Raw genomic sequence first — 72,089 nt, forward strand, 5'->3', positions numbered from 1 at the left:
TACATCGCTGTGCTCCAGTCGTATGTTCCCAGAAATATCTTCATCAAATTAAGACCTACATCTGATACTAATAGACGTCTCTTGGCCAGTAATGCGCTTTTTTTACGGTGCTAATCAGCTTTTCATGTCCTTTTTGCACCTTTAGTCACTGGTTATTTTGGTTATTTTTCTGCGTAAGTCCTAGGACGCATTAACTTAATGTGCTTCTGATCCGCAATTCGCTCTTTGCTTTTGTCTTTCTTCATTCTACTCTCGGTTCATACACTGTAGACTGTTCATGCCATTGAGCACATTCTGTAATTCGTCTTCACTGACACTGAGGACAGCAATGTCATCAGCCCTTTTTATCACTGACATTCTTTCATCTTGAATTTTAACCTCTCTTGAACCTTTCTTTTATTTCCGTCACTGCTTCTTCGATGTCTAGATTAAACAGTAGATGCGAAAGACTGCATCCGTATCTTACACCCTTTTTGATCCGAGAACTTCGATCTTGGTCTTCAAGTCTTATTTCTCTCTCTTGGTTCTTGTACATATTGTATAATACTTTTATTTCCCTACAGCTTACACTTATTTTTGGAAAATTTTAAACAATTTGCATAATTTTGAGTTGTCGAATGCTTTTTCTTCGTCTACATGTCCTACGAACGCGTCTTCGTTTCTCTGCAGTCTTGTTTCCATTATCAACTGCAACGTCAGAACTGCCTGTCTGGTGCCTTTACTTTACTAAAGCCAAACTGATAGACGACTAATAATTCTTCAATTTCTTCCTTATGTTATTAGTTCAGGAGCTTGTATCTATGAGCATCTAAGGATATTCTGCGATAATTCTCGCACTTGTCAGCTTTTACTATCTTCAGAATTGTGTAGATGACTTTATTCCGAAAGAAGATACCCATTCACATACATTCTACACACCAACGGATATAGTCGTTTGTTGCTACTTTCCCAAACGATTTTAGAAATTCTGATGAAATGTTATCCATCGCTTTTGTCTTATTTTATCTTAAGTCGTCCACACCTCTTTTAAATTCTGACTCTAATGATGCCCACTGTCTTTTCTCGACCCCTGCTTCATCTGCTGTCACGTTACCAGACAAGCCCTCCTCCCATCACAGAGGGCCTTCACTGTACTATTTTCACCTGCCCGCTCCCTTCTCTGCATTTAAAGGTGGAAATTCGATTGCACAGTTAATGTTACCGCCCTTGCTTCTAATTTCAGAGGAACTTCTTTTGTCTTTTCTGCACAATGAGTCAGTCTTTCCGACAATCATTTCTTTTTCGATTTCTTCACATTTTCCATGCAGCCATTTCGTCAACTGAAGTATTTCGTCTGTTACCCTCGTCTTCCGACTCTTGAACAGAGGATTGGTTTTTACTAACTGAAATTTGTTCCTTCCCCTACAACTGCATTCTAATCTCGCTTAAGTGTTGGATTCTCTTCTCCTTTTACGTGCTGAATTTCGCGCAGTATCCTTATATACTTTCTCTACCTCTTCATCTTCTATCTGCGACGTTGGCATGTACACTTGAACTGTTATTATCTGTTTCGATTTGCTGTCGATTCTGATGAGAACAACTCTATCAGTGAACGGTTCACAGTAGCTCACTCCCTGATATACCTTCCTAATCATAACAATTTGACTACTGTTATACAATTTTCCGCCGATGTTTATAGTACCCATTATCGTCTGACCAAAAATCCTTGTCTTCTTCCTGTCTCATTTCACTGACCCCGATTATAAGTAGATTAAGCCTAAGCATATCCCTTTCCTTTATGTGGCGGCCGGAGTGGCCGAGTGGTTCTAGGAGCTACAGTCTGGAGCCGCGCGACCGCTACGGTCGCAGGTTCGAATCCTGTCTCGGGCATGGATGTGTGTGATGTCCTTAGCTAGGTTTAAGTAGTTCTAAGTTCTAGGGCACTGATGACATCAGAAGTTATGTTCCATAGTGCTCAGAGACATTTGAACCATTTTTTTCCTTTATATAATAAAACAGTCCCAACCCCCCCAATAAAGATCTTTATTTATTTTCTAGTGGTCTGTTTCGACCACTGTGCTGGGAATCATCAGACCACATACTCCATGATAAACTGCTGAAGCTGGCGAAGAGTAGGCGCCACAGTAGGAGACTAGGAGTTTTATAAACAATGCATTGCTTATAAACCTACTCCTCGCCAGCGTCAGCAGACTCCCATGGAGTAACCGGTCCGATGATGACCAGCACAGCGGTCTAAACCGGTTACCAGTAAATAAATAAACATTTTTGTGCAGTTGGAACTGTATTATTAGATAAAAAATTTAACACAACCGCATACTTCCAACTGAAAGGAGATAAACTGTTTCCAAAACTTTATGGTTTCCTTTTCAGTTTCTCTTCCTCCCCTACCGTATTCAGATTTCTGACATTCCACACCCTGATTCGCAGAATGTTACCTATTTGTGGTCATTTGTTTTTCTCATCGTTACTTACGCCTTGGCTGTCCTCTACCGGAGGTGTCAATGAGCGACTAGTCCGGAATCTTTTGCCTATGTAGAGATCGTCATGACACTTTTTTAATTTCAGGCCACATGTCCTGTGCATAGACCTTCTGTGTCTTTAATTCTGTGGTTTATATTGCCTGCTACATCCTCAAGCCGATGATCATCGCTGATTGGTCTGCCTCTGTGGGGTGTTTCCTCACCCCAAGGGCAGGTGAGTACCCTGAACTTATGTTCCCTCCTATGCCCTGTTGTACATGGGCACTGGCTAAACGATGGTGACTTCCTATTCTGGAGTTCTCCGGTGGCCATTGCTGATGATTTTTATTCATAATTTAAGAACTGGCGATGTTCAAACACAGGGCCCAGGACGCTTCGATTACTAGCCAAAGACACTACCCTTTAGACAGAGGCAGAACAGCAAACATAATACAATGTAATACTTTTATTAAAGAAGGGAGATCAAAAAGTTTCCGTTCGGACGCCACGTTAACCCTTTGCCTAGATGTCCTAGCTTATTTATTCGCATCAAAGTCGAGCTGGGTTGCATATACTCTGCGCGCAACGCTCTCAGACGGTTAGGTTTTGATCCTATCTTATATAAATAATTACTCGACAACAGGAAAATAATCTCTCTCAATTTTCCTTTTATCATTCTGCACTTTATTTTGCATGTAAATAACTTGTTTCTTCTTCCTTCTCTATTTATTCCTTCTCACTTCCTGAGAAAACCAAACTGTGCGCTATTTCATCAAGTAGATGATTAGTGACCGATGTGAAAGATTTCCGCACTCTCTTATGCACTCATTTACTTAGTACAGTGCTACATTACAAAGCACTACATTAACATAGATAAATACATGAGCTGTCAGGAAGGGCTAAGGTCCAGGAAGGTGACAGATGCTGCAGATGCCTTCACCTCCGTTTCGCTTTGCTAGAAACCAGTACAGCACTAGAAACGTATCTGGCGTTTTAATGTCGGTTGATGTGTGAAATCTTCGAGTCGCCGTTACGTTATTTTTCAGCAAAATGAAGCCAAATCTCACGTTTCCCGTGCTGTATTGACCTACCACGGTACAGAGGTATTTCGACCGGCGAGCACACTCTATAGATATGTTACGTATTAAAAATATGGCACGAGTTTCCGGGAATCATGTATGCCACTGGTTGTCAACGAGTACGACTGATGAACTCTGGTGTACAGCTGAAGAATGTTCGTATGACGTCCTCCCGCCCGTCATCCGAGTTCATTCCGACACTACGTTCAGCCAGGTTAGATGCGTTGTTGCTGTTAGAGGTCACTAATTTAATCATTTAATCTTCTGCACTGTATATGCACAATAAATAAAATTTCATAATTTGCAACTCTTCATATAACTGATAGTTTAATGGTCAGCAGTGTATGCTCTATATCTTTCCGTCGATATGCTCATCTCCGTCATCTCTTTCTACTTCAGCTTATACTTGTTATTCACCTTTTTTTATCTCTCTCTTAGCTTTCCCTTATACATTGTCGTTAATAAATGCAGGGATGTGTTCCTGACACCAAAATGTTACAAATGTTCAGATGAACGTGAGTCCGAAAATAATTTGTTAGGGAGTTACATGGGTTTATTGCTAAAGTCACACGCGATACTTGTAAATATGTTCATTTCTAGTTTCAATGCATGTCCTAAGCCTGCATACCATGCTTTGCTATAACTTGTTGAAAATTCCAACAGTTACTATTTGGCCAGTAATACCCAAACTACATCCGCTGGATGACGTCTAGAAGCACGTTATCAAGTTTATGAAACACATCCCTTGTCTAGGCAGACGCTATGGCAGGACAGGAACCGACAATATGACCATGACTGATTCCACCCCACAAACGCCGTAACTGTCTCTAAGGAACAACATGAATAAAAATTGGCGTTGTCTAACGTTCATTAGATGATCAGGGGTCTGTACAGGACATTCCTTCCATAATTTGCAGGTGAAGAAATTTCGATTCCATGTTGATGTGAACTTTTGGTGATTTTGGGTGACAGGAACACATCTCTACATTTCTGGACACAAATTTATATGAACTCCTTATTTTTTCTGCTGTTCTTCGGAACCTTATTTCTACTCCCCTGTGAATTTCTTTCTTTCTGCTTTGTCTTACACTGCATTCAACTCTTTCCTTTTTTATTTCTTGCAGAATCTTTCCTTTTTACATCTTTCCTGACATTTACTTGTTCTTTCATATACTTCCTAAGAGATAGTCTCCACTCCTATCAAAACTATGTACGTGTAGACAAGTTGTGCCTTATATTCAAAGAAATAGTATTGCTACCAACTTAAACATTTATACCGAATAAATTAATAAAAAGTTCTAGAGATCCCCTTGGTGCATTAAACAATTCAGAACAGAGTTGCAGAAGCGACGAAAACAGCATTCTAAGTTGAAAGAATACAAAACCATAGCCTGAAACTTGAATGAGAGATGCTTTTAACAGCTTCCACAGCAGAACTCTGTCTCGGAATCTGGCAAAATATCCTAAGAGGTTTTAATCACATATAAAGTACACCAGTGCAAAGGCACAATCAACATCTTTACTACGCGACACTGAGGTAGTATTACCGATGATAGCGCCACTAAACCGGAGCTACCAAACAGTTTCCTGGTTCTCTTTCAGCAAGGAAATAGAAGTAAATATACTACAATTTGAATCAAGAACAGCTGCCAACATGAGTAAGTTAGAAGAAGGCATCCATGGTGTGGTAAAGCAGCTAGAATTGCTTCACAATGGTTAGTCTTCTGGTTCGGACAGAATACCAGTGCGTCCCTTTCACATTACGCTGACACAGTAGCATCATACTCAGAAATCATTTACAACCACTCGCTTAACGAAACATATGTGTTAAATGCTAGAAATTTGCACAGGTCGCAGCAATATTCAAGGAAGGAAATAGGAGCAATCCGATGGTTACAAAACCAAATCACTGACATCGATTTGTCGTAGCTTTTTGGAGCATATACTTTGTTTGAACCTCTTATGTAACAGTCTATTGACACATAGTCAGATGAGATTCCGAAAACATCGCTTTTGTGAAACACAACAAGCTCTTAATTTATGGCAAGTAATGAGTAATATAAACAGGGGATCTCAAATCGACACCGTCTTTCTAGATTTCCAGAAGGCTTTTCACACCCTCTTTCACAAGAGACTGTCATTCCTCATCTGCGCCTTTTCAGGTGTCTGTTCGGCCCCATTTTTCTGGGTTGCAGTGCGCGACTGCATCGAACAGAACCGGTGGACCAGCATTTGGAACGAGAGGATATTCCGCCAGTGGGCTGGCCTGCCCGTACTTAAATCCTATCGAGCAAGTATGCGACGCGTTGGGGAGATATACTGCAGCTTGTCCACATCAACCATAAGTCTTCCGGCAGATGGCAGCTGCGTTGGAGGAGGAATGGAAAGCCACGCAGCAAGTATTCCTTACTAATCTTGTGGTCAACGTGGGAGCACGTTGCCGATCATGCATTGCTGTCTGTGGTGAACACACACTTTTAGAAAAATACATGGTGAAATCTTCAGCTCTCATTTATTTTGCACCGTTCGCTACTAGTTTCGGTCAATGACCATTATCAATCTTAGTTATACCATAGTTGATAATGGTCATTGGCGAAACTAGAAGCGAAGTGTGCAAAATAAAGGACAGTTGAAAGTTTCACCATTATTTGGCAGCTGCTCATAACCACCTGCAACCATATGAGGTTCATTCGAATGATACATGGTCAGTGCGTCTACCTTTGCCTTACCACGTAACTGCGGGTATGTTGGTGCCATCTATTGGTAGAGAGACTGACGTGTGCTCACCGTTTGATGTTGCATTGCGCCAGTGTGGTTTCACGCCGAAGAGAAGGTGGTCACACAAGTTATCGTCCACTACCGAACATGCAGGCGAGTAAGAAGGAGCAACGAGGAGTGATCCGACTTTTGGCGGCGGAGGGAGTTGGAGGCTGTGGTATGTATCGACGCATAAAGGCTGGTGTACGGTGAGTACAGTTTGAGCCGTTCTAGTGTTGTGGAGTGGCGAAAACGATTCCTTGAGCGGTGCGAGTCACTGGCAGACGGTGCTCCTCCTGGACAGGCTCGTCGTGTCATCACACCGGAAATGGTAGCGGAAGTGAGTGCTTTAGTCTTGAACAATCGCAGAATCACCGTGGACGAGATCCAACTGTTACTGGGTATTAGCGTGGGCACCGCCCACACCATAATGCATCAACACTTGAACTTTCGAAAAATCTGTGCGTGGTGGGTTTCCCACCGACTGACCGCCGAACAGCGCAATACCCGAGTGGCGCTGTCTTTGCGTCATCTGTAATGTAATCGTGAGGAGGAATACGGCTTTCTGTCGCGTATTGTCACAGGTGACGAAACATTGTGTCATCATTTTGAACCGCAAAGCAAGCGTCAGAGGAAGCTGTGGAAACATGCGACTTCACCACCTCCAAAGAAATCAAAGGCCGTGCACACCAGTTCTGGCAAGGTCATGATATCCTTCTTTTTTTACCGCAAGGGCCCATTGGTCGTCGAGTTTCTGGAACGGGGAACCACCATCAATACCCAGCGTTATCAAGCCCCTTTACAGAACCTTAGACGAGCCATCAAGTCGAAACGCCGAGGCATGTTGTTCATTGGCGTTATCCTCCTGCATGATAATGCCCGCACACACACTGCCAAAGCAGTGAAGACGACATTGCAGCAGTTTCGGTGAGAAACGCTGGAACATCCACCGTACAGTCCCGACCTTTCACCGTGTGACTTTCATGTGTTTGGACCTCTAAAGCAAGCTATTCGTGGAAACCGATTCGCAACGGACGACGAAGTGTGTGACTGGATCCAGGTCTGCATCCGACAGCAGCCTACTATCTTCTTCAAGGATGGACTCGGCCGGCTAGTGTCGCAATGGGATAAATGTGCCAACAGTTTTGGCGACTATTTTTGAGCATTTGTACTGTATATACCTACATTTTTGAGCTAATACTCGTAAAACACTTTACACTTGTTGACGGGTTTCATTTTAATTCCCCTTGTATACAGATTACATACTTATTAAGAACCATGTCCCGCCTTTTGTAATGTCTTGGGGACCCTCCTAAATCTCAGTGCTTTCAGTGTCACTGAATAAAAGTGTCATTTCTGTTCATCTCTTTGTGTATTTCTTTCAGTCTCTTTCTGGACTATAACGCAGCAGTTCTTTCTATTTATGGTCCAAGTGTCTTCGAGTTAACCTACTTGGAAATAACACATCACGTGAACACAACTTTCATCCTTCAGTTTTGTACATCAGTGTATAGTACTGGTTTACCTTAATAGCGTTATGTTTCTAGGGAATGCCTTTGTTAATTTAGATGATGAGGGAACTGTGCACATTTCGCAAACAGCTGGAATCTGCGCTAGTCGTCGCGTGTGTTTTAAATAAGACGAACTTATTGTAAATGTCACTGATTTACATTTCTCTGATTTTCTGAATAGGCCTATTATTGGCCGCTACATTCTGGCACTATTAAATCAACAGCGCATTATAGATTATGTGGTACAGTGTAGAAGGAAACATACAAGTCATATAATTTAAAATTTTGTTGGCGTAGTTCTATCATAGCCAACAAGCAGCTATCAAAGACACCCAGTCACGTGTCGAGTTCTAGCCCCCTATAGAAAAGTATGCCCTTTTCACACATTGTACATACTGAATCCAATGTACATTACAGGAACCTTTCATAATGATAACTCTTACTGGGTGGATTTTCATCTTCTAATAGACCATTTCTGGCTGGAACGTCGACTACAGATATTTATTTACTTCTCGACATCCTCCTGTATCATTCGCAAATACAGCATAAACAAAGTGGATGTATTAGTTTCTGCTTACAAAATAAAGTCAGAATGTAAAATATGCAGTTCAAAAGTAAATTTACAGACGACAGTTTCTCTCGAAATTGCTTTCTAAAAGTTATTACACTTCATGACAGTTGTTATTCACCTTATCGATCAAGTGCCCCATCCCTATCAATCGGGTAACCCACTGGTGCAGTGTAGAGTCAAAGTCTACAGCTATCTACTCGCAAAAGATTTAGCTATAAGTTGCCAAAAAATAAGAAAAATAGTCGTACTTTGTACGATGTTACTTGCAGACTCTGCTTATTCAAAACTCTACCCATGCAATTACCGCTGAGCGTTGTGAGTATCTCGGCTTTACACCAATACCTAGTTTGCTATATCTTCTTGAATCTATCCCTCCCTGTCCGTAATGCGGTACAAAAATTATGTCTTGAACCAAGGTTGTCCAATTTACACCTTTCCATCTTAGACGATTCCGCATCTCTATCTACATAGACTCTCTACAAATTATTGTAGGGTGCACGGCGGAGCACACCTGGTCCAAGTCATTTCCTTTCCTGTTCCATTCGCAAATGAAGCGAGGGAAACGCGACTGTTTACGAGGCGTGTTTTTTAATTAAGTAACTTTTTGTAATTAAAAGAAGACGTGCTAAAATATCTCAATAATTTTATTTTTACATGAAAGCCTGTACCTTAATCTACTTATCTACATAATTTCCGTCAATATTGAGGCACTTGTCATAACGTTGTACCAGTTTTGGAATAGTTTCCTCATAGAAGTCTGCCGCCTGACTTGTTAACCACTGCATCACCACTGTTTTGTCTTCGTCATCGTCTTGAAGAAGCTGACCGCCCAGGTCTTTCTTCAAGTGCAGGAACAGATAGTAGTCACTGGGCGCAAGATCGGGACTGTACGGAGGATGATGTAGAGTTTCCCATCGAAAAGATGTGATGAGATCTTTAGTCTGATTCGTCACATGCGGACGGGCATTGTCTTGCAGCGAAACGATGCTCAATTTCGACGAACTGTTGTTTTGATTCTGGTGTGACGTAGGCCACCCATGTTTTTTAGCCCGTAACAATTTGACTTAAGAAATCACCACCGTCGTTGTGGTACCGCTCAAGGAAAGTCAGTGCACTGTCTAAACATTTGGTTTTGTGCACATCCGTCAATATTTTCGGTATCCAAAGTGCGCACAATTTTCGGTAATTCAAGTGCTCGGTCACAATGCCGTACAAAACACTACGAGAAACATTAGGAAAGTCATCCCGCAAGGAAGAAATCGTAAAGAGTATGTTTTCTCTCACCTTATTGTCCACTTCCTGCACCAAACTTCCATTAAGGACCGGAGGACGCCCACTCCGTTGTTCATCATGCACATTTATGCGGCCATCTTCAAATGCTCTCACCCACTTTCTTAGCATTCCATCACTCATAATGTTTTCTCCGTAAACTGCACAGATCTCACGATGAATATCGATAGCTTTTAGGCCTTTAGCACTAAGAAATCTTCTAACAGCCCGTACTTCACAGTCGGTGGGACTCACGACTATCGGAGGCATCTTAAACACTCAGTACACAACGTAAACAAGGAAGAATCAGACTGTAATGGCGTCTGTGCGTAGATTAAGGTACAGGCTTTCATGTAAAAATTAAATTATTGAGATATCTTAGCACGTCTTTTTTTAAATTTCAAAACGGTACCTACTTAAAAAACAGGCTTCGTATATGCCTTCGGACGAGCCCTAGTTTCTCTTGTATTAGTGTTCCTACCTCGAAATCTACGTTGGCGACAGCAGAATCGCTCTGCTACAAGCTGAATTTTCCACTTCTCTAAATTTTCTGAACAGCGTTTCGCGAAAACAATGGCATCTTCCCTCCAGAGATCCCCATTTGAGTTCACGAAGCATCTCGGTGATACCCGCTTGTTGATCAAACTTAATGGTAGCAAATCTAGCAACGAATGTCCTGTACCATCATATTTCCTCAAAGTTTCCTGCTTTTGCTAACATCTCTATTATCACAACTGATATGTAATCAGTCTTCGCTGGAGCTTTCGGTACTGCCTTGCAGTTAAAATTTTAATGCTCTTTCTTCTTAATTCGTCTCTTCTGATGGCGCTTCGCTAGCTCTTTAATCTCTTCACGCTGTTATTTCCTTTCCTACCGTTACTCTCTTCGTTTCCCTAGGCATTCTAGTACTTCTTTCTGCCACCGCGCGTTGCATGTGTAGTGTATATCATATATAGTCCCTCCTAATGATGGTTACATTTACAGTTTTACAGCCTTTCGGGTTACATTGTGTTACAACCATGTCTCTCTAAGCAAATATTACCTCGAGACTCCCACTGTTTGACGTTTCTCGGGTTGGAACACTGAGGTTGCTGGTAGTGTGCTGTTCATTTATTCTTAGGGTAAACCTGCTTCCAGTGATATCTCAGCCATCATGATAACGTTTTCTGTTTTCTGAATTTCACTATTTAGTGTAACATAGCAACAAACCGGCTAACGTGTTTTCAATGTTATCACCCAGTGCCTCATATGTGCCGAACTTACGGTCAGAATGGTAACGGGGATAAAGCGTCTTAATTAATGCATCGTCTTGCGTGTGTTTAATTGTGTGTGTGTGTGTGTGTGTGAAATTTTGCAACTCCAAATATGGTAGCTACGGCCTGCTATTACTATGACTGACGGAGCTACAGTAGCAGTTTTCAGCCATCGATATCTGTACTTTCATAACGTACAAATTTTATATGGGAGCATAGGGCTAATGCTAAACTGTGAGGCAATAGTGACAAATACGAAACTTCTGTCAAGTTTGACTGTGACCCGGCAAGAGGCCTATTCCTAGAATGCTATCAGATACAGGAATGTTTTGCTGCCTTTGTTGTTTTTTTTTATTATTCTTTCGCAGAATGGCTCATTAGGATGTGACTATGTATAGTATATATTACTATGTTCAAGAGTCACTAGAGGAAGAGATATACCTGGAAAAGGCGGAAGATACATTTCAGATTGATTACATCATGGTCGGGCAGAAATTACGAAATCAGATACTGGACTGTAAGAAGTATGCAGGAGCAGATATAGACTCATACCACAATTTAATAGTGATGAAGAGTAAGGTGAAGTTTAAGAGACTAATCAACAACAATCAGGGCGCGAAGAAATAGGACACGGAAGTACTAAGAAATGAAGTAATACGTTTGAAATTGTCTGAGGCGATGGATACTGCGATAACCAATAGCTCAGCAGGCAGTTAAGTTGAAGAGGAATGGACTCTCTAATAAGGGCAATCACAGAAGTTGGAAAGAAAAACATAGGCACGAATAAGATATCTGCGAAGAAACCATGGGTACCAGAAGAAGTACTTTAGCTGATCGATGAAAGAAGGAAGCACAGAAACGTTCAGGGAAATACAGGTACCCAGAAGTACAAGTCATTTGGGAGTGAACGTATTACGAAGCGCAGGGAAGCTAAGGAGAAATAGCTGCATGAAAAACATGATTCAATCGAGAAAAGAAATGTTTGTCAGAGGGACTGATTCAGCATATAGTAAAGTCAAAATAACTTTCGGTGAAATGAAAAGCAAGGATGGTAACGTTAAGAGTGAAACCGAAATTCCACTGTTAAATGCAGATGAGAGAGCGTATATGTGGAAAGAGTATATTGCAGGCCTCTATGAGAGAAAGAACTTGTCTAATGACGTGATAGGAAGAACAGAAGTCTTTGTAGAAACGGTAGGGGACACAGTATAAGATTTTAAAAGTACCCTGGAAGATCAAATATAGCAGAAGAAATAGTAAAATTCCACCAGAAGTCACAAATTAATTGGAGGGAATGGCAATAAAAAGACTATTCACGTGTGTGTGAAGAATGTCCGAGTCTGACCATATATCGTCTGACTTTCGGTGCAACATCATACACACAGTTCTGAAGATTGCAAGAGCCTAGAAGTGAGAGAATTATCGCACAATATGTGTGTGTGTGTGTGTGTGTGTGTGTGTGTGTGTCAGTAGCACTTTTCAGCATATATATATATATATATATATATATATCGAAAAGTGCTACTGACACACAGCAATCATATCACCCTCCTCTTCAGTTTCATCTTCTACTCGAACTATAACTTTCTGCCGGTTTAGAGTTGCTTTATCAAACTTGTATCCTTCCAATCGGTACCAGTCTCTTTGACAATCTTCAACAACATGCACCAATCAGTTTTTTCAGTTTTTATCCCGGTCGTCAAAACAAACATACGTTTCAACAGATTCTGAATTCACGGCAGCCACAACCTTGATATATCATTTTGAAATGATATGACCTCTTTACCTGTAAGTCTTCTAATTACGTGGAGGATGAGTTTCGCAGCATTTTAGCTGCATCACCAGGTGCAATCAGCACAAACTGAGGGACAAACCTCAAGTAATGCAAGAAAATATAGCTAAAATATAAAGTATATACGGGATGAACATACTCGCTAAACAGTAATTGTTTCCTCTATTCTCCTCCAAAACTCTTTCTGTCATCATTTTCAGAGATTCAGATGCAGCTCTGGTCCGTCTTCCTTTACTAAATTCGAAGTGACCGTCTCCTATATTCTCCCCCATTTTCCTCTTTATTCTTCTCGCTACTATTCTTATTAAATCCTATAAAACGAACTGCACTCTAAGCTTTAGATCGTTCGGCATTGCCTTTCTTTGACTGAAATATAATGACAACAGTATGAGACGAAACTACAGCAGAGACCCTATTCGACTTTTTTACATTTTTCATTAGTTTTCAGACTGCTCTGATGCAGCTCGCCGTGAATTACTCTCCTACATCAACTACTGAATCTCAGAGCATCATTTACACACAATGCCCTTAGCTGGCTGTCGTATGCATTACATTCTGTCTTATTCTACAATCAACTTATAGCTTTGACTAGTCAGTAGCTTCCACATATTCCTTTCCTCGCCTATTACTCGTTGAAACTCATTTTTATGAGTTTTCTTCCAGTTTACTTATATCCTCGGAAATTTCTTTCTCAAATTGAAGAATATATTAACAATCGTACTCTTCTTTATCGAGAAATGCCTACTTCACGTGCGCTAGCCTGGTTCTTAAATTGTCTTTGCCTCGTCCGTCAGCTGCCATATTGCTTCAAAGATAGCGCAGTTCCTTTACGTTGTCTGACACCCAATCAGCAGTTTTGATGCTGTTTACGTCTAATAGCGTTCTTTTTACTCAGTACTGACGTATTTCTTTGGTTTGCTCTCAGGCATTAGTCTGTGCTCATTACGCTGTTCATTCAACATGTCAGGCATAGCAATGGCATCATCGAACCTTATCCTTTTCTTCGTACCGAATTAAAACGTCTACTGAAATTACTACATTCATTGTTTCTTGTATGGACAGGCTGAATGTTAGTGGAGAAAGCCTGCATACTTACATTATAACCTAACAGCTCCGAGCAGTTCACCCATGGTATTCTATTCTTACTGTTCCATCCTAGTTCGATTACAGATGTTATTTGCTTCCACAGAGACGACCAGTTGTAGATAACTTGCTTGTGTCTGAGGGTTAACGGCTGAGTTGAGAGAGTGTTTCTAACTGCATAACTCAGTTTCGGAAGTTCGCCTTGAGGAGCGCTTTGCACAATGGGATCGACTGCTTTGTGACGAGGGCACATATACTGCAAAGGCTTTGTAGCTCATTGTTTCGTTAAACCACAGCTACGAAATTATTTGCTTTGCGGAGGGATTTCAGTGGGTTGTGCGAGAATTTCTGTGAAGCTGAGATAACGTGAGCTAGCAGATGAGCTACATGCCAAACTCTACTTCTGAATGTGTACGTCTCATAACATTCCTTCATCTCTGCTTCATCCCCTTTCTATAATGAATGGAATGGAAACAGAAAATCGAAAGCCTGCTTCATTTGCAGGTACAAGTACGGATGGGTAATTAACTGACAAACTGTTCTTAAACAAAAGTACGACTGATAATTAGTATTATTTGACTAAAGCGCTCAGTGTATGTTATCTGATAACTGAACGGGAGTGTGTAGTAGAGATACACGCACGCACATTTGATAGAGAAAAACAGATAGTTATTGTTTATTCTGTGTGAGACGGGATTGTAGTAATCTAAGATTACGTAAAATCTAACGGCCACAAAAATTTGGCTACACGGAAGAACTGTCCCAGCTTTATGGCACCTTAGGCTGGCTATGTAAATATCTTTTCATGACAGCATGACAAAGTCTGTTGCACTGGTTCTAGTTTCAGGACACTGATGGATGAATTCTGTTTTTAAATTCGATTCATGTATTAGTTCTTGGGTGGGTGTCACCCTCTGTCACCAACAATATGTTGGAAATAAGATACGCCCTCAAAGCTGGAAAAATGCGAAACGTATCTAAAGCAAATTATGAAAAGTTTGTGTAGAAAATTATATAGAAAATTTTGTGACCTCTATGGAAAAATCCTCATGTCTTAGAATGAAATGGATAAAAAAGCCCTAGAACTGAGTCTTTCCAAAACTATTACAATTATAATTGCAAGTTTGTGGTATTGCTATATTTAAAAAAAACGCAACTTAAATAATATTATTTCAAGCACGTTAAATGTACAAGACTCGAGGTAATATTCCTCAATGCACACATTTGTCAGAAATAATATACAGCATACACATAAATAACATATCAGGTCAACTAATAGTTTCCATGCTTTCTTTCCGTTTAGGCCCATTAATCGATCTAATATCAACGCAACAAGTCTGAATTTATTCACATTACTATGATTTCAAACGTCTACGAAAGATTTCCTCGCTAGTTCCCTCACAAAATGATGAAAGTGAGAAAGTTTATTGGTTATCGGTTACTGCATTTCTGCTGTTGATGCAGTGAAACTGCAGCATCAGACATGACGCTTTAATTTATTACTTCTTTACTACTTAACCTAATCCTAAGATCCTAAGGTTCTTTACGGACAGTATGCACTGACTGAATGTACCCACAAAGTTATATCATTGTTCGATACATAGTTCAGGAGATATGACGTCATAAAAATTGAGATGCATGAAATACTAGACTTTGCTTAGATCGTAGCAAAAACTAACCAGACTATACGCATGTGGTGTTAGATAATGAGTGCATTTAACTACTTCCAATAAACTTCCTAAACATAATTTCAAACGTTTTTTGAACTATACTTAAATCAAATATTTAACACATTAACTCTTGTAAATAAATCAGAAGTTTCGAGTTGTTTCATAGATGAGGGGTCGATTCTTTGCAGAATCGGTGTTTTCTGGTATATTTTCAGAACCTACAGGAAGTGGATTTTAAGAACATTCAGCGGTAGTTCTATGGGTAACTTCTCATACTCTTCTTACATATGGATATAACTCGTGCTTTTTCCGAACTGATGGGTCCTGTTACTTGTTCGAGAGATCTGCGGTAGAATATTGATGTAAGGATAACTCTGCCACAAATTCAGCAGAGAATGCGACAAGGATTCCATCGGGGCCTGGAGATTTGCACAGTGATAAAATATTTGCTTTAAATCCTTCTATGACATTTGTACAAACACAATAGAATATCAAAGAGTTATTTATCATGGAACTACATTAATTTTGCGTATTAGTTAATTTTCTGTGTTTAAAATGCTATTTTAAATATGAAACTTAAAGTCATGTTATCCTTATCTTTTGCCGTTACGAAACGTTATATGTAGTTCCACAGCAAATGGTTTCCCAGAAATCTCTTTCATAATTCACTATCTGGAAACTACAAACATGAAGCTTTGTTTTACAACCTGGCTGCCTCACATGCAACATCTGATGCTCCCAGTGTCTGAAAGCATTCTCTAGTGCACTTAGTCACTGAGTATGAGAAGAAAGCTTTTGACAGATTCCCTATCGACGACGTCTAAAGCTATACATCAGTAGGAACACATTAATCAAAGCGGATGGATAAGGTATCGGAAAGTGGTCAGTGTTCGGTAATGTAGTACCTGACGTTTGTATAACAATTCAGCGCACATCTTCAGGTGCAGCACGAACTTGCGAGACACGGCAGGGCGAGTATATCGATCCCCTTCCCCGCGGCAGTGGTGCCCTGCTGACCCACTGAACAGCGTGTCTTCTAATGCCGCAGGCGGCGGGCAGTTAACGCTTCCCGCAGCTGACGTACCGGCTAAATGCTATATGGTATCTGCAACCGGTGGGTGCTTATTTAACCATAACCGTTCCATCATAATGGCTGGTCGTTCAGTGGCACCTGCGCTTTAAGGATTCAGTGGCTACGAATATGTTTTCAGGAACGCTGCCTAGTATTCAATTTTTATTCACTTTGCTTTCTGATCTGACTACACGACCTCTATTACGTATTTGCAATAGGAGTGTGATTGGCTGGATTAAAATAATACAGTGCAGTTAATCTCAGCACAAAATGTAATTTGTCTTAGCTCATATTTCCATTTCTGATTTACCTTGGTAAATTTACTCTTTACTGAACGCGAAACGACTATTAATTTATAAAAATAACAAATACTAGTCGAAAGCATTTTCTTCTTCGTTTTGATCCTAAAAAAAATCTGCGACGAACTTGCTGGCACGGTGGTAACTACTTTCACCCATTTAAAAAATATGATAAATCTAAATTACAGGCACCAAGAAGGTTAGAGTCCTACAAATTTAACCACCATTTTAATTGTCCTGGTAAAGTATCTAGAAAACTATCATCATGCTGCTGACCCTTATTGGAATGTATTAGACTGTATCTATATGTTGTAGTCCACGAGACCGGGCTACATACCACTCAGAATTCTGGCGTGGAGTAGTTCAGGTATATCTTTATGTTCGGAGAATGTGAATTTTTGCCTGTGAAGCTGTATGTGTAGCTAGTAGGAAGTTTGAGAGATTGGTTAGGAAGAGTCAATGCGTCAAGAATTGGGACACGGATGTACTAAGGAATGAATAGATACGATTGAAGGTCTTTGATTTAATAGATGCTGCGTTAATGATTAATTTGGTAGGTAATTCAGTTGATGAAGAATGGAAATCACTAAAACGGGCAATCAGAGGTGTTGGAAGGAAGGAGACTCCTTTTTTTTGGTGAAAGAAGAAAGAAGGACGTACAAAAATTCAAGAATGCAGAAATACGAGTCACATAGGGAATGAAACAAATAGGAACTGCAGAGAAGCTAAGGCGAAATGGCTGTATGAAAAATGTGAAGAAATCGAAAAAGAAATGGTTGTCGGAAATCCTGATTCAGGATCCAGACGAGTCAAAACAACCTGCAGTTTAATTAAAAACAATTACGGTAAAATTAAGACTGCAATTGGAATTCCTCTGTCAGAGAACGAAGTGCTCAGACTAAAAAGGGTGTATGAAAGGCATATTGTCTTTCGACCCAACTGTTTAAACCATTCATCAAAGAACAGTGACGGAAATAAAAGAAGGGTTCTAGAGTGAGATTAAAATTCAAGATGAAAGGTTATCAATAAAATGATTCGCTAATGACATTGCTATCATCAGTCCAAGTGAAGAAGAATTACAGTATCTATTGGATAGAATGAACTGTCTAATGAAAGCCGGCCGGGGTGGCCAGCGGTTCTGGGCGCTACAGTCTGGAACCGCGCGGCCGCTGCGGTCGCAGGTTCGAATCCTGCTTCGGGCATGGATGTATGTGATGTCCTTAGGTTAGTTAGGTTTAAGTAGCTCTAAGTTCTAGAGGACTGATGACCTCAGAAGTTAAGTCCCATAGTGCTCAGGGCCATTTGAACCATTTGTATAATGAAAACAGAATACGGATTAATAGTTAGTTGAAGTAAGATGAAAGTAATGAGAAGTTGCAGAACTGAGAGGAGCGAGAAATTTAACAGCATTATTGGTGATAACAAAGCGTAAGAAGTGAAGAAATTCTGCACCCTAGACATGATGAAAGGGGGAGGGAAGACAGTAAAAGTCGACTACCATTGTCAAACAGTACATTCCTGGCCAAGAGAAGTCTACTACTGTCAAACACGGGCCTTAATGAGAGCAAGAAATTTCTGAGAATGTATACTGTGGAAGAAATGGAACAAAGGAGACCAGAACCATTACTTTGCCATGTTTTTGTGCAGCCAAATGTTGAAAATTAAGTGGACTGGCAAGGTAAGGAATAAGGAGGTTATCCGCTGAAATCAGTGAGGAAAGGAATCTATAGAAAACACTGACCAGAAAAAGGACAGGATGACAGAACATCTGTTAAGATATCGGTGAATAACTTCTATTGTACTAGAGGAAGCTGTAGCGTATAAAGCCGTACAGGAAGACATAAATGGAATTTATGGATGACAATGCGCAATTTCACCAGACCACAATTGTTCGCGACTGGATTGAAGAACGTTCTGGACAGTTCGCTCAAACGATTTGGCCACATAGATCGCCCGACAAGAGTCTCTTAGAACGTTTACTATAAATAGTTTAGAGGTAGTTCGTGCACAAAATCTAGCACCGGCAACACATTTGCAATTACGGACTGCTATAAAGGCAGCGTGGCTCAGTATTTCTGCAGGGGACTTCCAATTAGTTGAGTCAATACCACGTAGAGCTGCTGCACTACGCCGGGCAAAAGGATGTCCGACGTGGTATTAGGAGGTATCTGATGACTTTTGTTACCTGAGTGTGTATCAAGCTGCGACGCCACATACCTTTCCTGAACCCAGCAACACGGTATGCCTTCAATATAATTTCACAGATTGCTCCCTATGCAACTCACATGTCAAGACGAGAACGACAGTAAGGTACAGCGAGAGGATATTAGGGGAATAGCTTACACTATACGGATATTCAATATGGCTAGGCTATCCACTCTACACAAATGACAAACGATCAATGCACGAAGAGGGAAGCACCAAACGGGGACCCTGCAGAAAAGGGAACAAATACAAAATACGTTTGTTGCTTCAGTGTTTCTGGCGAGAATGAGACTCCACTGCTATATGAAAATAAAAAAATAGAAAATAAACTTTTTTATGATTTAAAACCTGGAGCACCACATGGTACCAAATTTGCAATTTGTAACTGTCGTTGGATTACTAGTGAGGTGTTTGTTCGATTGATGGACCACTTCATTGAAGCTATAAGAACTCATTCCAACAGGAAGGTATTACTAATACCAGATAGACATGCAGCACATACAAAAAAATCTGCTAGGCTAAAGATGACCTAAAATGTTTTTCCTGCCTCCACACAACAACAGTAGTCTACAGCTACAAGACATTGCCTTTTTGGAAGCATTTGCGGCAGCACAAAATGGAATCAAAGGCTTCTCCAAATCTGGGAACTTGCCACTGGACTCACCCATCTTTAAAACTTTGGACTTCGTCGTGATTAAATTAAATCCAGAGTCAGAAACTAGATATGAAGAACAAGAACGGAGTGGATAGGCAGGAACTCCTAGAAATATCAATACTAACTATTGGAAATTATGACATGCATAATCCTTCAGTATCCACAAAAACAAACCTGTAGTAGGACGGTGTCAGTAGACCCACAAGAGGTGTCCACTCACCCAACTCTATGAATAATATCTGGTGTTGAGACAACCGGTAGCCCTTACAACAGTGTCTTCTGTGATAAATGATATGAGAAAAATATCATTTGACCTAACAAAGCTAACTGCAAAGTATGCGAAATTGACCAGGAGGAACATAAAGTTAAGTGCTTGAAATCGTGTATAAGGTATGCAAAAATAAGTCTGAAAAAAAGTAAACGAGCGGACAATCATGGAACTGTTCAGTGCAAGTCCTGAAGTAGCCTAATATTTCAAATAGTGAGTATGTACCAAATGTTCACATTTGTTTGCCGGCCGGAGTGGCCGTGCGGTTCTAGGCGCTAGAGTCTGGAACCGAGCGACCACTACGGCCGCAGGTTCGAATCCTGCCTCGGGCATGGATGTGTGTGATGTCCTTAGGTTAGTTAGGTTTCATTAGTTCTAAGTTCTAGGCGACTGATGACCTCAGAAGTTAAGTCGCATACTGCTCAGAGCCATTTCACCTTTGTTTGCTAAAGTCTTCAAAATTAAAGTAAATATTTGTCAAACTCACTAAATTTCAATATTTCTTGCTCTATTTGAGAAATATTTTCTAGTAATATGTAACACCAGTAGTACAATATGGATGACCTACTTGCAAACTGTACCGTCTTAACCTATTACGTTATATCTTTTAGTCTGTACGAAATTTAAATTTAAAACATTCAGTCTGAGAGAATCGACTACACAATTTAGCAAGATCAGAAGAATGCTGGAATTGTTACATTTTATCGACCTTACCAATTAATGCCTCTTCAAGTGCGTCGTACTCAGAAGGTGTTTGTGGATAGGTCACAAATATAGAATACAAAATATATACACCACATAGCAGTCAGTATGTTCGGAACTGCAGATCAACTTATAACTCATGTTATGTAGTATTGTTAATGTAAATCAGTTTTGTTGATAAATTCTTTAGTGATCTTGAAGGAGGTAACTACTAATGAATCATATGTAACTGTGCATTTGTTTCATTACTGCTTTTGGTCATCGGCAAGTTCTTTCATATTGAGCATTCTTTTGTACTCAGTTTTATGTTTCATGGTGTTTGTCTTTCTACTACATATTCTCTAAAGTGAGCTGTTACTAAGGAAAAGTGATACATTATGTATGATAATTATTATAATATACATAGCACAAAACGGCATTTAACATTGCAGTTACTTCATTCGGGGTGAAAATTATTTAAACGAAAAATCTCAGTGAGGTTGCAAGAAACATCGAAACAGATATGTTTCTCTAACGTCATATTTTCCTGTGAGGACTTTTAAACAAGAAGAGGGAGTTTTCTCTCAATGAAAAATAAACTAAGAGACTTCGGTACAATGAAAACACATTTTTTAATGTGTGTTCCTCTGAGTACATAAAGTACTAGAAACAACTTTTAATTCTTTACTACCAAAAGACAAGAACATGGACACTACACAATTACTTCAGTTACGGTAGAGGTTCAAGAATGTCTCCATTGACTTGTGAACAGAGGTTACACAGCGGATCATGTTCTCTCTAACATGGACTAATACGGCAGGAGTGTCTCGCTAATTCATACTACTGCTGCTTCTATCCGGGCAACCAGAACCTCTTCTGATTAAACAGGAGTTTTATAAACGAAACTGCATGTCACTTGTCCCACAAAAATGTCCATAGTGTTGAAATAAGCAATCGCATAGGCCATGGTATAAGATAACCACTGCCACTCTACTTTCCTGGAAGGTGTCGGTTCACGAAACGACACCGAGACGACTGAAATGTGCCGGCGCCCCGTCATGCTGCAGCCACATGGGCTGTCTTTTAGAGAGTGGCACGTGATCGAGTAATCGTAATGCAATGCCGAGTAAACTGTAGTAATCCCTGTCACGTAAAGGCCTAGGTAGAAGATACGGCCCAATTAAGCAGTCACCGACAACATATTCGCACATAGTGACGTAGAACCGTAACTGATGAGCGCGAGTAAATGCGGTATGTGGATTAACCTCTCCCCGAACGTTGCTTCATCCCTCAACAAGACATAGGACTGATACGTAAGATGCATTTGACACTGCTTACGGTACTATTGCGAAAACTGAGCTCTGGATATCATCTAGTTCCATATTGTGAACTCGCCTGTGTGTTTCCCACGAGTGGCTGTTCCTGAATTTGTGTTAAGTCTTCTTACGTATTTTTACTCCAGGAACGTCATAATTTTTGTATTAGAAGAACATGCACTGGAATCTGGAAACAGCCCTCTCCATCTCAGAGTAACACTTGCGACCTACGTCCTCAATTATTTCATGTATATATTCCAATCTGTCTTCCTATTCAGTTCTCGCTCTCTGCAGCTCCCTCTAGTACCATGGAAGTCATTCTATGATACCTTAACAGAGACCCTGTCATCCTGTCCATTCTCCGTGTCAGTGTTTTCCACATATTCCTTTCCTCTCCGATTCTACGCAGGACCTCCTCATTCCTCATCAGTCCACCTAATTTTCAACATCTGTCTGTAGCACCACAACTCAAATGGTTCGATTCTTTTCTGTTCCGGTTTTCCCACACTCCATGCTTCATTACTATACAGTGCTGTCCTCGAAACCTACATTCTCAGAAATGTCTTCCTCAAAGTAAGGCCTATGTTTGATAGTAGGAGACTTTTCTTTGCCAAAAATGCCCTTTTTGCCAGCGCTAGTTTTGTTGTTATGCCCTCCTTGCTCCACCTGTCATTGGTTATTTTGCTACCTTAACTCCATCTACTTCGTAATCATCAATCCTGATGTTAAGTTGCTCTCTGTTCTCATTTCCTCTACTTCCATTTCCTTTGTCTTTCTTCGATTCAATCCATATTTATTACTCATCAGAATGGTTATTCCATTCAGCAGTGTCTGTAATGCATCTTCACTTTCGCTCAGAATAGCAATTACATCAACGAATCGCATCATTGATATACTTTCACCTTGAATCTTAATTTCAATAATGAACGAACCTTTCTTTTACTTCCATCATTGCTTCCTCAGTGTACAGACTTAATAGTAATGGCGAAAGTCTGCATCCCTGTCTTACGCCCTTTTTAATCCAAGCACTTCGTTCTTGGTCGTCCACTCTTATTATTCCCTCTTGGTTGTTCTAAATATCTGTCTCTCCCTATAGCTTACCCATAGTTATCTCAGAATCTCGAACATCTTTAGATTGTCGGACGCTTTTTCCAGGTCTACAAATCCTATAATTGTGTCTTGATTTTTATTTAGTCTTGGCTTCATTATCAAGTGCAACGTTAGAAATTCCTCTCTGGTGCCTTTACCTCTCCTAAAGCCAAACTGATCGTCGTCTAACACATCCTCAATTTACTTTTTCATTCTTCTGTATATTATTCTTGTCAGCAACTTGATTGTCCGAAAATTCTCGCACTTGTCATCTCTTGTGGTCTTTGCAATTGTGCGGATGATACTTCTCTGAAAGTCAGATGGTATGTCACCAGACTCATACATTCTACACACCAAGGTGAATAATCGTATTGTTACCACTTCCCCCGATGATTTTAAAATTCTGATGGAATTTTAGCTATTCTTTCTGCCTTATTTGATCTTAAGTTCTCCAAAGCTCCTTTAAATTCTAATACTGGATTTCCTGTCTCTTCTAAATCGACTCCTGTTTCTTCTTCTGTCATATTAGACGATTTTTCTCCCTCACAGAAGCCTTCAGTGTACTCTTTCTACCTATCCGCTCTCTCCTCTGCATTTATCAGTGGAATTCCCGTTGCACTCTTAATGTTATCACCCTAGCTTTTCATTTCACCGAAGATTTTTTGACTTCCCTATATTCTGAGTCTGTCCTTCCGACAATCATTTCTTTTTCGATTTAATCACATTCTCATCCAGCCATTTCGTCTTAGCGTCTTTGCACTTTCTATTTATTTCATTTCTCAGCGGCTTGTATTTCTGTATTCCTGAATTTTTCTGAACATTTTTGTACTTCCTTCTTTCGTCTATCAGCTGAAGTATTTATTATGTTACCTATGGTTTTTTTCGCAATTACCTTCGTTCTACCTATGTTTTTCTTTCCAACTCCTGTGATTGTCCTTTCTACAGATGTCCATTCCTCTTCAACTGTATTGTCTACTGAGCTACTCCTTGTTGCTGTATATACAGCCTTAGAGAACCTCAATCGGATCTCGTCTTTCAAACTTTGCGTAATGATTCTTTCTGACTAATCTCTTAAACTTCGTCCTACTCTTCATCACTACTACATTGTGATCTGAGTCTATATCTGCTCCTGGATTTGCCTTACAATCCAGTGTATGATTTCGAGATCTCTGTCTGACCATGATGTAATTTAACTGAAATCTCCCCGTATCACCAGGCCTTCTGCAAGTATACCTCCTCCTCTTGTTATTGTCGAACAGAGTATTCTCTGTTCCCAGCTGAAATTTGTTACAGAACTCAATTAGTCTTACTCCTCTCACATTCCTTGCCCCAAGCCCATATTTTCATGTAACCTTTTCTTCTGTTCCTTTCCGTACCACTGTATTCCGTTCCACTATGATTAGATCTCCTTTTACGTATTGTTTTACTCTTTCAGTATTGTCGAATACTTTCTCTGTCTCTTCCTCTTCAACTACGTCTGCATGTATATCTGACGTGTCGTTGCCGGTGGTGGTCTGCTGTCGATTCTGATAAGAAGAACCCTATCACTGAACTGTTCACAGTAACAAATTCTCTGCCCTACCTTCTTATTCATAACGAATCCTGATCGTGTTATACCATTTTCTGCTGCTTTTGATATTACCTTATGCTCATCTGATGAGAAATCGTTGTCTTCTTTCCATTTCACTTCACTAACACCTGCTATATCTATATTGAGCCTTTGCATTTTCCTTTTCAGATTTTCTACCATTCCTACCATGTTCAAGCTTCTCACATTCCACGCCCCGACTCGTAGAACGTTCCCCTTTGGTTGGTTCATCAATCTGTCACCTCGCTTTTGGCTACCCCCTCCCGGGGATCAGAGTTTGGGACTATCAGAGAATCTTTTGCCAATGGAGAGATCATCGTGACACTTTTACAATTGCAGGCCACATGCCCTTTGGATACACGTTCTGTGTTTTTAATTCAGTCATTTACATTGGCTTCTGCATCGTCATGATTCTTACACCTTTAGCGGCATTTTCTCACCCCAAGTGCAAGAGAGTGTCCTGAACCTCTCTCCGTTCCTCCGCCCTCTTTGACAAGGTAGTTGGCAGAATGAGGGTGACTTCTTATGCTGGAAGTGCTCGGCCGACAATGCTGATTATGAATCAAATTTTAAACCGTGTCAGGATTTTTAACCCGGGACCGAGGGCATTTTGATTATTAATCAAAGACGGTACCTCTAGACCACTGGCGCAGTGGAGGCTAGCGATATTGACATGCTCATTACTTAATACTGCCTTTTCACATTTTAATGGTGTAATGCACATCTTTTCTTTACAGCCACCGTAGTAACTCAGGTGGCGTTGTTTATACATCAGGAGTAAAATCAGTCTCGGAACCTCCGCAATGGACGGTGCAGTCCCGAATGAGTTCTGTTTACGTAAACAGAACTCATTCGGGACTACACCGTCCATTGAGAAAGTTCCGAGATTGATTTTACTCCTGGTGTGTAAGCGATGCCAGCTGAGTAATTACGGTGACTGTAAGGAACAGATGCTTATTCGATCGGGCAGATGCGAATAGGTAGTTACAAGTAATGTACGTGCGGCCGTAGTCATTGTTTTTGCAACATTCCCCGAACGACACCAGTAGCAGGCTGGTCTTTCACCCTTTTAACATTTTACTTGGTTCATATGAAGTTCCTATATAGGTTGCAAATGTCTTCGTGTGTCGTCTTTGAGACGTACGAGTATGTTCTCATTCAGTCGTTTAAACAGGTTGTTAGCCACCATTAATGTATCGAATAAAAATACTCCATTAGGTTTCTCAATTTGTTAGATTTGTTGACTTTCCTTCCTGTGTCAGTATCATGTTCGCTAACAACTCTCCCTTTTGCGACATGCTCTAAACGATCAGATACTTTTATTGTCAGAATGTCTATATACCCTTTGCTGTCACACTTGTGGGTAGAGAAATTAGTAAGACTATGTATCAAGTATTGCTTCACAGTATAGTTCTTGCTTACCACTGCTATGGTATACATGAATTTTGCGTTCAATATTGAGCAAGTTGACGTTAGCACTTATTACTGCTGTCTGTTCGACGTAATCCTGTGCTATCAAGTCTATGCTATCCCTAATTGTATCTGAATCTGATGGAAAGAAGAAACGATCCATTATTAATCTAGGTCCAACGCCTAATAGCTTCATCCAAACTAGCTCACAGCTGGATTTGTTTTGGGCCTCACTAGAACTAATGTTACTACTTGCTGCTACAATCCACCTCCTCACAGTGAGCGACATCATTGTGATACGTGTTCTCCACGTTGTTAATTGTCATCACTCTGTATTTAAAACAATACCCAGCCCTTATTGAAATACAGCGTACGTCGGTTAAGCCTAAAGGTATCGTCAAGTGTTGTCGTCTTGGCTTAGTAATCTAAACGTCCTTGGAGGACCCGGGTTCGAAACACGCCACTTTTTAACTTTTGAATTAAAATGATCATCACCAGCAATCGAAGACTCCTCTCAAAAGAAGTCACCCTCGGTCTCCCTACAGCTTTATCAATGAGGGCAGAAGGGCAGACAGAGGTTGAAGGCACTCCCTTGCAATCAGGGTGGGAAAATATCCCTAAAAGGCGGAACAATGAGCAATGATGAACGGCACAAGGCTGCATTAAAGACAAACATTGTGTGTGCACAGACCATGAGACATGTAACTGAAAAAGTGATGATCCCTCCATTGGTAATGATTCCTAACTAGTCCCCCACTTGGGCAATCACACGGAGTTGGATTGTTGGTAGTTGATAGCTTCAGTATCACCCACGTTATGAGGTCCCTTGACTGCAAGGGAGGAGAAGAAAGTGTGCAGTCCGTGTGTATATCGGGTGGAACCATTCCACACGTGGAACGGGTCTTTCCGGATGCTACGAAGAGCACAGGGTGTGGCCAGCTACAGGTGGTGGCTCACGTCGGTGGCAATGATGTGTGTCGCTTTGGATCAGAAGAGATTCTCTGTGGTTTCGAGCGGCTAACTGAAGTAGTAAAGGCTACCAATCGTGCCTAATATGCGAAAGGGGAGCTCACCATTTCCCGTACTGTCGACAGGACAGTTTGCGGACCTTTGGTACAGAGTGATGTGGAGGGTCTCAATCGGGGGCTCAGACGAGTCTGCGACCGTGTACGCTGCAGATTCCTCGAATTGCGCCGTAGAGTATTGGGGTTTCGGGTTCTGCTAAATAGGTCGTGATTCCATTACACGCAGGAGAGGTGGCCACACGGGCAGCGGGGGCTATGTGGCGTGGACTGGGCGGCTTTTAGGTCAGAGGATCTCTGGGAAACACGAAAAGGGCTTTAGCTGCAAAGGGTGCAGGTCGAACACAGCAAGAGCGTAGACCTAGGAACCATCAGTATAGCAGTCGTAAATTGCCAGAGCTCCAAGTGCTAATAGAAAGCACTCATTCTCATATCATTATCGGCACTGAAAGCTTACTTAAGCCGGAGAAAAGTTCAGCCGAAAATTTTTTGTTAAGAACATAACGGTGTTCAGAAAGGATAGGCCAAATACAGTTGGCGGTGGCATCCTTGTACCTGTCAGGTAAGTCTACCTTAAAGTCACCATCACTTTGTAAGACGAGATAATGACTCATGAAAATAAATTCATTATTAATTGAAACTGAAAAATTAGCTGATAGGCTCTTTAAAGTAGCTTAGTTATGAAACAACCGTTCTTCTGACAACTCTGAGACTGTGTGTCGCACTGGCGTTGTTACTGTTGTGTGAGATTGTGAGTTGAAGCACACTTACGTGCACGCCTAACAAATACAACGAAGATATCGCTGCATCAGTCAGATTGTGAATTTACGGATACTTAAGTGCAAGTCTAACAAATACAACGAAGACAGAAGTAGTTTATCTTCGAAGGTACGAAGGGAGACTGGCTTTAGAGTCCCGTCGACATCGAGTCGAAAAACATGCTCAGGTTGACTCAAGGATGGCGATGGAAATCGACCGTGCCCTTTCAAAGGAACCACACCGACATTTGACAGGAGCGATTTATGGAAATCACGGAAAACGTAAAGCTGGGTGGCTGGACGCGGCTTTCTACTGTCGTTCTCCCAAATGCGTGTCCAGTGTGGCAACCACTGCCTCGCCTCGCTCAGTACGGTTTACCTTGCAGCGAAACTGAAGTAGATAGTTCCTGTGAGTTAATATGGGTAGAAGTTACTCTTGGCATCTGGGATAAAATAACATTTTGATCCTTTTACCGACCTCCAACTCATGGTACAATTGCTGAAAGGTTCAAAGAAAACTTTAATTTCAAACATGTGCTCGACTCATAGATATATAGATGGTGGTGACTTGAATTTCACCTCGATATGTTGACGAAAATACATGTTTAAATCCGGAGGCAAGCATTAAACACCATCAGAAATTGTGCTAAACGCATTCTCTGAAAATAATTTCGAGCAATTATCTCAAGAGCCCACACGAATAGTAAATGATTTGAAAATACACTTGATCTCTTAGCAGTAAATAATCCTGAACCAATAACGAGCATCAAAGTGGATACAGGGATTAGTGTACATAGGGTTGTCGTAGCGAAACTGAATAGTGTTACTTCGAAATACACAAAAATAAAAATAAAAAACGAAAAATATATCTTTTCTAAAAAGTAGATATAAATCCGAATGACACTTTCGTGAGAGACAATCACCATTCCTTCCACATTAACAGTGTAAGTGTAGACCATATGTGGCTTGAATCCAAGTTCAGAGATTTACTGCAAACAAATTAACAAACGACGGAGCTGATCCCCTATGGTACACCGAAAACGTCAGACTACTGGTGCAGAAACAAGACCATACCAAATTTAAACGAACAGAAAATCCCCAAAATTGGTGATTTGTTACACAAGCACGAAATTCAACCCAGGCGTCAATGCGAAATGCCTATAATAGTCTCCACAACGAACCTTTGCCTCGAAATTGAGCAGAAAATGCAAAGAGATTCTGGTCGTATGTAAAGCACGCTAACGAAAAGACACGATTAATTCCCTCTCTGCGCGATAGCAATGGAATTACTATCGATGACTGTGCTGCTAAAACAGTCTTCCGAAACTCCTTCACCAAAAAAGACGAAGAAAAACGTTCCAGAATTCGAACCAAGAACAGCTGCCAACATGAGTAACTTTGAAGTAGATATCCTCGGAGCAGTGAAGCAACTCAAGTCACTTGATAAAAGCAAATCTTCTGATCCAGATTGTATACCAGTTATATTCATTTCAGAGTGACCTGATGCAATAGCTCCATACTTAACAACCATATAAAACCGCTCGCTCGACGAAAGACCTGACCCAAAGTCTGCAAAAATGCACAGGTTACACAAATATTCAGAAAAGGCAATAGGAATACACTAAATTGCACGTCAGTATCATTAATGTCATTATGCAGCAAGATTTTGGAACAAATATTGTGATCGAGCTTCATGAATTGCTTCGAAAAGAAAGATCTATTGACACATAGTCAACACGGATTTGAAATGTATCGTGTTGTGAAACGCACTGGAAGTGTTGAATGCTACCGACAACGGTTTTAGCATTGATTGTGTATTTCTAGATTACCAGAAGACTTCTGACACAGTACATCTCCAACGGCTTGTATTCAAATTGCGCTTTCTTTTTTTTTTTTTTTTTTTTTTTTTTTTGCTATACCGTCTCAGTCATGCGATAGGATTCATTATATTTCTGTCACAGAGTAGGCAGTTTCTCAGTTTCTGTAACTGACGTACATTCATCTTGTAAAACAGATATGATTTCTGGAGTTCTCCAAGGTAGCGTTATACGCCTTCTGCTGTTCCTTATCTATAAAAAGGATTTAGGAGACAATCTGAGCAGCCGTCTTAGGTTGTTTGTAGATGGTGCTGTCGTTTGTCGACTAATAAAGTCATCAGAAGATCAAAAGCAATGGCGAAACGATGTAGAAAAGGCATCTCTATGGCGCTAAATTGGAATTTGAACCTAAATAATGAAAAGTGTGAGGTCATCCATATGAGTGCTAAAAATAATCGGTTAAACTTCGGCTACGTGATAAATCAATTAAATCTAAAAGACCTAAATTCAAGTAGATATCTGGGAATTACATCCACGAAGAACTTAAATTGGAAAGAACACATTGAAATTGTTCGGGGGAAGGCGAACTAGTGACTGTTGTCTCCAGCAGAAGACTTAGAAGATGTAACAGCTATACTAAACAGACTGCCTACAGAACGCTTGCCTGTCCTCTTTTGGAATACTGCTGTGCAGTGTCGGACCATTACGGGATAGTGCTAACGGAGTTGTAAGGTGTCAGGCAAATCCAACACCTTCCATGAAAACCCTGACATGATAAGCAAATCCAGTAGTATGTCACATACCTACGAATAAATCGTGACATTAAATTAACCAAAGTAATACGAGTAACGAGTGAGCAAATGGAATACCACAGACTAACACAAGAATGCCTAAATGCATGTCATACCATCCCACCATGAGACAGATGCAGTTCCGATGGGAGAAACGGGTACAAAAGCCGAGAGCAGAACCGAGTTAAGCTAGAAGGCCCTACGATAAGGGACGGACACCCACGTTGCCAGCTAACCACCAGGACCACCCTCCAGCCCATGTTAAAAGCTAGAGCCCTCCAGAAGAACAGTATAGATCTTACAATAACACTAAAAGGGCCACCCCAGCCTCAAGTTTTAGCGTGAGACTTTTTCGCGTCTCTGTTACGTTTCAAACCTAAAAAACATTGCCCCACCACGAAAAGTAACCGCTTGGACCACCCCCCAGCCCATGTTAAAAGCTAGAGCCCTCCAGAAGAACAGTATAGATCTTAAGACAACACAAAAAGGGCCACACCAGCCGCAAGTTTTAGCATGAGACTTTTTCGCATCTCTGTTGCGTTGCAAACGTTAAAAACATTGACCCACCACAAAAAGTAAGCGCCAGGACTACCCCCCAGCCCATGTTAAAAGATAGAGCCCTCCAGAAGAACAGTTTTTTTTAAACCAACTTCGGTAAATTGTAGTAAGGAGAAGTTAGAAAGGAGTTGCTTCGGAGACGGCGAGCTGGATGGAGCTGCGCCGGCCGCTGCCCCCTGACGAACACCGACAAGGTAATGAACGCACACGATGCCGCATTTTTGAGCGCATAAGTCTTCACTCAGAACTGCAGATGTCTCATCTGCTACATCCCCTTTCTACGTAATACTAGTGTCGATCGTCAATTGAAGCTCATGGTATTCACATTTGTTACGTAAGTTAAAATCTGAAACACGATGATTTTTCTGTTATATAATTATTGAGATGCCACATCAGCCACTGTAATTTACGGCAAGTTAGATAAATAATTAAAGATAATTGAGGGTCACTGTAGACCATTTTGATAGTTTTCTGTTTTGTGAAACTTAATTTTAACCTAGATTATAGATGTGATATGGCATAGGTCATCCTTCGAGCCATTGTAGAACTTGGAAACCTACTCAGGGAATATTCGTTCACATTTTTGTTGAACGCAGTTCGTTATCATCCTGTATTAAAATATTTTCTTTTATCAATAGTGCAATTTATAAACAATGTTTTGTGAGTAGAATAAAAATTCCAATGGTAAACTTAACTAACTTGTAAGTACTAAAAACTCAGTCGAGTTCTTTGTGTGTGAACATGGCCGTTTGCACAAGTTGGTTTCTACCTGTAACTGTGTTCCCCTCGCGAGACCTATTTTTCTGTACGCCATAATGACGACGTGGCATGACTGATAAACTCATAATAGAACGCGATTTATACCAACAATTTTTTGAACGTATTTTTTCAAAAATCACGGTGGTAGGTGTATTTTACATAAATTCACTATGTAACAGGTCACAGTGTGACAGTTTCAGTTGTCGAAATCTATCGTCAGTAATAGGTATTAATTAATGCGATTATGGCTTTAAAAATATTTTCAAGATATGTAAGGGGTATTAAAGACAAACAGATGCATAAATTGTCTAGTAAGGTTGATGTCTGCATGTAACAAGAAGATCTGATGTGAGAAGACAGAACTGAAACGGGAAATACGTGTTTTCAAATAGACTATTAATAACGTAGCAGCACAACATGGTAATTTAATGGTGGGGTGCCCTGTGTGGCAAGGATTACATAGCAGATCGTTTAATGGTCAAAATAATTTCATGCTATGGATATCTTGACAACATGTAAGGAAAATTTTGTAGTGAGGACGCAAAAAATAGGTTTATGAGAAGTTAATTGGGAGTCGAGCACAGATGTGGGGTGATAAGAATACTGAGCAATTTGTAGGTTACAGAAGCTTTGAAACGATGTTCCTGAATAAGTACTGTGCATAGATAAAGCATTTGACGTCGCAGAATGATTTTTTTAAAGGACAGGTGAAAAAACTGGGAAGGAAAGAATGAAGGGGTCTTGTTTTAGGGGGCTGAATAAATTGATTCTGGCTTTGCTTGAAAACTTTTAACCTTGAAGAATAGAGTGCTAAAATCCCAGCAATAAGAGCTTATCGACAATCCTTCATATTCTGTGGAACATTATTTCAGTTTCATTGAAAGCATTGATATCGCTTTAAAGTTGTTGTTGTTGTTGTGGTCTTCAGTCCTGAGACTGGTTTGATGCAGCTCTCCATGCTACTCTATCCTGTGCAACCTTCTTCATCTCCCAGTACCTACTGCAACCTACATCCTTCTGAATCTGCTTAGTGTATTGATCTCTTGGTCTCCCCGCTTTAAAGTATAGGCCTAGAAATGTTCAACATAAGGAGAATTGTAGCTACCCGGACAGGGAGGAATTAAAATAATAACAATAATTTTACTTGGAACAATGATAACAGATGGAGGAATGAGAGGAGTAAGGAAAACAATCAGGATAAAAATTGAGAAACAGGCAGCATGGAAAAAACAGGAGTTTCAGGGGGAACAGAGGAAAATTTTGAGCTTAGATTAGATTATGGAAGGCAAGGACTGGGGTATGAGGATCCAACAGGTGCTAATGCTCAGGGCAGACGTTTGGAAAACTACGTGGTTCTTCTGCATGGCTAGAACAACTATGCCACGAACAGGGCCAGAGGGGATTGCTACAGAATGAGAAAGCTGTACAGCAGGGAGAGGAATGAGATGGGTGTTTGTCATATGGGATGGAGATAAAATAAGTAAACGAGTAGAATGATCTGCTATTGTACTTATAATAAAATTATATGTAGCAATGATTATTGTAATTTTCGTATTGAGGAAATGTTTTACATCCACATTTACATAGATACTCTGCACGGTGCGTGGCGGAGGATACCATGTACCACCCCAAGTTGTCTCCTTCCCCGTTCCACTCGCAAAAAGAACGAGGGAAAAACGGCTGTCTATTTGCCTCCGTATGAGTCCTAATTTCTCGAAGCTTAACTTCGTGGTTCTTACGAGAAAAGTATGTTGGCAGCAGTAGAATTGTTCAGGAGAATCAGCCTCAAGCGCCGATTTTCCAAATTTTTCTCGCAAAGAACGTCGCCTCCCCTCTAGGGATTCCCATTTGAGTTCTCAAAGCACCTCCGTAACACATTTTTTCAAACCTACCGCTGACATATCTAGCAGCTCTAAACTGCTTCGATGTCTTCCTTTAATCTGACCTGCTATGGATCCCAAACACTCGTGCAGTACTCAAGAGTAGGTCGCACCAGCGTCCAATAAGTGGTCTCCTTCACAGGTGAACCACTCTTCCCTAAAATTCTCCCAATAAACCGAAATCGACCATTCGCCCTTCCTACCACAGTTCTCACATTCTCGTTCCATTTCATATCGCTTTCCAATGTTACGTCCATATATTTAAACGACGTGACTGTGTCAAGCGTGACACAAGTAATATTGCAACTGAACATTACAGGTTTGTCATTCCTATTCGTCCGCATTAACTTACATTTTTCCACATTTAAAGCTAGCTGTCATTCATAACAACAACCAAAAATATTGTCTAAGTTGGTCGCGTATATTCCTCTAGTCACTGCTTCGACACCTTACACTACGGCATCATCAACAAACAACTGCAGAGTGCTTATTTATTTATTTACACGTGGGACCAAATTGAGAAGCGAATCTCCAAGGCCATGGAACGCGTCAGTACATGAAATTGCAACATAAAAGTAATAACAGATAAAAATGAAATGATTACGGACCCAAAGAAAGGCAAGCCATACGTTTAAGTACAAAGCAATCAACAATATAATACAAGAATCATCTTAATTTTTCAAGCAATTCCTCAACAGAATACAATACTGAAAGCGCGTAGATTACTGCTACGATTTTTGAATTCTCGTGGCAGTTTATTGAAAATGGATGCTACAGCGCACTGCTCACCTTCCAACACAAGAGTTAAGGAAGTCCGATACAAATGCATGTTGGATTTCTGCCGAGTATTAGAATAAATACTTAGAGAGAGGCCAACGTCAAAATACCCCGACTAGTGAACAGGGATCGACAAGAGGTTCGCAAACTTCCACAACTTATCGCCCGAACCATCCGTTTCTGAGCTAAAAACATCCTTTTAGAACGGAAAGAGTTACCCCAAAATATAATAGCACACGACATAAGAGAATGAAAATTATCAAAGCAGACTAATTTTCGTGTTGAACGATCACTCACTTCAGATACCGTTCGAATGGTAAAAATGACAGCATTAAGTCTTTAAACAAGATCCTGAACATGGGCTTTCCACGATAGTTTACTCTACATCTGAACACCTAGATATTAGAACTGTTTCAGTAATCATATGCCCATTCTATGAAATTAAAACGTCCTGTTTTGTTGCATTGTGTGTTAGAAACTGTAAAAACTTAGTCCTACTGTGATTTAGCGTTTATTTTCTAGAAACCATGAACTTAGGTCACCAACTGCACTATTTGAAACCGAACCAGTGTTTCAAACAGCATTCTTTACTACCAAGCTAGTGTCATCAGCAAACAGATATATTTTAGACTTACCCGTAATACTAGAGGGTATGTCATTTATATAAATAAGGAACAGGAGTGGCCCCAATACTGATCACTGGTGCAACCCCGCTTTTGACCGTACCCCACTCAGACCCCACATCACAGGCATTCTTCACATTGTGAATAACGACCTTTTGCTATCTGTAGTTAAAGTAAGAGGTGAACCAATTGTGAGCTACTCCTCATATTCCGTAATGATCCAATTTCTGGAGCAATATTTTGTCATCAGTACAAACGAACGCCCTAGTAAAATAAAAAAAATATGCCTAGCGTTCGAAACCTTTTCTGTATTCTATCTAGTACCTCACAGAGAATATAGAACACTGCCAGTTGTTAAATATCTTCAAAAAGCCGAACTGTACATTTGACAGTAAATGTGATATAAAATTATCAATTATTCTTATATGCATAGCCTTTTCAATAACTTGAGCAAACACTAGTGGCACAGAAATAGGTCAAAAGCTGTCTACTTTAACTTTTTCTCCATTTTTATAAAGCGGCTTTACTACTGAGTACTTTAATCGTTCAGGAAACTGACCATTCCTAAAGGAAAAATTACAAATATAGCTAAGTACAGGGCTAACATGTGCAGCACAATACTTTAATATTGTGCTAGGCACTCTATCTTATCCATGAGAGTCCGTAGTCTTCAGTGATTTGACTACTGACTCAATCTTCTCCTTGTCTGTGCCACAGGGGAGTATTTCAGACATCAATCTCGGAAAGGCATCTGCCAAGAGAATTATATGATTCCCAGTAAAATCTAAATTTTTATGTAATTCATCAGCAATGCTCAGAAAATGATTGTTAAATAGTATACATTTATCTCATTTATTAGTAACAGAAACATTTTTACTACGAACTGACATTATATCTTCGACCTTGTGCCGATGACCAGACACTTCCTTCACAACTGGCCATATAGTTTTAATTTTATCCTGTGAATTAGCTATTCTATTGGCGTACCACATACTCTTTGAGTTCCTAACAACATTTCTAAGCTCCTTACATCACTGTTTGTAATGGGCTACTGTAGCCTGATTTGACCACTTCTAACATTTTTATATAATTCCCACTTGTTGTACATGATATCCTTATCCCACTAGTCAGCCACACAGTCTGCCTTTTACTCATAGTACCTTGTCATCCAGTTTATGTTCAAATGGTTCAAATGGCTCTGAGCACTATGGGACTTAACAGCTGTGGTAATCAGTCCCCTAGAACTTAAACCTAACTAACCTAAGAGCATCACACACATCCATGCTCGAGGCAGGATTCGAACCTGCGACCGTAGTCCAGTGTATGTATATAGAAAACAACAGCGGTATTAGCTGCAGCACTCCTGACGGTAACCTTGTCTCAGATGAACATTCGCCCTTGAATTTAACGTAATGGTTTCTATTACTTAAGAAGTCTTTGACCCACTCAGATATCTGTGAACTTATTCCATATTTACATACCTTCGTTAACAACCTGCAATGGGGAAAGGCGATAAATGCTTTCCGGAAATCAGGAAATATGGAATCTCGTTCATCCACTGTTCGCTGTACATCACATGAGAAAAGGGCAAGCTGAGTTTCACACGAGCGATGCTTTCTAAATCCACGATGATTCGTGAACGTAAGGTTCTCATTCTCGAGACAGCTTTTTATATTCGAACTCAGAATATGTTGAAGCATTATGCAGTAATTCGAAGTTAGGGATATTGATCTACAGTTTTGCGGGTCCGTTCTTTTACCCTTGTACGAACAGCACGTTGCAAGGCATCCCATATATCCTCAATAATCTTCGTGTCTGGGGAGTTTGGTAGCCAGCGGAAGTGTTTTAACTGAGAAGAGAGTTTCTGGAACCGTTCTGTAGCAATTCTGGACGTGTGGGGTGTCGCATTGTCCTGCTGGAATTGCCCAAGTCCGTCGGAATCCACAATGGACATGAATCTATGCAGGTGTTCAGACAGGATGCTTATGTATGTGTGTCAGAGTCGTATCTAAACGTATCAGGTGCCCCATAACATTCCAAAAGCACACGCCCATCACCATTACAGAACCTCCATCGGCTTGAACAGTCCCCTGTTGAGATGCAGGATCCATTGATTCATGAGGTGGTCTCTATACCCGTACAAGTCCATCCGTTCCATACAGTTTGAATCGAGACTCGTCCGGGAAGGCAACGTGTTTCCAGTCATCAACTGTCCAATGTCGAAGTTGACGGGCCCAGGCGAGGCGTAAAGCTTTGTGTTGGCAGTCTTCAAGGGTGCACGAGAGGGCCTTCGGCTCCGAAAGGCCTTTTCGATGATGTCTCGTTGAATAGTTCGCCCTTGGACACTTGTTGTTGACCCAGCTCTGAAATCTGTAGTAATTTTCGGAAGGCAGCACTACTGTAACGTTGAAAGTTTCTCTTCAGTCGTCGTTGGTCCCATTCTTGCAGGATTTTTTCCGGCCGCAGCGACGTTTTACCGGATTCCTGATATTCAGGGTACACTCGTGAAATGGTCGTACGGAGAAATACCCATTTCATCGCTACCTCGGAGATGCTGGGCCCACCGCTCGTGCGTCAACTACAACACCACTTTCAAAATGACTTAAATCTTGATAACCTGCCATTGTAGCAGCAGTAACCCATCTAAAAACTGGGCCGGGCACTTGCCGTACATAGGAGTCTCCGACCGCAGCGCCGTATTCTGTCTCTGTATTTTAATGCGCGTGCCTATACCAGTTTCTTTGGCGCTTCGGTGTATGTCGACCATATCGAAGTTTGTCCGATGGTGAAATGACGGTATGTTTGTATGATTCTCCTCTATGAACGAATTGTTGAATTTAAAACTTCGGCTTTCGTTTTGTTATCTTCAGTTGCCACACCAGACCGAATGGAATCCTTAGACCTGCTTAGCGATCTTACGTAAGACTATTATTTTCTTGCGTTCTCTGCCAAATCTTTTGCTAAGGCGTGACGGCTTCGCGCATTGATAATTTCACAGACTCGTGACTCTGTATTAACCTTACGTAGTTGTAATTTGTACGTTCTCTTTTGAACCGAAAGTGCAACAACGCCTGCTCCCTGTGCATCTTTGAATTTCGTTATTAAACCATGGTGGGTACTTACCATCCTTTATCCACTCGCTAGGCACATAACGCTTCGGACCACGATTTACAATCTGATTAAACTTTGGCCATAATTCCTCTGATTCTCTCTTACGGGATATAAGTGACGTTAATTCACTGCCTAAGTGAAATGCTAACAACTGCAACCAGAAACACTCTCCTATCCTCCTTGACTGGTTTATAAAATTTCGTAACCATAGCTGCTATAATATCATGACCGCTAATCCCCGTTTCTATAATGACATTGTCGATAAGGTTTGGCCTATTCGTATTTGGAGCTACAAGATTTAAGAAATTTCCATTTCCTGTGGGCTGCCGAGCAAGCTGTTGAAGACAGTTTTCAGAAAACGTGTTCAAAAGTATTTCTCGTGACTGTCTGCCTCCATCCCCTGCAGTGAATCCATGGATATCTCCTCCAACTAGCATTGCATGATCTGGGTATTTTCGCAGTACTGACCTTAGACTTCCTTTGAATGACTCTAGACACAGCTGAACCGGGTGACCGGTAAAAACATTCAGCAAATATCTTGGTTTCACCTATCCCTGTTAAACGTGACCAGGTAACGTAACTGTCATGTCCAACATCGACCTCTGTAGAAAGAATACTTTTGTCAACTCCCATAGCCTCTAATCTGTTTATTCGATGTACTTTTCACGACACACTAAATATTTCTGAGCTTTCCACTTCGGCTTTCAGCCTGCTTTTGGTCCCAATAACAGTTCGAGCGCAGGAACTTTCTTGGAGGGCAGTAAATTCGGAGGCTTTATTATGAGTACTGCGAAAGTTTACTGACAGAAATATTACAGTCGAAGTGTCTTTACTCTGAACGCTGTTTGATTCCCCTTGCTGTGTATCGACTGGCGAATAATCATCAGAGCACCTCAAACTACTGACTCTCCAAAAAACTTCATGTGACTTTACAAGTGCTCTGCTTCCTTTGCGTAGTGCATCGCTGACCTACAAACGGGAGTCCTACGAATCCTCACACAATAACGCAGGTCTAGAAATCTGGAGCCAAGACCTTCACAGAGGCAACGAAGCCTTTGGCTGAAACATTCCACTCGACTCCAAACCAAAGGACCCCATCAACCCTCGGAGCAGTGCTGTTAACTGCGAGCTCTGCTTGGACCCCGCATGCCGTGCAAGCAGCCTTCACCACCTCCTCCAGCCCCCTGTATCGTTTGAAACTGGCCGCAGAACCCATGTAACAGGCGTAGTTGGTGCCGAAGTGGGCCACAATCTGCAGACGACTGCTCTCTGCACGCTCGACAGACACAGGAAAGGCCGCCTCCACACCTCGGATGAGGACCCCGGCAGACGTATCGAGTGCTCATTGGCTTTCTTTCCAGCCCTTAACGTTATCTGCCTAAGGGGCTCCATAACACATGTAACGTTGGAGCTCCCTGTAACTAGTGAACCCCTCCCATCGAATGCCTACTAGGACCCTGCTGGAGGAGCGGCCAACTGTCCACTCTCGGGGTGAATGAGCGAGGCCAGGTGGCCACCTTCCACTCACACTGCAGATCCAGCACGTCGGGTACAGTGGGAGGTGCTTCGGAAGATGAACCAATGGGCAAACTAAGCTATGCCTGAACATCAAATGAAATAGAGTGGCTCAGCAAGAAGACAGTAAAGGCAGAGTGGGCTTAGCTTCAGTTAGGTTCTATCCGAGATAGACAGATTAGTTTCAGTACTGGTGAAAGCTAATGCTGATGTGGACTCAAGGGGCACAGAAATTAATAGTAATAAAAGTGACTGTGATAAATGTTAGAGCACTAATAACTGTCGAGGTGAATTACAGGAACAGGGTGTGTAAACCGGTTCAAACTGGAGCTGGTACTATTATTGATTATGCTTGCGGCAAAAATGCTATAGGGAATAAAATAATTGTTGATGGCACACCTGGGCTAATGATTATTAGGGATGAGTTGTAGAAATGAGAATAATTATGATCAATTGATGAGTGAAGAAAGGATGAGTTGCAGTGGTCAGAATATTGTTAGTGAGGATTGCCTTCATGTGCGTCTTTTCTTTGCCTTAGGGATATTATGGTTTGAGAAATATAGGACTACAGCCAAGTAGATAAGGTCATCAAGTGAGGTCATCAAGTGGACTAGGTCCCTGGAGCACTGCTTGTGATATGATCCATTCGTCTACAAGGTGAACGTTAATTGAACCGACAAACTGCATGGACGGATTCCTGACGGGAAATGGAGAAAAAAAGTTCCTATGAACATGTGTCCGGAAATGCAGTTTTGCCACGGTTCATGGCACTGACGAATGACCGTTCCTGTAACCACGTGCCGTATGTTCGTTGTGCGTTGCAGGCTGTGATTGACACACCTTACTGTAAGTAGCGGAGTGGTCCAGTATTCTCGTTGGGAACAAGCCGAAATGGTGTTTATGCATGGGCAAGCAGATGGAAACAGTCTAGAAACTACACGGCTACGCCAGAACAAGTACCCTCACAGATAGCAACCACGTCAAACTACATTTCAAGCCCTTTTCAGCGTTAGAACTCATTAGCTTAATCAGCTTGCCTTTTCATAATACATTAAGGCGTATGATGCACGTTAGTTTTTGATACTAAGTAGTTTAATTCTGCAAGAAGAGAATAGAAGCTTTCGAAATGTGGTGCTACAGAATAATGCTGAAGATTAGATGGGTAGATCATATAACTAATGAGGAGGTATTGAATAGGATTGGGGAGAAGAGAATTTTGTGGCACAACTTGACTAGAAGATGGGATCGGTTGGTAAGACATGTTCTGAGGCATCAAGGGATCACCAATTTAGTATTGGAGGAAAGCGTGGAGGGTAAAAATCGTGGAGGGAGACCAAGAGATGAATACACTAAACAGATTCAGAAGGATGTAGGTTGCAGTAGGTACTGGGAGATGAAGAAGCTTGCACAGGATAGAGTAGCATGGGGAACTGCATCAAACCAGTCTCAGGACTGAAGACCACTACAACAACATGTAATGTGTTGAACAAGGAAATTTTTCTTTACTTAATTTACCCTTGTGTAATCATGGACCCTTTCGGACAGACGAACGTGTAGGGAGGCGGGCTACTGGGTTCTACAGGGTCAGAGACTACAAGCTCCAGGCAAGTGGGCCGCCAACACGGGGTAGGCCAAAGTATGATTATCTATATCCTGGACTAAATCGCTACTATTCCTAACACCCGTAACGACTGCATGGATAATCAACGGCGGATATACCTCTATGGGAAGGATTTAGTCGATGGCTTTTGCATCAGTCCATCACAATTATGGGATTACTGACGTCAGTCCTCTTTACCGACGAAACATTCTTTACCAGAACTGACCATCATCATCTGACAAGCATCATCTGTGGGCTGCAGACAGTCCTCAGGGAATGGCTAAGGCATCTCATCAGCATCGGTCCAGCATCAGTGTGTGGGCAGGGTTTTCTGGCGACCACATATTTCGCTAGATTGCTACACAACACCTTTACAGAGGAACTTACGTGGACTTCCTGCAGAATACTCTACCTGGGCTGCTTGACAATGTGCGTTTGTTTATGTAACACGTCATGAGGTTTCTGCGGAATGGAGCACCGTCCCTTTACCGCATTACAGTTGGCCGACACCTCGACAACATCTTCCGTGGACACTGGATACGACGCGGAAACCCTGTAATGTGGCTTGCTAGATAACCTGACTTGAACTGAATTTTGACGTCTGGGATCATCTGTAAGGCGTTGTGTATACTGAACCAGTTCCTGATGTGCAAACTCTTCAACAGCGTGTTCACGATACCTGTAACGCTATTCAGAAAAAGGTCGGAACGTGCAAGAGAGTGTGGCAGCCCATGATGCGACATGTCAACGCGTGCATTGCATCTCATGGAGGCGACTTTGAACATCTCTTGTACCGTGGACGCAATGTAGGTCCGTACTGTGTTCCGGGACGATTTGTTGTATTTGTATGCACACCGTCCATTTCCGGACTCTTATTCATAGGACCTTTTTTTCCTTCATCTACAGTCACAAATCCGCACCTGCAGTTTGTTGGTTTTATTAATGTTCACCCTGTACAAGGGTTCAAAGCAGCAGCACGGGACCGAAACCCCTCTTGTTCAGATTAGCCACATTCATATTCAATGTTTTGTAGTCGCCCTCTGGTGATGAGGTAGCTACGAGTTGTTACCAGTTGTCGATTCATCTGTCGTTACTTGTTGCCAAACTCCTAGTGAAGAAGCAGTTGCTTGGTCTCGTCAGGGATTTATCAGTTACAGCCGGTACAGTTGCAATGCCTGACAAATGAAACTAGCTACATTCAGCCAGAAATATCCAGAATAGTTTCCCAATTCAGGCGAACGTCATCGTCGATCTGTTGCCAGCTGTGAATGGAAGGGAAACTGAGGAAGTATCACAATGATTTACAAACTCTGTCGATACGAGATTACTGGGAACGTTGAAAATGGTAGCATTCAGTAGGATACAAATAGGAAACAGTGTCGTCCTTTAAAGCTACTTTCATTGAACTTACTTTCAGTGATTTAGGGAACCATGACGAGCTTAAACCTGGCTGGTCAGGAAGGCTACCACATGTCTGCCTGATGTTGTAATCCTCAGTGCCACCTTGATCTGCTCGCTTCTGTTGCGATGACCTGCAGTAGTGATAAGGTGTGTATCGTATAAAACCGCAGTCAGAAGCATATTTTCGTTTTTTCTCTCAGTACTGTGCGGTTTATGTTTGACATTTAATTTTGACTTTCATGTATGTGAGGTGACGCATATGTTGCCATGTCAGTGTTCATTATCGCTAAAACAAAGCAAACATTACAAATGTTACGTTAACAAGCGACAGCGATAGCTTTCTGTGTATATTAATTCGTCGAAAGTGCAAGAGAAACAGAGACTGTGTCGCATGTGGAGCATACAGCAACGTAGCCAGATGCGAGACGCGAAAACAACTGGAGCGTATATTACAGGGCAACAGAGAGAGAGAGAGAGAGAGAGAGAGAGAGAGAGAGCAACGGTGACGCCGCTAGGTATTCTCTTTCTGTGCTCACCCGCCTTGTTGTGAGCAGGGAACTCTACTAATTGCTCTTGGCGACGAAATGTTTGTAACTCGAGAGTGCTGTAGATAGAAGATCTCGCTACATCTCGTTAATGCTGGACCCACTTTCTTGTTCACTCTTTCAATGTTCTCACAAAATTATAGCAATTTGCGGTTTCAACGGGAGGCAGGATCGTCCTCTTACTAGAATACTTTTTGTCAACTAAAAATTGCAGGAACCGAGATGAAAACTGGTCACTCGCCAGTTCTTCATAAGACCCTGTAAAGTACACATGACCACAACAGGTATAACAAAAGCGAAAATACGTAACCATTTGGTATCTACTAGTTAATAGTGACAACACGTTGTCTGCTAGTCAATCGTGACCCATATTGTAAGCAATTCTGCATTCTGCTTTAGAATCAACCATCTAGTGCCTCGAATACAGTGTGAGTAGCAAAATACAAATGTCCTTGGGAGTTCAATAAATTTCGATGAATCAACTCATTTTATATTTCCTTCTCTATTGTTTTAGCTCATAAGACAGTAAATTAATAAAAAACATGTTGTATACTATTCTGGAATAGAAGGAAAATTGATGAGAGAGGAAAGGATCATAGATCTTTTGAAGTAGAAGAAACATCAGTTAATCACCTCTCTAATTCTGGATGGGAATTGACTTAGGATATGGTATCTGTGAGCGGCTCTCCATAATTTACAAGTCTTTATCCCATCAGATTCTCTTATGACTCATTAATGTACGGCAGTAATAAGCACGCGACGTTAAGAAGTATACTGATGCCAAGAGGAGACATTTCTATATTATCAGGAACGTGTTCTGGACCTACAGAGCATCTTTCAGCACTAACAAAACGTAAGTAGCGAGTTAATGCTTACTGATTCTGATTTACAGTTCAGTGTTTCTTCGTCAACTGTGGCTCAAGTACGAACTCCTGCTGCCAGCTCCACCGAGGTCACTGCTCCAGCAGTTCGGCTGAAGCCCTGAGGGCAATCTGGTAGTCTATAGGTGAACCTGTAGTCTGAAAGTGTGCCCCCATACTGTTACGACATCCTCAATCCTGCTCTGGAAGGTGACATCGCCCCATTATGACCTGTTAGGAGTTTCATACTGCTGGAGGTCATGTGGTCGGCAGCTCCTTGCTCCACTGGAGGTTAGATAGACCCTGGCACCCTGAGGTGCCTGCAGCGATGATCAGGAGCAGAGGCCTATGATGGCCTTCTAATTCTGCAGTGACGATGATGCAAGTTTGATAAGCAACATGAGAGATGCTTGTGTTTGAAGACTCTTAGTGTCCTACTCTGTGAAGTGGTAGGTAGTGGCCAAAGCGAAGTTCCATGAGTAACAGGTCATGATTACTTGAATGGCAAGCAGTGTTTCCACAAGAAATGCCATAAAATCTAACATACAGATGTCAGTATACTGCAATAATTATTCAAACGAGTTCTTAGGTATGAACGCCATCGATCTTAATGACCATTTGGTGAACTGTGGTATTTATAGAGGTGGGAATGGAGTTGACGTTTGACTCTGTTCAGTAAGACAGAATGTGACCAGCGTCTTTGCTAGTGGTTGGCAGTTCTCGTTCTGCTGCATTTGCTTAACAATTTGTTTCATCTCTTAACTCCACTGTCAAGTCTCTAAAAATGGTTATTGCTTTGGAGGTAATGCTTGTTGCTTCACCTAACTAGAGCTAGCGAATATATCTCTGTCTGTCTGTCTCAGATGAGATTTTGCTGAATGTGTAACTTGTGCTTGGCGATTGGTGCTGCTATAGCAACATGTGCTCATGTATGCAACCGACTTACAGGCTTGATTGTTTCTTTCTGCTGCATAGCTCTGTCATCACCTCTGCCTGGTGTGACCTGTGGATGTGCTAGGATGAGTTTAAGAAAAATTTAATAGCTTCCCCTTTTCTGCTCTATGACAAAACACAAGCAATACATTTTAATATTAAATTCCGTGTTGTCATTCGGTCATCAGTGCAAAGACTCGTTTGATGCAGGTATGTGTGCTACTCTATCCTGTGAAAGCCGCTTATTTACATAAGAGCGAGGTTTCTACGGCTGCCGCCACCTCTCGCATCCCAATCTCCATTGTACACGGCCATTCCAGTCTCCTTCATTACGACCACTCGCCACCATTGCTTCGTTGACGTCGTCTTTCCAGTATCTCGCAGGTCTTCCTTGATGTGGAGTCCATTGCCATACCCGTTTTGGCCATCTTGTGTCTGGCATACGCTGTAAGTGACCACACCAGAGTATGCGCTTTCTTTCCATGTAGTCTAGGATTGTGCTTTTGATATTCATAACCTCTCTGATCCTATCATTTCTAATATGGTCAAGTCTGGAGTATCCACAACTCCGTCTCCAGAAATCCATCTCGACAGCGAGCAGGCGATCTCTCTGCCTCTGAGTTAGTTCTCACAACTCTGCACCTTTTCTCGTGAAGCTTTCAATAATTGTGTGGTGGATGGTATGTTTTGTTCTGCGCGTTATGTTTTTGTTCCAGAGAATACCATTTAGTTGTTTTATGGCTCGCTTGTCCTGGCCTATTTTATTGTTTACATCATCCACACTTCTACCATTGGACGACAGTGTCACTCCCAAGTACTTAAAATTATGACATCCTTTAACAGTTTCAGAACCAAGCTGTAAGTCGTTAACAGTATTTTCTCCCACTTTCAGATATTTTGTTTTAGATACGTTTATGACAAGACCCCATTTTCCATATTCTTCTTTCCTCATCTCCAGCTACTAACTCTTGGTCGTCAGCAAAAAATTGAGTGAACAAGATCTCGTCGTCTATAGGGACACCCATTCCTCCGCATTTCCTTTTCCATGATTTTAGGGCCTCCTCTAGGTAGATCTTAAAGAGTGTAAGGGCAAGTGTGCATCCCTGGCGTAGTCCCTTTGTCAACTCAAACTCTTGAGATTTCTCATTTTAACCATTGCCGTACAACCTTGGTAGAGGAGTCTGACAGCTTTCACATAGCTCGGTGACACACCATTATCAATTACACTTGTCCATAGCTTGTTCTGTGGAACTGTGTCGTAAGCTTTCTGGAGGTCTACAAAGACAAGGCGGGTTGTAGGGCCCCTTGCTGTCCTTTCCTCCACTAGGTTTTTGAGGGTAAATACTCCATCAGTACAGGAGCGACCAGATCCGAATCCATTTTGTTCTTCAGATTCAGTTATTTATTCTTCTATCCTCTTTTTTAGGATACGGCCGTAGACTCTCGCCATGGATGGCAACACACTACCACGATAGTTTGCACAATTCCTCCTGTTGCCCTTCTTAAATATTGATGTAATTGTTGCCTTTTCCACTCCTTTGGGGCTTCGTCACCTCCAAGGCATTTGTCAAAAATCACTGCCAATATCTCAAAGAGTTTTGACGGTGCTGATTTAACCAGTTCTATATAAATTAATCCTGGAGCTGGCGACTTTGTATTTTTCATGGCATTAATTGCATTTTGGACTTCCTTTGGGGTTATCGGTGGTATATCATCATTACTGATTCCAGTGCTTGGTGGGTTCTCAGTGAATGCAGCTCTGTTCTCAGTTAGTAGTCGTTGGTAGTGTTGTACCCATTCCTGGATGCTAATGAGGTTTATATTTGCTTTTTCTTTATTCTGTGTTCTCATTGCTCTTAATAACTTCCAGGCTTTATTTGCTCGTGTATTCCCCATGCTTTCTTCTATCTCTTCACCGGTTTTATGCCAGGCTTCGTTTTTTGACTTAATTATTGTTTTCTGTGCATCTTTTCTCCGCTCTCTGCATTCCAGCCAATCCTTGTCTGATCTTGAGTTCACCCATGTAGTATAAGCTTTCCTCTTACCTTCTACCTCCTCTTGTACCGAGTGGTTCCACCATTCATCACATATTCTATTACTCTTTTGGATATCTTTTTTTCCCAGTGCTTCATAAGCTGTGTTATGGAAGACTTCTTTAACCATCTCATACATCTTATCTGCCGAGGATTCGTCAATGGCAGCAAGTTTTTCTGCTAGCCTTTCCTGGTACAAGAAGTGGGTAGAACTATGGTCAAGGCTTTGTAAATTGGCTTTCCGTGGTTAGGCTTCCACTTCAATTTCTGTGTCTTTGATAAACTTATCTTAGACATTAGCACAAAATGGTCTGATCCGTACTGTGCACCTCTCATAGCCCTCACGTCTTGTACTACCAGCTTTGTTGTTTGCTTTATTATGACATAGTCTATAATGGACTTGAGGTTAACGCTGGGTTTCGTCCATGTGTATTTGTGGATGTCCTTATGCTTGGACCATCCATTCATAATTCTTAAGTCATTTTGCATGCAGAATTCTATCAATCTTTCACCATTATCATTTATGATTTCTTCACCATATTGTCCCACTATGTTGTCAATAGCTTTCCCTTCTGTTCTGGATTTTAAGTCTCCTAGTAGAATGACATCTTTGCGATTCCCTATATTTTCAAGAGATCTTGTCAGTTGGGTGTAGAATTTTATTCGCTACATCAGCGTCGTTGTTTAGTGAATAGACCACAATAATCACCACAGGATGGCCCTTCATTGTCATCTGTACTTGCAGAATTCTATCACTGACGTTTTCCCAGGTGGTTAGGGTTTTCTTGAGACGTTTCTTTATGGCAATGGCAACTCCACTTTGGGCTCGTTGTTCCTTTGCTACGCCACTATAAATGTATATGTAATCATTTGTCTCTTCTGTACCATGCCCTTTCACTTTGGTTCCTGTTAGGCCCACTACGTCGACATCAAGGCGCTTTATGTCTTTGAAAACTTCACGTTTCTTTGTACACTCCTGGAAATTGAAATAAGAACACCGTGAACTCATTGTCCCAGGAAGGGGAAACTTTATTGACACATTCCTGGGGTCAGATACATCACATGATCACACTGACAGAACCACAGGCACATAGACACAGGCAACAGAGCATGCACAATGTCGGCACTAGTACAGTGTATATCCACCTTTCGCAGCAATGCAGGCTGCTATTCTCCCATGGAGACGATCGTAGAGATGCTGGATGTAGTCCTGTGGAACGGCTTGCCATGCCATTTCCACCTGGCGCCTCAGTTGGACCAGCGTTCGTGCTGGACGTGCAGACCGCGTGAGACGACGGTTCATCCAGTCCCAAACATGCTCAATGGGGGACAGATCCGGAGATCTTGCTGCCCAGGCTAGTTGACTTACACCTTCTAGAGCACGTTGGGTGGCACGGGATACATGCGGACGTGCATTGTCCTGTTGGAACAGCAAGTTCCCTTGCCGGTCTAGGAATGGTAGAACGATGGGTTCGATGACGGTTTGGATGTACCGTGCACTATTCAGTGTCCCCTCGACGATCACCAGTGGTGTACGGCCAGTGTAGGAGATCGCTCCCCACACCATGATGCCGGGTGTTAGCCCTGTGTGTCTCGGTCGTATGCAGTCCTGATCGTGGCGCTCACTTGCACGTCGCCAAACACGCATACGACCATCATTGGCACCAAGGCAGAAGCGACTCTCATCGCTGAAGACGACACGTCTCCATTCGTCCCTCCATTCACGCCTGTCGCGACACCAGTGGAGGCGGGCTGAACGATGTTGGGGCGTGAGCGGAAGACGGCCTAACGGTGTGCGGGACCGTAGCCCAGCTTCATGGAGATGGTTGCGAATGGTCCTCGCCCATACCCCAGGAGCAACAGTGTCCCTAATTTGCTGGGAAGTGGCGGTGCGGTCCCCTACGGCACTGCGTAGGATCCTACGGTCTTGGCGTGCATCCGTGCGTCGCTGCGGTCCGCTCCCAGGTCGACGGGCACGTGCACCTTCCGCCGACCACTGGCGACAACATCGATGTACTGTGGAGACCTCACGCCCCACGTGTTGAGCTATTCGGCGGTACGTCCACCCGGCCTCCCGCATGCCCACTATACGCCCTCGCTCAAAGTCCGTCGACTGCACATACGGTTCACGTCCACGCTGTCGCGGCATGCTACCAGTGTTAAAGACTGCGATGGAGCTCCGTATGCCACGGCAAACTGGCTGACACTGACGGCGGCGGTGCACAAATGCTGCGCAGCTAGCGCCATTCGGCGGCCAACACCGCGGTTCCTGGTGTGTCCGCTGTGCCGTGCGTGTGATCATTGCTTGTACAGTCCTCTCGCAGTGTCCGGAGCAAGTATGGTGGGTCTGACACACCGGTGTCAATGTGTTCTTTTTTCCATTTCCAGGAGTGTAGAAATTCCCTGTATATTCCATGTTGCAATTCTCATTGTCCTTTTTCGTGCCTGTTGTCGTCTTCGTTTTGATCCATTCCTTTCCGAGGCTAAATTGGGAGGTTTTGCGTTGATTTCTTTTGCTCGGGTGGAGTATAGGTCCAACGCCTAAACCCCCAACTTGGAGGACCAGGTGATTTTTATTCATGGTTTTCAACCACTAGACGATTGCCTTTCTGGGCTCAGTAACTCTGTCTATCCCTCCCTTGGGTTCCTCTGGGAATGAGGTGCCACTTACGCGAAGTCCACCGTACCGAAGTCCATCTTCTTCGCCTTCCTTGCCGGTGTTGTCTTCACCTGTAACCCTGGGCATGGGTAACGCGTTATACCCCGCGATACTGGGTGCCCAGCAGAGCTTTGCCACCAGTTCGAAAGCCGGACCCACCCCCGCGACATGGACGCGCCTGCTGAGAATTACCCAAGTGCCCTTAGAGAAGGAGGCTCTAAGGACCCTGGGCCGGATTAATGTGCATGTATGATTCCACGCACAACGGCGCAAGCCTCTTCATTTTCAAATAACTGCAGCAACTTACCTACACGTCCTTTTTAATCTGCTTAATGTGTTCTGCTCTTGGTCTCTGTCTACAATTTTTGCATCACACACTTGCCTCCAGTAATAAATTGGTGATCCCTTGATGCCGCCATATGTGCCCTACCAATCAGTCCCTTCTTCTAGTCAATTTACGCCAAAAATTTGTCTTCTGTCCAATTCTATTCTGTCCCTACTTATTAGTTACGTTATCTACCAATCATTTCTTCAGCACTCTTCTGTAGTACCACATTTCAGAAGCTTCTATTATCTTCTTATCTCAACTGTTTATCGTCCATGTTTCACTGCCATACATGATTACACTCCACACAAATAATTTCAGAAGAGACCTCCTAATGCTTACATCTATATTCGATGTAAGCAAATTTCTATTCCTCAAAAACGGTTTTCTTATCATTGCCAGTCTACATTTTATGTAGTCTCTACTTCGGCCATCGTCTGTTGTTTTGCTGCCCAAGTACTAAAGTAGTAAAACTTATCTCCCTCAGCATCACCTGATTTAATTCGATTACATGCCATTAACTTTGTCTTGTTTTTGTTGATGGTCATCTTATATCCTCATTTCAAGACACTGTACATTTCGTTCAATTGCTCTTCCAAGTTTTCTGCTCTCCCTGACATAATTACAATCTCACTGGCTAACATCAATGTTTTTATTTCTTCTCCCTGAACATAAACTCCTGATTGGAAATTTGATTTGGTTTCCTTTGCTGCTTGCTCAACGTACAGATTGAATAACATCTTTGGTAGGCTACAACCTTGACTAACTATCTTCACAACCACTGCTCCCCTTTCATGCTCCTTAACACATAGCTACTGTCTGGTTTGTGCACAAGTTATAAATGGCCTTTCGCAGCCAGTATTTTACACCTGTGGCATTCATCTACATCTACACGGATATTCTGCATATCACACTTAAGTGCCTGACAGGAGGTTCATCGAACCACCTTCACAATAATTCTCTGTCCTTACACTCTCGAGCAGCACGCAGAAAAAAAATACTTATATCTTTCAGTACGAGCTCTGATGTCCCTTTCTTTACGATTATCGTTTGTTCCTATGCAGGTCGGGACCATCAAAACATTTTCGAATTCGGAGGAGAAAGTTGGTGACAAAAATTTTGTGAGAATACGGCGCCGTATTGAGAAAAGACTTTGTTTGAACAATATCCTCCCCAAATGCTTTATCACGTCCGTTGCGCTCTCTCCCCTATCTCTCGATACCACAAAACGTGTGTCCCTTCTTCGAACTTTCTCGATATACTCCGTTAACCCTATCTGGTAAGGATACCACACCACGCAGCAGCACTCCAAAAGAGAGTGAACAAGCGTAGCGTAGGCAGTCTCTTTAGTAGATGTGTTGCATCGTCTAAGTGTTTTGCCAATAAAACGCAGTCTTTGGTTCACTTTCCCCAAAATATTTTCAATGTATTATTTCCAATTTAAGTTGTTCGTAATTGTATTTAGTTGACTTACGGCTTTTAGATTTGATTGATATATCGTGTAACCGAAATTTAACAGATTCCTTTGAGCACTGAAGTGGATGACCTCACAGTTTTCTATATTTAGGGTCAATTGTCAATTTTATGAACATGCTGATATATTTTCTAAATCGTATTGCAATTCGTTTAGATCTTCTGGTGACTGAACTAGACGATAACGACAGCATTATCTATACAGAATCTGAGACGGCTGTTCAGATTGTCTCGTAAATCTTTTATATAGATAAGGAACAGCAGAGGGTACGCCAGATGTCACTTTTGTTTTACTTAATGACTTTCCATCATGTACTACGAGCAGTGACGACATTCCATAAGCACGCAATCTGATTACAAGCGGCTTGTGAGATACGGTGTCAAAAGCTTATGGAAACCACGAAATACGGAATCAACCTGAAAACCCCGACGAGAGCACTCACAACTAGCGTGAGTAGAGAACAAGTTGTGTTTCACTAGAGTAGATTAAAACTGAAAAAATTGCAAAAAGGTGGGAATTTAAGGAGATGGGACCTGGATAAACTGACTACACCAGAGGTTGTACAGAGTTTCAGGGAGAGCGTAATGGAACAATTGACAGGAATGGGGGAAAGAAATACAGTAGAAGAAGAATGGGTAGCTCTGAGGGATGAAGTAGTGAAGGCAGCAGAGGATCAAGTAGATAAAAAGACGAGGACTACTAGAAATCCTTGGGTAACAGAAGAAATATTGAATTTAATTGATGAAAGGGGAAAATATAAAAATGCACTAAATGAAGCAGGCAAAAAGGAATACAAACGTCTCAAAAATGATATCGACAGGAAGTGCAAAATGTCTAAGCAGGGATGGCTAGAGGACAAATGTAAGTATGTAGAGGCTTATTTCACTAGGGGTAAGATAGATACAGCCTACAGGAAAATTAAAGAGACCTTTGGAGAAAAAAGAGCCACTTGTATGAATATCAAGAGCTCAGATGGAAAACCCTGTTCTAAGCAAAGAGGGGAAAGCAGAAAGGTGGAAGGAGTATATAGAGGGTCTATACAAGGGCGATGTACTTGAGGACAATACTATGGAAATGGAAGAGGACGTAGATGAATATGAAATGGGAGATACGATACTGCGTGAAGAGTTTGACAGAGCACTGAAAGACCTGAGTCGAAACAAGGCCCCGGGAGTAGACAACATTCCATTAGAACTACTGACGGCCTTGGGAGAGCCAGTCCTGACAAAACTCTACCATCTGGTGAGCAAGATGTACGAGACAGGCGAAATACCCTCAGACTTCAAGAAGCATATAATAATTCCAATCCCAAAGAAAGCAGGTGTTGACAGATGTGAAAATTACTGAACTATCAGTTTAATAAGTCACAGCTGCAAAATACTAACTCGAATTCTTTACAGACGAATGGAAAAACTGATAGAAGCTGATCTCGGGGAAGATCAGTTTGGATTCCGTAGAAATGTTGGAACACGTGAGGCAATACTGACCTTACGACTTATCTTAGAAGGAAGATTAAGGAAAGGAATTAGTAGACTTAGACAAAGCTTTTGACAATGTTGACTGGAATACTCACTTTCAAATTCTAAAGGTGGCAGGGGTAAAATACAGGGAGCGAAAGGATATTTACAATTTGTACAGAAACCAGATGGCAGTTATAAGAGTCGAGGGGCATGAAAGGGAAGCAACAGTTGGGAAGGGAGTGAGACAGGGTTGTAGCCACTCCCCGATGTTATTCAATCTATATATTGAGCAAGCAGTAAAGGAAACAAAAGAAAAATGTGGAGTAGGTATTAAAATCCAGGCCGGCCGCGGTGGTCTAGCGGTTCTAGGCGCTTAGTCCGGAACCGCGCGACTGCTACGGTCGCAGGTTCGAATCCTGCCACGGGCATGGATGTGTGTGATGTCCTTAGGTTAGTTAGGTATAAGTAGTTCTAAGTTTTAGGGGACTGATGACCACAGCTGTCAGGTCCCATAGTGCTCAGAGCCATTTGAACCATTTGATTAGATGGATAGATCACGTAACTAATGAGGAGGTATTGAATAGGATTGGGGAGAAGAGAAGTTTGTGGCATAAGTTGACTAGAAGAAGGGACCGGTTGGTAGGACATGTCCTGAGGCATCAAGGGATCACATATTTAGCACTGGAGGGCAGTGTGGAATGTAAAGATCGTAGAGGGAGACCAAGAGATGAATACACTAAGCAGATTCAGAATGATGTAGGTTGCAGTAGGTACTGGGAGATGAAGGAGCTTGCACAGGATAGATTAGCATGGAGAGCTGCATCAAACCAGTCACAGGACTGAAGACCACAACAACAACAACAACAACAACAACAATGTTTTCTACATCCGTGTTGACTACGAGTCAACAGAACGTTCGCTTCGGGGTAATGCATGGTGTTCGAACACAGTATATCCTGCTGCATATCGACGTTAATGATATGGCTCTGTGATTTAATGGATTACCTTTTTCGAATATTGGTGTGACCTGTTCAACTTTCCAGCCTTTGGCTACGGATCTTTCGTTGAGCGAGTGGCTGTACATGATTGTTAAGTATGGAGCAACTGCATCAGCGTACTCCGAAAGGAACCTAACTGGTATACAGTCAGGACCGGAAGACTTTAGTTTCTTAAGTGATTTAACTTGCTTCACTAGTCCGAGGATATCTACTGCTAAGTTACTCATACTGGCCCACTGACCTTGATTAAAACTATGGAATATTTAATTCGTCTTCTTTACTGAAGGTAACACTGCTTAGAAAGACCTTTTGACAATGTCGTTTAGTATTTCAAAAAGAATATTTCAGTCAACATTGTCAAAAGCTGTTTCTAGGTCTACAAATGCTATAAACGGAGGTTTGCCTTTCCTTAATCTGTCTTCTAAGATAAGCCGTAGAGTCAATACTGCTTTGGCTATTGTTAAATTTCTCCAGAATCGAAATTGATCTTCCCCGAAGTCAGTGTCTGCCAGTTTTTCGGTTCTCCTGTAAGGAGTTCGCGTTAGTACGTTTCAGCCATGACTTACTAAACTGACAATTGGTGATAAACACACGCTTCAGTACCTACTTTCTTAATAACGTATAATTTACGAACATTGTAACAGTCATACAGATTAACTTGCTTACGTAAGCCCGTGAGACAGACAACTCGTCATCGCCGGGAGACATCACGCTTGTATGGTGGAACATGATTTCTCCACCCTAAAATTTCCTAAGTTCGTTAAGGAAATGTATCCACAGATTTCTTCAGTGCGTCGCTTCCAGCTAAACCCAATCATAGGTGATTAGATCCCACAGAGGTCACCTATTGCTGAAATGTTAATTACGTTTCTCCAGGTGGTCAGACCAGGAACAGGGCTTTTTCATCTTACAAGACGGCGTTCATACCACACTCATCACGAAGCTGTAGAAGGAAAGGCCTAACTAGGTCACCCACAGTGTTGAATTTAAATCGTGGCACGTGTTCACGGTAACTTGAGTGAATGAGATTTATTCCTGCTAAGAAAAACAGCCAGGCCGTAGCTAAGCCCTCCATACACTGAGGATTCAACCACGTATTGGGGCGTCAATGAACTAAACATCTTACATAACTGAATTAACTCACGTCTCGTCGGACCACACTACATGCCCCAAGTCGGCTGCAGTCCAGTATTTGAGCTGCTTTGCCCATTGGCGACGAGCAACATTATGTGCTGCCGTGAGCAATGATGTTTTGCGATATATCCAACTCCGTATGACCCATGCACACCGTTCCTGTCGCAACGTTCAATTGGATACTGGTTGAGGAGGACCTACATTCGCTCACTGCAGGTACTCCTCTTATATCTGATACCAATTGTCGTTGATAAGGAGTGACACCTGCCTCTGGTTCCTGCCCGTTACAATCATTTTACTACCATTATTCTTTCGCCGTGCTACAAAGCTGTAAGTAGAGTACCATTCCTTGTAGAGGCATTGGACAGTATGCGTCGAAACACCAACAAATCGCGGGACTTCATTCGTGATGTGGTCACGGGCACATCCAGTCACTATAGTTGCTATATGCTTATCTGTCACCTCTTAAAGTTTATCCTCCTTACTACATTGATTCGGTAAAGCCCGATTGGCACGTGCTCAATATTTCACCTCCGTAACTTAGTCAGTGAAGAATGTCATACTACAGCCTTCAGCTGCTGGTGAAATACTTCATTTATACAGCTAGTATCAGTCGTCTGACCAACATCAGGTTCGTAAAAGTATTCACAGCATCATGTTTAGCGAAATATGAAACAGTTATCGTCAGGTGATAACCATGAACGACACTCGGTCATCATATCGTAATATAAATTTCGTCCTCAAACTATTAAAACAGTGCTAGGGAGTGTACAGATTCACTTTAAAACTATAATCGCCGCTAACGCTGTGAACAGATTCATACCACACTGAGAGGACTGAACAGATGGACCCCGTTAACTGACAAGTCAGTGTTCCAGAATCTCATGACAGTTTGTTACCGGCCCCAACGCATAGAGCAACCCTAAACGATCCGTGTGCTCTTTCAATGGGGAGGCTAATATCCGTTCAGAAATCATAGAGCAGTAACAACAAATGTATGGATATAGTTTTAATCTCCGCAATTTGTAGTACTTCTGAGAGCTACTAGTGAGCTGGATGGTTCACCGAGTACTTCGTTTCTTTGACTTCATATATCTAATACGTCAGACGTCACCGTTTTAATTTATTGGAGATTTAGTCCCAACCTATCCATTACTGTATATGTCGGAGGGTTGTTTGCTGCTAAAGTTTTCATGCATAGATCGTTACGACCTTAAATCATTCGCACCATAGTACAATTTTGTGAACAACTTCAGCCACCTCAGTGATTCTTATGCCTATGCGATAGACTTACAGTCAAGTATGTTTAAATTATCGATATCATTCTGCCCAACTGTGGTTTTAACCTGTTGATTTTGGAGATACTTTTTATTGTACACATCGTGATAGTTATCGGATTATGGCTGCAGAGGAATATTTTTCAAGATGACTCTTACGTGTACCTTTCCACTTGAGATTTTGATGCAAGTCGGCCAGTCTACAGGATTCAATCGAAGAGCTGAGGTAAGGCATTGTCATTTCATGAACATCTCAATTGTAAGTAAACCGTACAGTGCAAAGATGGTACTTAGCGACACTTCAGTGATAACATTCTCCAGTGAGCGAAAACAATTTAATTAATTAATTTGGTATCACACAAGAACTTAAACTTGTGTCGTTGTTTGTTCTTGGCGTATTTTTCCTTGCAAATGAATGACAAACAAGTTGCAGCATGACGTCAACTATTTACGCCCCTAGTTCCTTCTAATAGAAATTATTATTCCAGACCTCTGTCAAGTTTTCCGATTTACATTTATATTGCCAGTCCATACTGACTGCCGTGGCGTATACTTCCATGTAATTAAGACTCGAAATTACACGGCACAAATTCATATTTGGGAGATAGCCGCAATATTTACGACGAAATGCATCACAGTGTACTGTGAAAGAAATTTATCAACTTTGTTTGTGTAACACCAGCAGACCAGGTGTTATATTACGTAAAAACATAAGCACTTCGTATCACTGAAATATGCCACATGTAAGAGTACGGAAATCTTTTGCATTTTTGTTGAAAATTTCCATTTTCACTGAAGGATTGATTTCCAGGAGTACCTGGTTTATTCTTTTTTCAGTTGTATCTTTCAGAGGTTGTCGGGCTCACACTGGATCTAAATACTGCCACTGCTCTATTTGCTTGTGAGTAATTGATTATGGTACACGGAATATATCGCTGTTCGTTACAGATATATAATACAACAATGGTTTACATTCAGGGAAGCCTTCACACTACGTTTAGACTGGCTAAAGAAATGAACTCTTCGCTTTTTCGTAACAGAAGATCGGATAATCTCCGTTGCAGTTTTCTTGGTCTTAGGCGTATCATCGTCACCACCACCATCACGAATCGTTCTGCTCATGGGTGGGCGTCGTGATCCCGTGAATCAGGCACCTCCATCCCGGACCATCACCAGTTAGTCTTATAGGCTGCTGAAGAGGTTGACTGGTGATCTTTGTTCAATCAATCCACATGTTTGTTGTGCTCCCTCTCGGTCTCGTGCCCTCGATCTTTCTTTTCATGATTATTCTCTCGATATTTTATCCATCTCTTCTGTCAATATGGCCAAACGCCTGGAGAACGTTTTGGCCACAGCGAGATAATTAGTTGGTCAATAACTGACACATTGGTTCATCTTAAGGTCCCTTTCACTCGCAGCATCCTGCGCTAGCGCCAAAGATCAGAAGCATTAGTACGCTTTCTGCCTCTGGTGTTAAGGATCTATGTCTCGCAACCATAATAATAGATGTAAAATACAAGTGTTTCAACAAGTCGGATCCTTGTGCTGTTTGTTATTGCTCTGTTCAGTGAGACATGGTGAGATTCAGGTGATACGATTTCTTAACTTCCCTTGTCGAAGATGGTTCACCATAGAAAGAAGAAAGAATGCACGACTTCCAGCTCCCTTAATAGGCCTGCTAGTTGGATTCGTGCTCCTGGATCAATTATGATGATTCTCAACTTGCTGAGATTTATCTATAAGCCATATCATAGACTGGCCTTAATTTCTGTTAGTAGCTCAGAAAGTTCATCTTTGTTGCTGGCTAAAAGGAGAGGTCATCGACAAATCGGAGGTTCCTAATAGTTTATAGTTCCTAAAATAATTGGGATGGCTTTAGTTCACCATTCAACAACTTTCCTAATGACATTTTTGCATAGAAATTGTACATTTGGGGCCTAAGACGCAATCCTGTCTGACAACATTTGATACATTAATGAAGTGCAAGCACTTATCTTCACATCTGCGAGCTGATTATTGTGTGGATTATAAATTGTAGTGGGATACAATTTTTATCAGATAACGTCTCCTCCTTAACTGTGTGGTACGCGCGTCTGATTGCCATACAGCGGGCCAGGGTACAATCTGCGGCCAGATCGGAAGGTTTCTCCGCCCGAGGCAGGATGTTGTGCTGTCGTCATTATTATTTCATCATCATCGACACACAAATTGCTATTATGTCGTCAATTTCAAAGACTTGAAACTCGGCGCTGAAATTCCCTGGGTGGGGACTTACGGCCACCAACGCCTCACGATCATTTCATTTCATTTCATTCTCAGACAACACAGTCAAAAGCTTTCCTATAGTCAAGGAAGCAGATGAAAATAGAAACAAAGAACACTTACGATCTCTTGGTTTTTTGTCGTGTCTAGTGGATCTGTTTGAGAGTTCCTGATCGTTTAGCAGAGCAGCTTTTTGTGTATATGTGACTCTGAATGTACGGCTTGAAACGCTACCTTCAAAGGCAGAGACAAATGTTGCTTGCCTGAGATACGAGAGTTGGAGCAGCTTCTGAAAACAATGTTCAAATGTATGTGAAATCTTATGGGACTTAACTGCTAAGGTCATCAGTCCCTAAGCTTATACACGATTTAATCTAAATCATCCTAAGGACAAACACAAACACCCATGCCCGAGGGAGGACTCGAACCTCCGCCGGGACCAGCCGCCCAGTCCATGAACAGCTTCTGTAATCCTTTTGAAACGGTAGGTATTCTGGCCATAGGGAGTGGAACACGATGTTTTCAACAAGGACAAGTAACGCACAAAATATGTTAATGGAAACAATCACAGACTTACACTTCGCTGCCATAACTAAGTTACATTCGTCCAAAGCGCTACAGCTTAATAATGAAGTTGTGCTCAGGCATGATATTGATAACATAAATTAACCTCGATCTTCAAATCTTCAAACCATTTACCAAAGGTAAAAGCTTCCAGTTTTCTGTTCCTCAAAAATGTAATTAAAAAGTATTCGTGAATACTCCGCAAGGCGCGTTTAGATCTGTGCACCTCGCCATGCGTCTTTGCTTGCTCCATACGCAAGTAGAAACACGCGTGTAGTCGCATACCTCTCCCATAAAATGTGTGTGCGAGTGGATTCCATTCACACATGTGTTCACACTGATCGCCTATAGTCTCGTGTGGGGCAAGCTACAGCCGCACGGCGTCTAGCCATAAGGCCCACATGTGTAAACACGCGTTTTTACAGATACCTGTACAATGAACCAACCTTACCGAGCAAACTGGAGCAGTGGTTAGCACAACTGACTCGCATAAGGGAGGACGACGGTTCAAAATCGCGTACGGCTACCGAGATTAATGTTTTCCGTGATGGTTCCTTTGAAAGGCTGCGGTGGATTTCCCTCCCCATCCTTGAAACAATCCAAGCTCGTGATTCGTCTCTAATGACCTCGATGTCGATGGGATGTTAAGCCCAGTCTTTCTTTCTTCCTTCCTTCCTTCCTGCCTTCTTTCCTTCATTAAACCAGTTTTGTGGCAATTATTAACAAAAGAAGTGGAAAACAACTCAATTAGGCGACCTTAATAAAATAGTAGGTATCATCGGCAATGACACCCTGAATATTTAGAAACCATTTTAGATACAATGTTTAGAAAATTATACTCCAGAATGCACATGATAGGAACATAAGTAACGAATACCAAAACGTTAAGCTTAATAATAACTGATCAACAGGGAAGGGAACAAGGAAAGACCATCATTTTTCGGAAAGCCGAAACTTCTCTCGACTTACACTAAACACGAAACCAACCAACTTTCCAGCATAAGAAAAAATGTCCTATATTTATCTAGGAGACAACCAGACTAGCAAATCGAGTGACACAGATAACATTGTCATACGGAAACCACTCGAACGTGAACCAGCCATTGAATAACGTCGCAGACACATTACTACGCTTCCATAGCAGTAACAACACGCTAGAAAACTTTCACCAGTAACAGGAACACTACCGAGCGCCGACAAGTAGGAAACGTTCCATTCGTCCACTTCTTGCGGGCCAACATCACTGGCAACCACAGCTGACAATCACTATTGCTTTTATCTGTCACTTCCACGCATATAGCCCTACCTAAAGTGACATACATGGGCCGAACCAGCGCACCTTTCGCTGTCCACAGCCAGGATTAGGTGTCTGTTACACACTAATTTCGCCTGCCGTTTACCCACAGTGCTCCGAAGCCGGATCTCTGACGCTCTCATCCAACTGCTGTTGTCGCTCGCGCCATACAACGCCACTCAGTCGCCCACAGAATATCCTCACCCAAAACAGCACTTGCAGCGACTACATTCCTAGAGTCATTCCACAAACGGCTCACTTTTCTAGTGCAGGAGGATGAAGAGTCTTCAACCAGTCTTTCGGTCTAAGAGCACTATGGGACTTAAAATCTGAGGTCATCAGACCCCTAGAACTTAGAACTACTTAAACCTAACTACCCTAAGGAGATCACACACATCCATGGCCGATACAGGATTCGAACCAGCGACCATTGCAGCAGCGCAGTTCCGGACTGAAGCTCCTAGAACCGCTCAGGCACAGCGGACGGCCATTTTCAAGGATAACAGACTGTGATAATTTCCACAGTCAGCTCCAGGAAAGGTAGGAAAGGCCTTACAGTCTAAAACCCATGTCTTCCGGTGGCTAGAATGAAGTCAGTCTGTATTCGAAATGTATCACCAGATGATATCCAAATTTATATTCTTCCTCCATGATATTGGAACATAATTTTGTAATGTAACATAATTTAGTGGATGATTAGACTCACATATGATACACATAATGAAGAACAAATTCCGCCCTTGGCGGTTGGCGTGCGATTCCTCATCCCAGTTCAAGGCTACAGTGCAACTAGTAACACCCTGTCTGCCAATAGGTATAACAGAAATGCATTTTAAAAAGGAGGCTCTGGCATCGCTGTAACTGCATGCATCGTGGTGAAGAACGGGTAGCATGAACTCCCCTCTGTGCTGTAGCTGTCCCATTTGGTCGGTGAGACGAAGCAATGCCATGGGGAACGGATGTGCAGACTCGCCGATGTTCGACTTTTTTTCTGGAGTTAAAAGTATCAAACTGTATCCTACTTACGCCTTCACAATGTGGTAACTTGTGTATTTCTCTCTGTTAGTGTTACCTTAAGTAAAACATTAAGACAGACATGAAGTTCTTACAGACGTAACCTAGAACTTTGTTGCGTCCATGAGACAAATAAAGCCAACAGAAAGTAATAGTGGATACAGTAATGTGATCCATATCCAATGAGGTACAAAAGCAGAATAGGTAGGCTACACTACATTGCGAATTATGCTACGCACAGCAATTCCATTCTTCACGTCTTACGTCTAGGCAAAGCTGCACAGAGCCGAGACGGCACGTACACGAATGAGTGACGTTCACTTTAGAGTAGATTTTTAATGCGACTACCTTGCTTTTGGAAACACTTCGACACTCGCTCGATCATACTTTTCTGGACGCTACGCGTCACACCTGCATTCACCATTTCTGAAGCGACGTGCACGAGAGCTGTTAGCTCGTGTACATTCATGGGTAGACTCTATAAAATGGTTCCTTTACTGGATTTCCACGACCAATGCATTTCTATGGAAACTCTTCATCTAAATAGTTACGCACATACATTCCAAAGTGTGGCGATGAATTGGCATGCTAAAACTATAGCTATCGTAGGCACCAAGTGGAATGTTTTCTAAAGCGTCAGGGAAAGAAGCGCAAAGAAACGTACGATACAGGCGCACATTCAATTTGTCCAACGACAGGTAGGGGCCCAAAAGTACTCCTCCCACGATTACAGCCCCAGGTTTATGCCAAAGCGTGCCTGAAAGTAACGTTAACAGCTGATCATCAATACTGGCTGTTGTGGAGGTTGAAAATACCTTCACGAGCGAAGCTAGATTAGTCAGTCCCAACCACGTTGTTCATCAAATTTTTGTTATCTTCAACGTGGTGCAAAAGTCGTTCAGAAGAACAGTATTCGTCGAGTGAGGTCTTATAGCCGCTGGTGTTGAGTTAACGTGTAATGACATGCAGGCAGTTCTTCATCGTGCAACACATCAATAACTAGTGTGTGAGGTGTCTGGAAATGCCTAACAGTATCCTGGGTACTTCGCCGAGATGATTGGTGAACGATACCAAAAACCGCGTCCACTGTTTGTGAGTTGATAGCTTATAGTTGATAGTTGGAGAGATTACATTGCGGCAGCAGGTAAACTGCGGATACCAGTTGGTCTCTGATACATCGTGTATGTGGGTGATGTTAAGCTTCTCGACACCATCTAACCCCTGAAGATATTGCACTGAAGCACGGAAACTGGTAGCCATACAACACTAAGGATGGCTGTAGGCGTTTTATTTACTTACATCTGATTTTGGAGTACATCCTGTCCATGGGAGGTCACTGTCCTTTCCTCGTGGACGAGAATTACCGGTTTCACGAAGGCCTTGCTCCAGGCAGCAATAAACAGTCTTCCCGGGTTGGCGCCTTTGAGGGTGCCGTGCAGCATAAGCACGTAGAACTTCTCGTTCAATAGGCGCGACGGTATAGCAGTTTGTAACATGTAGCTGTGCTGAAGTAGTATTGTGCTTCATATGAGGGCCGGCCGCTGTGGCCGAGTGGTTCTAGGTGCTTCAGTCCAGAACCGCGCGGCTGCTACGGTTGCAGGTTCGAAGCCTGCCTCGGGCTTGGATGTCTGTGATGTCCTTAGGTTACTTATGTTTGAGTAGTTCTAAGTCTAGGGGACAGGTGACCTCAGATGTCAAGTCCATTAGTGCTTAGAGCCATTTGAACCATTTCATACGTGGGTCGTTCCGAAAGCAATGCCTCATATGTTTTTTCATGGAAACTACAGGAGGAACACACACTACTGCCAATTAAAATTGCTACACCAAGAAGAAATGCAGATGATATACGGGTATTCATTGGAAAAATATATTATACTAGAACTGACATGTGACATCATTTTCACGCAATTTGGGCTCATAGATCCTGAGAAATCAGTACCCAAAACAACCACCTCTGGCCGTAATAACGGCCTTGATACGACTGGGCATTGAGTCAAACAGAGTTTGGATGGCGTGTACAGGTACAGCTGCCCATGCAGCTTCAACACGATACCACAGTTTATCAAGAGTTGTGACTGGCGTATTGTGATAAGCCATTTGCTCGGCCACCATTGACGAGACGTTTTCAACTGGTGAGAGATCTGGAGAATGTGCTGGCCAGGGCAGCAGTCAAACATTTTCACTATCCAGAACATGCGGTCGTGCATTATCCTGCTGAAATGTAGGGTTTCTCAGGGATCGAATGAAGGGTAGAGCCACGGGTCGTAACACATCTGAAATTTAACGTCCACCGTTCAAAGTGCCGTCAATGCGAACAAGAGGTGACCAAGACGTGTAACCAATGGTACCCCATACCATCACGCCGGGTGATACGTCAGTATGGCGATGACGAGTACACGCTTCCAATGTGCGTTCATCGCGATGTCGCCAAACACGGATGCGACCATCATGGTGCTGTAAACAGAACCTGGATTCATCCGAAAAAATTACATTTTGCCATTCGTGCACCCAGGTTCGTCGTTGAGTACACCATCGCAGGCGCTCCTGTCTGTGATGCAGCGTCATGGGTAACCGTAGCCATGGTGTCTCAGCTGATAGTCAATCCTGCTGCAAACGTCGTCGAACTGTTCTTGCAGATGGTTGTTGTCTTGCAAACGTCCCAATCTGTTGACTCAGGGATCGAGACGTGGCTGCACGATCAGTTACAGTCATGCGCATAAGATGCCTGTCATCTCGACTGCTAGTGATACTAGGCCGTTGTGATCCAGCAGGGCGTTCCGTATTACCATCCTGAACCCACCGATTCCATATTCTGCTAACAGTCATTGGATGTCGACCAACGCGAGCAGCAATGTCGCGATACGATAAACCGCACTCACGATAGGCTACAATCCGACCTTTATCAAAGTTGGAAACGTGATGGTACGCATGTCTCCTCCTTACACGAGGCATCACAACAACGTTTCACGCCGGTCAACTGCTGTTTGTGTATGAGAAATCGATTGGAAAGTTTCCTCATGTGAGCACGTTGTAGATGTCGCCATCGGCGCCAACCTTGTGTGAATGCTCTGAAAAACTAATCATTTGCATAGCACAGCATCTTTTTCCTGTCGGTTAAATTTCGCTTCTGTAGCGCGTCATCTTCGTGGTGTAGCAACTTTAATGCCCAGTGGTGTATGATACTCTCCGTAAAATTTGAAAGAAAGTTAAATACTTATCTCCGTGCTCGTTGTGCAGTAACAGTGGAAAGCAACCACAAGAGGAAGAACATCCAAACCCGGTGTGTTGTGTCAACAAAGTGGAGGCCAGCTCTCTGGCAGAGCCACTTAGCCCCTTTTCACGCTAAGTGTATCTCAGGAGCAGAGAACGAGATGCAACCAGCTAACAGTTGTCCTTTCGAAAGCAATTCCGTGTTGCGGAGGCGCGGCTCCTATCTGATTCCGTTTCACGGACGTGGCGGAGAAAGCTCCGCCCGTCCCGTCTGGGGAACAGGGCGCAGTTTAGCCAGCGAGTGGTCTCTCGTTACGACTGCTGACAAGTGCGTCGTTCAGGATGTCCTCCTCTGCAAGTGGATGGGAAAACTGGGGGTGAGGGCATGGCGAGCTAAGAGAAAGAGCGGGCGGCACCAGTTTTGTGTGTCGGGGTGGCAGCCGAGCGAGGTAACTCAATATTTACCCTAACAAGGCGGTAATCCGATAGTCTGATAGCTCGCCGCAGCCTGCTGCCATATTTTAAGCACTTAAAGCTTTATCATATCGCCGGGGTTCCCTGCCGTGCTGACCACTGTTATATCACGACTGATACGTTATTATTATTGTTGCTATTGTCTCCAATACTACACCTTCATCTACATGTATTCTCCGCAAGACACTTTTCGGTGTGTGGCAGGGAGTTCCTCTGGCACCGTTCTCTGTTACGTTCACTAATGGTCCGTGGGATGAACAACTATAGATAAACAATCGCGTTTTCCTTTTTCTCAGTCTTCTAACTGATTTGATGTGGCCCGCCACGAATTCCTGTCCTGTGCTAACTTCATCTCATAGTAGCACTTGCAGCTTACGTCTTCAATTTCTGCTAGAACTATTCCAATCTCTATCTTGCTCTACAATTTCTACTCTCTACACGTGCTCTAGTAACAGGAAAGTTGTTTCATGGTGTCTTTACAGATGTCCTACCATACTCTCTCTACTTCTTGTTAGTCTTTTCCATATATTCCTTTACTCGCCGGTTCTCCAGTTAACCTCCTCATTCCTTATCAGTCCACCTAATTTTCATAATTCTTCAGTAGCACCACATCTCAAATGCTTTGCTTCTCTTCTGTTCCAGTTTTTCCATGTTTCACTACCATACAATGCTGTGCTCCAAATGTACATTCTCATAACTTCCTTCGTCACGTTAAGGCCTGTTTGATAGTTGTAGTCTATTCTTGTCAACGAATGGCCCTTTTCCAATGCTAGTCTTCTTTTTATGTCCTCCTTGCACCAGACGTCATGGGTTATTTGGCTGCCTAGGTAGCAGAATTCCTTAACTTCATCTACTTCGTAATCACCAATACTGATGTTAAGTTTCTTGCTACTGTAGTATCTGCTACTCCTCATTACTTTCGTCTTTCTTTTATTTACACTGAAATAATATTCTGCAATCATTACTGTTTATTCAATCGAGCAGGTCCTGCAATAATTCTTCACTTTCACTGAGGGTAGCGAATCCTGTCACTGAATCATATCACTGATATCATTACATCCTGGATTTTAATTCCACACTTGAAACTTTGTTTCATTTCCGTCATTGCTTCCTCGGTGTATAGATTGAACGTTAGGGGCGTAAAAGTGCATCTGTATCACACCCTTTTTAATCCGAGCACCTCGTTCTTGTTCTTCCTTCCTTACTTTTCCCTCTTGGTTCTTGGACATATTATGTATTACGCATCTTTCACTAAAACTTACTGCAACTATTCTCAGGATTTGGAACATCTTGTATCATTTATGCCTAGAAAATGTGTTCGACACCATCTTCCATATGAGCTCTCATTTCTCTGACAATTTTGTCGCACTCATTTCGCGAGACTTATATGTGAGGAGATAATTAGTTTCCCAGCTCTTCTTCGAACGTAAGCTCTTGGAATTCCAGATGTAACGTTCCCTGTGACACTATGTCTCTCTTGTAGCAACTGCTGCTAGAGATGTTTATCTTCTCTGTAACGCCCTACTAGAGGGATATGTTGAGGGTAAAAACAGTACAGGAAGACAGCGATTGGAATACATCCAGCTAATAATTTAGGACGTAGATTGAAAGAAGATAGAAGAAAAGGTTGGCATAGGAAAAGACTTATCGGCGGGCAGCAAAAGCCTGATGAGCCCACAAAAAGAGAAAACACTCACATACTTATTAAAAGATCACGTATAAAGTTTGCCCCTCTTCGTTGGCTCTTCTCTAACTGTTTTTTTACTCCTGCTAGGTAAGGGTCCCAAACTAAACAAAAGTACTCAAGATAGGTCGAACAAGTGTTTTGTGAGTCACTTCTGTCGTGGATGAACCACATTTCCTTTTCTTCGAATGGATCTCTGGTGAGCCACTTGTTTGGTGTATGAATTACGTCTCCTTAACGCTCTACCAATGAATCTCAAATTGGCATCCGATTTTCCTACAATTAGTTTTATGTGGTCACTCCACTTTAGCCTTGCTCTAAGCGGCAACTCTAGATATTTTACGGTTGTTATTATTTCCAGTAGTTTCTCACCAGTAAAAACCGACGAAATGACTGTGTGCTATCCGGTCTCCGACAAAATTCAGTCTGATATTTACCTCTTCCTGATTGTTTGCACGTTCGCCACATTCGATTTAGAAAATGATGAGGATGGAAAAACTGTTTTCGATAAACTGCATCAGAAGTTATCGTAACTTATTAGTTTATCCTTTTTGTTCCTTGGACATATATGATATTTAATCCGATACCAAACTAAATATGTGAATAGATGGTATCTTTCTAGTTACTTTCAGTTAACTGGAATAAATATCTTTCATGCACTTACTGCTAATAGCTCATTTTCTTCTTCGAAACACAAGTTAGTGTTTCACAAGTGTCTCTCGGCGAGGAGTTGAAGCACCAGAGACGTCCTGCCTCACGTTTAACAGTTCTCAATCTCTGAAGGTTGTTTTAGTATATGTATATTTATAATCAACTGATCAAAACTTCCCCCAAATATACGTTTGAAAATAAACTTCTTCGTACTCCCATCAAGAAATATATACAATGACTGATCTTTCGTTGCTAGCGCAGTTGATACTAGCCACCCTCATAATCTTTGCGTTCTGTTTTGTATGACTAGACTGGATTGAGTTCGCGCCATTTTCAGAACCTTGGTGTTAAAACTCGCCATCCGTTACCTTCACCTACTATTGGCACTCATTTACGCAAGTTACATTGTTTATGAAACTTGATTATAGCTTCAAGGGATCTATTATCCGCGCAAGCTCTACAAGGGCATTTGTTATCCGCGCAAGCTCTGTTTGTCACATCCCGAAACAAAGTATATGTTACTTTACGGATTTACTACATTGAGTAATTTCCCTAAATCATTCCAGGTAAAAATTGGAATCGTTGCCTTGAAAGGACACGGCAGATTTCCTTCCCTATCCTTGACACAATACGAGTTTGTGCTCCGTCTCTAATGATCTCTTGAATCAAATCATCCTTCCTTATTACTGGATTCACCACAACTTTAGGCATAACGAAGCTAATGACAGTTAATATAATCAGCTATCGTAAAACTTGCGGGTAAGGTAGTCATAAAAAATGCGACGCCTACACCCTTCCCAATAATTGTTGTCTTCTGTCTTGCGGTTATGGAAATCGCCACAGTCGCCGTTTCGCAGTTTATGGCCGGTCTCTTTCTTACGGCTTCTGTATAATTTGTCTCTAGCTTTCCTCTTCCATCATCGCATGTTTCTAATCCAGTGTTGTTGTTGTGGTCTTCAGTCCTGAGACTGGTTTGATGCAGCTCTCCATGCTACTCTATCCTGTGTAAAGTTCTTCATCTCCCAGTACCTTCTGCAAACTACATCCTTCTGAATCTGCTTAGTGTATTCATCTCTTGGTCTCCCTCTACGTGTTTTACCCTCGACGCTGCCCTCTAAATTGGTGATCCCTTGATGCCTCAGAACATGTCCTACCAACCGATCCCTTCTTCTGGTCAAGTTGTGCCACAAACTTCTCTTCTCCCCAATCCTATTCAATACTTCCTCATTAGTTATGTGATCTACCCATCTAATCTTTAGCATTCTTCTGTAGCACCACATTTCGAAAGCTTCTATTCTCTTCTTGTCCAAACTATCTATCGTCCATGTTTCACTTCCATACAAGGCTACACTCCATACAAATACTTTCAGAAATGACTTCCTGACAAATCTATACTCGATATTAACAAATTTCTCTTCTTCAGAAAAGCTTTCCTTGCCGTTGCCAGTCTACATTTTATATCCTCTCTACTTCGACCATCATCAGTTATATTGCTCCCCAAATAGCAAAACTCCTTTACTACTTCAAGTGTCTCATTTCCTAATCTAATTTCCTCATTATCACCCGACTTAATTCGACTACATTCCATTATCCTCGTTTTGCTTTTGTTGATGTTCATCTTATATCGTCCTTTCAAGACACTGTCCATTCCATTCAACTGCTCTTCCAAGTCCTTTGCAGTCTCTGACAGAATTACAATGTCATCGGCGAACCTCAAAGTTTTTATTTCTTCTCCATGGATTTTAATACCTACTCCGAATTTTTCTTTTGTTTCCTTTACTGCTTGCTCAATATACATATTGAATAACATCGGGGATAGGCTACAAACCTGTCTCACTCTCTTCCCAACCACTGCTTCCCTTTCATGTCCCTCGACTCTAATAACTGCCATCTGGTTTCTGTACAAATTGTAAATAGCCTTTAGCTCCCTATATTTAACCCCCCGCCACCTTTAGAATTTGAATCCAGTATTGAACGTAATTCCGCCGCAGTGCATTGCAGAAAGAGTGAAACTTTTCCACGCAACGCTGTGTTCCACCTTTGAATCAAAATCTGCAACAGTTCTTCTTCAAGTGCTAGATTTATCCAGGGATACATGATTCATGCTTTTCCCATCTTTATTTTGAGAAACCCTTAACTGAACTTTCTGGCAGATTAAAACTGTGTGCCGGACCAAGACTCGAACTCGGGACCTTTGCCTTTCGCGGGCATTTGCTCTACCATTTTTTTTTTAATCTCATTTTGTTCGTTTTCGTTCGTTGTATCTGCTATGGGCGCACGTCGAAAGACACCCGTTTCAGTTCCTTGTTGATCCATTAACTTAGTTTTTTTATCACAGAGGGCGGCTAGCCCTCTGACCGAACCCGCTGAGCTATCGTGCCGGCAAACCAATTGAGCTACCCAAGCACGACTCACGCCCCGTCCTCACAGCTTCACTTCTGCCAGTACCTCGTCCCCTACCTACCAAGGAAGGTAGGAGACGAGGTACTGGCAGAAGTGAAGCTGTGAGGACGGGGCGTGAGTCGTGCTTGGGTAGCTCAGTTGGTAGAACACTTGCCCACGAAAGGCAAAGGTCCCGAGTTCGAGCCTTGGTCAGGCACACAGTTTTAATTTGCCAGGAAGTTTCATATCAGCGCACACTACGCTGCACGGTGAAAATCTCAATCAGGAAACCCTTAATTGTTCCATCTCGAAGTAACTGGCGGAGTACAAGGGTGTCGATTTCACTGACCACTGTTTATTTGGCGACTATTGCGTCTTCTGAAATGCACCTTCCACTGATTCGTAGCTGTTGCATTCGTCGATCGCTCTGCTACCCCATACAAGCGGTTCTCGTTGAGTCCATTGCAATCACACAGAGAATGAATTGATTGTTCCTTGCGCTAGCATTCGTTGCGTAAGAACGGGGTTCTGACGTGTTTTGTCTATCATAGTGGATTAGTTCCGTCGTTTGTTAATTTATTTGCCATAAATATCTCAATTGCTGTCAATACTGTTTCTTTGAATTCAAGCCACATCTGGTCTACACTTACATTTTTAATTCGGACAGAATGGAGATTGTCTCTGAGGATGGCGCCAAGCGAATTTTTATCTCCTTTGGTATTCAGTCTTGCTACGACAACCTTGTGTTCACTAATCCCTGTATCGGTTTTGGCGCTCATTATCAGCTCAGAAGTAATTGTTGCTAGCAAGTCAAGTGCGTTTTCACAACCGTTTTCTATTCGAGTGGTTTATGAATTAAATGCTTGAAATAATTATCAGAGAATGTGTTTAGAGAAATCTCGGATGATGTTTTTTGCGTTTAAACAAGTATTTTTGCCAACATGACTCGGGTACGTCTGTGCAATTTTGAGTCTTTCAGCAGTTGTTTGAGTTGGGCGGTCTGTAAAAGGATCCAACTGTTTTATTCCGGTTCCTAAGAATAACCTCTACCCATTTTAACTCACAGGAACAATGAATATCAATTTCGCTACAAGATAAACTACTTCTAACAGCAACAAACACGCCACAGTCAGTTGTGTTTATCCTAACCTTTGTGAATACCATTAGGACCTTGACAAAAATTTCGGCTGAACCTATTCCGGTTTTAGCCAGCTTTCAGTACCTATAATACTTTGAGCATCAGAGCATTCTATTAGCACTTGAAGCTCTGGTACTTTTCCAACAACGCTACAACAATTTACAATAGTTATGCCGATGGTCCCTGGTCTACGTTCTTCCTGAGTTCGATTTACACTCTTTTATACTGAAGCCCTTTTCGTGTTTTATTTTCTCGAACATTGATTTAGTTCGATGAATGCTATAGGTGTGTCTCGATTTTTCTTCAACCTCGCTTCTATTGTCATTCGCAACGTTGGAACTGCATATATGGCGCCTCTACCTCACCTAATCCACACTGATCTAACAGATAGTTAGTTTTGATTCCTACGTATATTATTCCTGTTAGCTGCTTGGATGCAAGAGGTGTGAAGCCGTCTGTGCTATATTATTAGTTCGCTAGTATCATAGATTCTATACACGAACTCGAATAGTTGTTTGGTAGCCACTTTCGCATGATGACTGTAGAAATTCCAATGGAAAGTTACCTAATTTTTCTGTTTATTTCAACTCAAGTCTACCAGCGCTCTATTAAATTCTGACTCTTGTACTGGATCCCATATGTTCTCCATATCCAGTTTCTCTTTCTACCACATCAGACAAGTCCTGCCCCTCATACAGGTTGAAACACGTATGTAACATAGCAGCGATGGCGAGGCATTGTAGCATCTGTGACCAGAGAGTATGCGCTTGACCGCGCGAGTGTTGCGAGCGGTTCTCAGTCTGTCAGCAGTCGTTGCGAGTCTGTAGCTCTGCCTAGTTGAGAGCAGTACTCTGTCAGTAGTCGTCGCGTGCAGTACGCTAGTAGCCGTCATGCAGAGCGGTCGGTCAGTGATAGCAGTCCAGTGCGTGTGATGTAGGCGGTCGGCAACACTGGTCAAGATGGTGGATAAGGTATACTGTTAATTAATATAATCATTAGATAATGAAAAATTTTATTTTTTTATTGTAATTATTGTCCAACAAGTCCCCCAATAATAATTTTTATTTCAAAAGCATTTT

The sequence above is a fragment of the Schistocerca piceifrons genome, chromosome 2, assembly GCF_021461385.2.
Source record: "Schistocerca piceifrons isolate TAMUIC-IGC-003096 chromosome 2, iqSchPice1.1, whole genome shotgun sequence".
In the NCBI taxonomy this organism is placed as follows: Eukaryota; Metazoa; Arthropoda; class Insecta; order Orthoptera; family Acrididae; genus Schistocerca; species Schistocerca piceifrons.